Source organism: Anomalospiza imberbis, chromosome 2, assembly GCF_031753505.1.
Source record: "Anomalospiza imberbis isolate Cuckoo-Finch-1a 21T00152 chromosome 2, ASM3175350v1, whole genome shotgun sequence".
NCBI classification, from domain to species: Eukaryota; Metazoa; Chordata; class Aves; order Passeriformes; family Viduidae; genus Anomalospiza; species Anomalospiza imberbis.
Window position 1 is genome coordinate 28,673,926 of NC_089682.1, and position 72,089 is coordinate 28,746,014.

At 38.6% G+C, this 72,089-nt stretch overlaps 1 protein-coding gene across 1 annotated transcript; it reads right to left on the minus strand.

Moving 5' to 3' along the window:
- Positions 1 to 22,976: 22,976 nt before the first annotated feature.
- Positions 22,977 to 56,968, minus strand: MRPS9 (mitochondrial ribosomal protein S9). Its single transcript, XM_068180299.1, has 11 exons — positions 56,868 to 56,968; positions 49,896 to 50,075; positions 41,495 to 41,557; positions 41,375 to 41,405; positions 39,057 to 39,136; positions 32,710 to 32,792; positions 29,943 to 30,018; positions 27,069 to 27,237; positions 25,566 to 25,674; positions 24,566 to 24,735; positions 22,977 to 23,183 (listed from the first exon to the last, which is right to left on the minus strand). The coding sequence occupies exons 1-11, from the start codon at positions 56,955 to 56,957 to the stop codon at positions 23,092 to 23,094; spliced, it is 1,143 nt and encodes a 380-aa protein (XP_068036400.1). The 5' UTR covers positions 56,958 to 56,968; the 3' UTR covers positions 22,977 to 23,091.
- Positions 56,969 to 72,089: the final 15,121 nt, after the last annotated feature.

A 72,089-nucleotide genomic window follows, 5' to 3' on the forward strand; every position in this document is an offset into this window, starting at 1 on the left:
TAAAATGCAAGTTCTTTATATCTGATTGAAAGTCACAGACAGCATGCAAAGACGTTTCAATCCCTTTGGTCCCTCTAACATACAAGGTTACTCTGCAGTGTCATGCCAGAAAGCTCCTAGAGTGTGACAGAAGTAGGGGTTTTTCTACTTGAATCACAAGCAGTTGAAGATGGGGAGGGAGGAGTACAGGATGGATTTGTATCTGCTTTTTTAAAAGATGTCATTCACTGGGGATTTGTATTTGCAAAGCAAAAGAAGGTTTTCATTCCTGTCCTTTTTGATCCATCTTTAGGTTTTAACTTGTCATATCTCATTTCAAAGCATCTCTGTGGCCTTTTGTGACATGCTGATTTGTCAAGCAGAAGTTTTAGTGTTCCTGCTTCAAAACCTTCCTGAAATCTCTTGTTCTGGATAGCAGCCACTCAATACATCCCCTCCAGATACTCCAGTCAGCATGTCAGGAGTACTTCTCCTCACAGTTACTCGTTCTGTAATGTGAATGGCCATACAACTGTGCCATACAACTGTGCTGGTGTCATGGTTTAACCCCAACCAGCAGCCAAGCCCCTGCGTAAGCACTACTCACTAATAACAAAAACATCTCTACACTATCAACCCCATGTTCAACACAAATCCAAAACACAGCCCCAAACCAGCCACTGTGAAGAAAATCAACTCTATCCTATCCAAAACCAGCACAGATGGTCAAAACTAAAAACTACAAACCAAAGAAATCTCAATCCCAGAGGAGGGAGGAGTCTCTTGTTAAGCTGTTGTTAATTATCAATGCCTCAATATCCTACACTTTTGCTTTTCCCATCTGCCTGATATCGAATCACATGAGTGTGCCGTGTTTCCTACAAATAATCACTTGTGCTGATAACTTTCCTCCCTGTGGAAGGGAAAAGGGGAAGATTTTCTTGATTGAAGCCATGCCATGACAAGATTTGAAGGCAGCCAAAAAGAAGACCTCATAGGGCCTTTTTTCAAAGCAAGTGCCCTTAAAAGCACCAAGTGGGCTCTGAATGCAAAAGCCAGGCTCCATGAAATCACAAACCAGAACAATTTTAAATTGGAAAAAGTTGAGCAGGGAGTTGAGTAGGGAGAAAATTTTAGAGGTTTGCAAGCAAATTCTCCACCTTGTGTCTTGTCAAGTCAGGTTTTGACTTCTGTCAAAGCAGAACAAACATCAATGACTTCTTAAATTGCAGAGCTCCCTCTATTCAGCCCCTTCTCACTGCCTTGGAATGAGCCACAGTCCTCCAGCTCCCAGAGGCTGCCAGGCTGTTCTGTCCCCAGACTTCTGTGGGTCCCTGTCCACCTTCCCTTACTTGGCCATACCTTGTTCTTCCATGTCTTCCCAGCTGCAGAGCTGTGTGGCTCTTGGGGCAGTGCAGGCTGAGCCCTGCCTGGGGTGCTCCCTCTGCCTGGGTTCAATGACTTTTCCCCTCCAGTCTTGTATCAACTTCATACATTTTGATATTAGGCTTTAGTAAAATGCTAGAAGATAAAAATGAGGGAAAACTAAACAGAGATTCCTGACTTTATTAAACAATGTTGCATTAAATAAAAGCAAAGTTGTGCTCTAAGACAACAATTCATGGTCTCTTGGTAGCAATATTTTTTTGTTTTGAAATGTTTTTATACACCCGCTACTTTAATGAAGTCTCTATGATGAAATTTTGCCTTTAATTATTTTACTAAGAAAGCAATATCTAATACATTGACTTACTGTTTTAATACCAAAAAGAGTCTGAAGGCTTTTGTAAGCAGCTCTGTTACATTCTGTTCAGCTCAGCAGAGGTCTGAGGAAGCCAAGGAAACAGCCCTGCTGCCTGTGGACTTGCATCATACAATAAACAGCAAGTCTCTCTGGTGGGGGTAAGCTGGGGGTTGTGGAGGAAAAGATGAGCCCTATCCATATTTATTCATCATGTCTTATCTAGGTACTCAAGTGCTGCATAACCCAGCACCTAAGTGTTGTGTGCTACCTGCAGCATCAGGTCAGATCCATCCCAGAAAACTCATAAAATGCCTTGTTCAGGTAGTCTCAGCAATGAAAATCATGAAAAATCTAGCAGCTTTGATATGCTTATTTTATGCATCACTACCTGCTATAGTTTTACACAACTGTCCTCCTGCTGTCAGAGCACTGGAAATGCTCTGACATAAAAAGTTTTTTCCTGTTCTTTGTAACATTTAAGGGGGAGAAAACTCTACCCAAGGTAGAAAATTACCTAATTTCTCCTTGAATACTGTCTTGCCTTACCTGTGAAGTGATAGTGATGGTTCTAAAACTGTGCTCTCAATGATTGTACTTTCCAGTAGGCAATATAACCACAATGTAAAGAAAGCAGGCAGCACCAGCACAAGTGTGAGTTCTCACCAGTATAACCAGACCTTACCAGTATAACCAGTCCTCTCCAGCATAACTTTGCTCCCAGCAGATGCTGGGTGTTGTGGAGGGAGAGAAGCAGCTCCAGAACTGTAGTGGGCACAAAAATGAGAGGCAAACATGCCAAGCTGTGCAGCAAAACCTGCTGGTTCCAAGGCTGTCCTTTACTTATCCGTTTCCAATGGAGGCTTTCTTTGAGCCAGGCCCAGCAGCAGGTGGGAGGCTGGGCACCCAATAGGAGACATGTACAGTAGCTACACTGCTCTTCCTAAAGTGCAGTGACAAAGAGATGCATCAAAGATGGGTACCAACTTTAGTGCCACGCACCCTTCAGCAGAACAATAACAATATTATAAAGAAAAGAAAGGTTGACTCACAGCATTCAGCTGACTTGGTGATGCCCCAAACAGCTACTCTTGCACTTGAGCTGTTTCCTCCATCAAATTATCCAACCTGGCCTTAGGAGCAACATGTGCTGATGTTATCAGTGAAGGTCACCAAACAAATCCACACAATAAAAAAGACTGGCAGCTGTATCTTTCACGGCATAAGGAGGCAAGTACCATGCAGAGGCAATGTTTATTCAGGTCATGCTTGTCACTCTCTGTGGATTCGTACCAGAAAATTTTAAAACCTGAATATGTTCCCCAAAAGATTAGTGCATTTTTCCTCTCATATAATCATGAAAAATAAATTTCCAGCCCTAGCTGGAAAAGAGCTCTAACACTGTGGAATTGTGCTAGCAAGAAAACCCTCTTCTTGCTCCCTGCTACTTGCCCTAGTCACCTTTTGGGTATTTCTATTCAATTTGCTGTCTCCACTACCATATTTTAAAGTGTGTGGTCTTGTAATAATGCAAGTTGCATTCCTGCACAGTCAACACATAAAGCTGATTAATTCAGCCTTTCTGAAATTATGCACACTGCAACAATATAGTGTTTCACCCCTTAAATAGTGTTTAAAAAAAGGTCACACATTCCATTCTCCCATCAATAGTACTTTAGAAACTCTGAAAAAAACCCCATGCCCACAGAAAATGTCAGGTCTCCTCCAAGTGCCCTGAGCTTACAAGCCTGAGTTTAAAACTGAACTTGTACCTGAGCAGTTGTCAGTGCTTTAAGTAGTTACATTTATTATTTAAGGTTCATCATAATTCAAGTTGCTCTTTACAAAGAGAATAGAGGAGAACAGCCACAACAGAGCAAGAGAAAGAAAAGAAAAGGCAGGGGGGAAAAAAAGGTTCCCTCGGTGCCCACTCAGCTTTTAACACTACCTTCAGGGCTGGAGGCACCCACATATGCCAGCAGGGCATGGAGAATGGTGGTCCAAACAGCCAAGTGAAATCTCTCCCCTCTTTGTCTCCTCTCTTCCCCTTGGCTCATCCCATCTGCAAGTCTTGGGCTGCATTCTCAAACACAGTGGTCCTCTTGTCACTCTGACCTGTCTGTGCTGGCAGCTGGGAAGGGACAGGGACCATACCTGACTCCTGACATTTTTGTGCACAACCACAGCAGCACTGTGTCAGTGAGATGGCAATGTTATACCAAGCAGATTCACTAGAAAGGTGACTTATTTACAACTTTAAAATATATACAAAAAGGACAATAACGAGCTTACTTAATGATCATGAAACATATTTAATGCCATTTAATTACTGCACCTGTATGAAAAAGCAGAAGGAAAAATATAATTAAACTCCAGAATTAGAAAGAACAGGAAAAACAGTCTAATAATAGCTACTTCACCAATAAACATAAAGGTTATAAGTGGAATCCCCAGAATTTCAAAGTCAAAATATATTTGTAAAAGTGAAAAGGTTAGAAGGCAGAAAAATAATAATCAGGCAGCAAAAGGTAAATAATCCATTAATCATGCACATCTGCTGAAGCGACTGAGAGGGCAGGATGCAGGAGCTGCGGGACAGGATGCAGGAGCTGCAGGGCAGGATGCAGGAACTGCGGGGCATGATGCAGGAGCTGCGGGGCAGGATGCAGGAGCTGCGGGGCAGGATGCTGGAGCTGCGGGGCATGATGCAGGAGCTGCGGGGCAGGATGCAGGAGCTGCAGGGCAGGGTGCTCGGGCTGCGGGGCAGGATGCAGGAACTGCGGGACAGGATGCAGGAGCTGCGGGGCAGGATGCTGGAGCTGCGGGGCAGGATGCAGGAGCTGCGGGGCAGGATGCTGGAGCTGCGGGGCAGGATGCAGGAGCTGCGGGGCATGATGCAGAAGCTGCGGGGCAGGATGCAGGAGCTGCGGGGCAGGGTGCTGGAGCTGCGGGGCAGGATGCTGGAGCTGCGGGGCAGGATGCAGGAGCTGCGGGGCAGGATGCTGGAGCTGCGGGGCAGGATGCAGGAGCTGCGGGGCAGGATGCAGGAGCTGCGGGGAAGGATGCTCGGGCTGCGGAGCAGCGGGGGCGGTGCCCGGCAGCAGAGAGCGCATCCAGCCCCGCTCCGGCAGCCCGGGAGCACCGCCTGCCAGCGGGAGAGAAACTGAGTCATTAGAAGCAGGCACTGGAAACGCGGTGCTGTGGGAATGCTGCGCTTACAGGGGAGAAGCATATGGTAAGACGCAGAACTCAGCAGGCTGCGGCTGGACAGATGCCTGTGGAAAATCAAGAGTGATGCAATCGAGAAGGCTGCAGGCAAAGGAGTGTTAGCCAGCCTTTAACCACGGACATGGCAGCTTCACTCTGCCTCTCAACTCCTTCAGCTTTCTGCAAAAACAATTTCGGGTCTCGGACATGCATGAAAAAGAAGGGTGCTCTCTTTTCACTGAGGTTGGCAGCTTGCTGCATTTCCTTTGGATACATTTGGGGTTTAGGTCTGTAAAACCCATTAATGACCCCTGACACCTTGTGCAGAATGGTGCCAATGGCCAAACCTTTTCAGATCCATGAAGGAAGATAGACTCCACTGGCTTCATGCCTCAGCAGAGCATTGTCTGGCCCCACAGCACAGGCAGGGATGGGCACAAAAATGAAGCTCCCACACACCTCATTTCCCACATCTGGGAACAGCTGCTGCCCTGGTACCCACATTACTGCATCCCTGAGCGCTGACCTCCGGGGTTATGTGTCTGTTGAGGCACTCTATTGAAATGTGAGATGTCTGATGAAATGAGAGCCACTTTATCTTATTCTGCTCTGAAGCAGAGGACGTGTTCTAATGTGGGTGTATCATTCGGTCACCCTTCCCCAGTGTCTCTCCTGAAGTGGTCCTGAGGTTGTGAAGGAACATTTGTTCTCTGGCAATTTGAATAACTCCATGTCTTGGCCCAAGGTATGGAATTGCTGTGATGCTCATTTTGCTTTGTGCTTGGGTGCTTTCCCGGGCAGCCCAACTGACTGTGCCACACTCTGCTCTGAGGAGGTTTGCAGATCATGTGTTTCACTTTTAGATGTCAGAAGGGATGACATACCACCACAAGCAGGGACCTACTGATGCAGTAGGGCAGGAAAAAATGTTACCAAAAAGGATGATATTGAACAAGGAGTGAAATCAGGTGATTCCTGTAAGATTTTGCTCACTAGGTCTTCGAGAATAATGCCTTTGGATGAATTTGAGCACATTTACAAAAAAATATTTCCTCGTGCCTATTTTTGGTCCAAACTCACAGTAAAAAAGCTGATCCTTTCATAGAACCGCAATGCTGAGGTGCACAGAGGACCCTGGTTTAGCAAAGCTTACTTACATGGAAAAGCAATATGATTTTACAGTGTTTTGATAACCATAATGGAGATTTTTCGCAGAGAGAGGTAAAGATCTGGACTTGGGAAGCAAAGGTCTTTGGCACAAGAGCACACTTTGGCAAGTGGGGCTTTTTTTCTGCAGAAAATAGCTCCTTCGAGTACTCTAGGCAATGCAGAATAAAATATTTTTTCATCAAAATTCTCTGGACTCTTGAAAAGTGAAAAATGTGAAGCTGAGTTTCATGCAAGTTATTGAGCTGAAAATGTGCACAGGAAGCCACTGAGAACCATTTGAAGGAACATTTTGAGCTTAGACTATAAAGTAAACAAAGAAGAAATGGGTTTGTTTCTTGAGGAAGAAGGAATTTAGTAGTTGTCCTGTAATTCTAACTGCACAGATGAGCTCCAGGACAGAACCACTCCACTGCAAGAACACATGCCAGGCTACTCTAAGGCCCACAGAAATATCTTAAATTTTTTTTAAAGAAGCTTTTAAAAAAAAATACTTTCAAGTCCAAGCTTTTTAGTGTTTGGACTAAGAAGCCTGGAAGGGTATCAAATTAATTGATGACTGCTAATTTAGATCCCTCTACTAGCACACAGATATATTTGTTCTCAGTCTAGCTCCTGGATATTCTCCCTACCAATGCTAAAGGTAAATCTTATTATTGAATTGAAAGCTGAAAAGAAGCTTCATTTTTATCTTACAAATTAAAAAACAATTTGTAACCAGGAGGTACCTCAATTTATCTACATTTCACCTTCAGTTGCAAGCAAGGCTTAATTAAACAGCCATCCTAATTCAGATGAAATTAGAAAAATGATTTAGGAAAAAAATAGTTCAGATGATTTAGAACAAAGAAGCTTGCCTAATTCAAGGAGTTGATGTAGAAGCTCTAATAAATGAACTAATAAAAAAAAAATCATGCCCACTACCTTGAAAGTAAGATTGTTTTTTCCTCTGAATTAGCATTGCTGCTCTAAGCTGGTTCTCCTTTTGAGAGTGGTAGAGCCATTGGAGGTTATCATTAGTTAATAATTTTAAAAGATTTTAAATTAAAGATTCAGAATTTAAAAAAAAAAAATCTATAATCTATTCAAAATACAGCTGGATCATGCAGACCTGTGAAGCAGCTATGCTAAAAATGCCATTGTTACAAAGCCAAAGGGGAACCTTTGATGCTCCACTCTGCTCTAGGGTGGCAAAGTTGCTACAGTGACCATGGCAAAAAAAGGCTGATAAACTGCATCAGCTGCGGCTTTCCAAGCTTCAGATGACAGCTTCACACACTGCTCCTGTGCTGGAAGCAGCAAAGGAGGACAGTGTGCATCTGATGTGCATGTGTGTTCCCTTTCTCAACAAATTAATAGAAAAATATGTGCTGAACCAATTTAAGAGGAATCTGCTCCTCCCTGAAAAATTCATTCAAATAACAGAAAGTTCAACACAAGCAAAGTAACATGGAGAAATATTTTTTTTTTTCATTTTGAAGATCACATGTCATAAACAGCTCATATGATTAATACTAGTGTAGCAGAAACTTGTTTCTATGGTGCTTTACTAGTACTCAACCACTACAGTTTTATATTTAACAATAATTCCTAAGCCTACTCCTCTACCTGTGAAAACACAGCAAGTCTCTTCTTGTAGCTCTGCTGACCTCTTCTGGATCCATTAACTTTGCCCACTTTCCTATCACTTCTCCCCAAGTCCTTTGCCTCTGATGCAAATAATTCCCAGTGGAAGATGCCCTACGATCAAAACCGGCTTTCAGTCCATGAATAAGGGCTCATGCAAATGAGATGCTCAGCTAAATAAATCCAACCAGTAAAATAATGTCGTGAAAACAGACCCCCATAACCTGCCTTTGCTTTTACCCACCACTTGTCAGACATGATCACAACAATAGCAAATTAACTTTAGGGAAAAAAAAAACCCTGACAGGGCAAAGATACTTGGGCAATATTCAAATGAACCACTTAACCTTTTGGAACTAAAAGCTTCCTGCAATAATGACACATTAGTCATTAACTCAATATGTGCTTTATTAAATATTAGACAAGAGCTCACATTCAATTTAGCTCTCACATATACTCAGCAACAAAGAGCCATCTGTTCTGACTACAATCTCCAGGATGGGAAGTGTGCTGTGAATGGCACTCCAGCCTAGTAAAACTCTGCTGTACTGGGGAAAAGTACACAGCAGCCAGTATAGCAGGGGAAAAGGTGATCCAGAAAGGAGAATAATCCTCTTCATGAGACTATTCGCTCTCCTCAATGTTACTGATCCTGTGCAAGCACAAAGGAGAACTGTAATAAAAGAGCTGCATGTAGCTCCTGGACAAGCAAGGAAAAAGCCCTGCCCAAAGCAGGACACTGCCTGTGATGCCCCCAGGGCTTCACCAACAGGCTGCATCATCTCAGTCCTTAAACTGGCAGCTGCCACCCACCAGGTCACTGGATGGCACAAGCATCACACCAGAGGCAGTGCTTGCATGTGTCCCTGAGGCACTGATTTCCCCTGAAACTGGGGAAAAGAAGGGGAAGAGAATGATGACTTTAAAATATTTGCCCAGTTAAGTACATGGACAAAAAGGCTGCATGAATGGGACCTAGATATAAGGTGTTTTGAGTTCCTCCGCAAGTAAAGGAAAAAAGGAAGAGTAGATTTGCTGTCTGTCAAAAATTAATTTTTGTCTTCTTGTGTTCAGTGCAGAAAATTGTTGTGTACCCCCTTACCCGCCGGCTTTCACTTCCTTAGCCCTTCCTTGCTCCCAGTCACCTTGACTGACATGCATTTGTCAGTTGAGAGATAAAGTCAGCTGGGCTCCATATCTTCTCCTATGCTTGACATGAGGTAAAAAACATCCTGACAGACCTCTGCTGGTCACCTGATGTTAGCCCAAAGCACATTAGTAGGTTCTCAAACAAAAGTCCTTCAAAATACCTAGGTCTGAATTTCATTTACCGTATGACAAAAAAATTTTAAGATGAGCTTCTGGGCTATAAAACACCCCATTTCCTTGTTTTAAACATATATATATATATATATATATATATATATATATATATATAAATATATATATAATTATCATTACTTGTGTTAAAATACGAAATATTAGTTTTCTGTCACCATATGTGTTTCAACTGCCTAAATTTTTCTTCTTGTTCCACAAGAACTCAGGAAGTGCTTTAGACAGCTCCTGACCAAGACACAGTACAAGTGTTATCTTGTTTAGCTTTAATGATATTGCTCTGGGCAAGGTCAGATATTTCGTATTGCTCTGTCAAGAAAAGAAAACATATAAGCAATAAAATCTGAAAGGTTTCAGGCCTCCTGGGAATCCTCCCCATAAAGATCACTACAGCAGACCCTCAACAGGAACAGTGACAAAAATATGTTTCAAGAGAAACAATGTTCCACAGCATAAATTTATATTTTCAATAATTTCTAAGACCTTAGAGTCAGAGGAATGTTTTTACAATTTCTACTGATCCTCTATAGAAGGTTTCTCAACAGCACTTGAAAATTCAGAGGATTCTTCAACTTTACACGTTCCTGATTTGTGATATATATCCAAGCAAAGTAATTCTTTTTTTGAGCAACTCTGTTAAGTTTCTGGAGGTGATCTAAGTTCACTTAGTTAGATTTACAACTGAATCCCTCTACTGTGAGCCATGATTTCTGTATATTCTGTGTGAGTTAGTTGCTCCCTTCTTTCCAAGGACAGAAACAAGCTCTATTGAATCTTGGAAAGTCTACAGAAACTTTGCAGTTGCAGACCATAGAAGTTTTCAGCTGGTGTCTTGTCCTTCTGCTGGAAGATGTCCTACAGAAACACACATGTTAAAAACAATTGAAAAACAGCAGGAGATCTGCTACAATTTGTTCTGTATTTGTTACTACAAAGATTTTTCTCAACTACTTCTCTATAATATCTTGCCAGACACGGTGAAAAACTGAGAATACATTGAATGCCAAAACATAAAGCTGAACAGTTCTTGTCACAGTACATTATGATATGATGATAGTGCTTTTTCTGAATTGTTCCATTAGAAAAGCTATTCTAAGGGGGAAAATTTGTGGTTAGCAGTCAAAATATTAGGAAGAATTCTTAGTAAATGACACCTCTAAAAGTCTACTAAAATAGCTATGGAGATTGCACACAAATGGGGGAAAAAAACCAAAACCAAACAGTACCTAGGTTTGACTGAAAGAGTCAATCTACATTAGTACTGTATAGGTGAACAGGAAAAGATATATTTTTTTAGAAATGTTTATAGATTTGGACAATAATATACAGGGTTAAAGGTAACTAATAAAATTAATCTGAGGATACATGCTTATACTGAGAAATATAAGTAGGCCCCAGCCTGATAATGAGAAGCTGTGGAAACATCAATCCAACTTCAGTCATAGCCATCACATGGTCTGGAAACAGGACCTGAGAAAAATGTTTTACTCTAGATTACAAATGAGCACAGTGAATTTTAAAAACTCACACCACCTCATGCCCATGAGGGGTTATTGGGGTCATGGTGACTGGCTTTACAGATGCACAAGTCTCTGTTCCCTATTACCATAGCACCTGGCATTAAATTCAGAATCACGAATACTGAAGTTTGGTCACAAAGAAAAATCAGATCCCAACAGATTTCTCTTCTACCTGCAGATAGTCTCTCAAAGAAAAGCAAAGCTGTACTGTCAGAGCCAGCACAAGATGGCTCTTCCTTGGAGCGGTACCGCAGGTTCAGATGCCAGGGAATCTACAGACACCATGCTTCTCCATCATTAATCCCTTCCAAGCTCTCATGGGGCACTGCCAGGCTCAAGGTTAAAGGTCTGGTCAGGAGCTTCAAGGGTGTGAAACACTGAGACTTGGAAACTGAACAGGGGGCTATCGTGGCAGTGCACTGTCCCACCACTGTGGGATGTTGCTGGTCAGCCGGTGAGGCTGGTGCCCTACCATCAACCCTCTTCATTCAGGGTGTTTCAAGTGAGGGGAATGAATCAGAATTCTGGTTATTACTTAGGGTCTGGGCACTTTCCCCATTTAACAAACCAACACCCCATGTATGTGTGAATTGATTATGGTATGAAGGTTACTATCTCAAATCCATAGTTAAGTCATTGTTATATTTACAATGAACCATATTGAATAGCTTTGTAAATGTTAAAGTACTCAATGATTAAGTGCTGCTAACCCCTTTTGCAACCTTACCTTTGCATCTATATCCTTGGCACTCTTACCCCTTTTGCATTCCTAGCTTCCACGTAAATCATTCCAAATTGCTTCTAACTTTATTGTCCTAAGAATGCTTTAAATTGTCCAGTATGTAATAGAGTGAACCTTGCCATCAAAATTTGTAAGTCATATTTTCACAAAGTCATATTAAACCCTGCTTTTGCCAATACCTTTGATAGCATTTCTTTAAGCAGCCAAATCACTCAATCATGACAAAAATTCACTGCAGTAAACTCAAGGAGAGGAGGATTCCAAGCAAGGTTTTCCACAGTTTTGTAATGAGTTTGTTGCTCATTTCTGAGTAGCCCAGAGGTGGTAACCAGCACCACCTGCTCCAGTGGGGACCTGCCTCCCTTCCCTGCATTGACACTTTCAGGAAACCTGGCCAGGACCACACCCAGGGAGCTCTGCTGGCCAGCACCAGAGCCCTGGGGCTTGGTGAGGGATTCCCACAAGAGTCTACTGGAGAAAAGCAAGCTTGTGCATGTACAGAACTACATATAGCTGCACGGGACATTTGAAAAGGATTTCTGTCTACCTTGGGACATTCCTGCCAGTCCTCAAATCTTAAAGAGGTGGGTTTCAACTTTGACTTAAATATGCACTATGTATTTTATTAATGCATGTACAACACATATATATTATTTTTATTTGTTTATATATATATATATATATATATATATGCATATGCACCTATATGTAACTATAGAATTGTCATTATTAATGACTGATTCCTACAGAGAAGCAAACTAGGCATCATGTGGATGTCTCATATAACTGTAATAAAGTTTTTCCAAATTTGGGGAGGGGGAAAAGGGGGAGAGGAGAGGGAAGGAAGAGAGAAACTGCATGTGAACATTTTTGTTTGGGGGGATTGAAGGCTTTTAAGGGACCTTTACAAAAAATCACATATAAGAGACCTCTCGTTCATCTTGCAAATAGTACAAGAGCTTGCAGGAAATGATAATTATCTTCTACTACCACTTGCCGGTACACTATAAAATATTCTTTTAAAATATCTAATGCGCTGAGGTGTGTCAAGTAGCTTTTTCACCACATGATGTGTGATAAACAGGATATCTCTCGTAATCAGAAATCTAAAGCACGCGGGATGTAAAGTTTAAAAGAGCAGTGTTTTTCCTTAAATGAATGTAATCAATGTGCTTATTAGTTTGCTGCGGCAGAAGGAGGGAGTGGGTGGGTGTTTCAGAGTTGGCACATGTCTATTTGGCAACAGTGAATAGCCTGAGTGTTTATAGAGAGAGCTCTGTGGAATCCCTAGATTCTGCAGATTTTCTTACCAATTTTGTCTCAGATAATTAAGGATTTTAAATAATAAAAGAAAAAGTTAAAGAGGAAGTACGAGCTCCAGCTGGATCAAATAAAAAATAATAAAAAAGAAAGAAGGGTTTTTAAATTCTCAGTATTGCCTTAAAACTAAAAATCAGCACTAAGGCACAATTTGGCTCTTAAAACTATGGAAAAACGGCACCTGCTTCCTCAACAGATCTCCTCCCTGGGTGTATCCAGAGATATATCTTCTTAAACTAGTGATTTTAAAAAGTTTCTACAGCTGTTGGACCTGCAAGACACAACCCATAAATGGGACAGAACTGAGCTAGAGATGTCCTGGTCCATACCTGGCTGAACCTCATCACTTCACTGACACTGCAAGCAACAACCCCAATGTCTCAAAATCCCACCCTCTCCTGCAGGTAAGGATAAAATGTTACGGCAACCCTAAAATGAAAAAACATATGTAAGTTTGCACAAATGCAGCCAAGTTGCTCTCTAGGCATGCTTGGGAATAACTGTGGCAGACCTCCAGCTGGACAAAGCTTCTCTTTCCTGCCTGAGGAGCAGGACAGACGAGGCTTAGGCACGGTGTCACCTGTGGGAGGAAAGTTCTTGCTGCAACAAACTGGCCACAGTGTTAGTGCCGCTTTCATGCACACGAGAGCCAGCTCGGGCACCAGTGCTGACATCAAAGAGGAGGGGATGACACAGAGAAAGGATATAATTCAGTTTTGAGGAATGATACACCGCCACCCTAAGCAGTGGTCATTCTTGGTGTCTCCAGCATTGCTAATGGCAGCAGAAACAAAACGTCTGACCTGGCCTCCTGCCCCACCTTTCCTCCTTTCTGTAGCTCAGCCTCTCATCCTGGAAACACAATCCTGTTTCATCTACAGTTCCAAAAAGACATAGGCCAGTTTTGAGCACCAGCTAAAAGCTGTTTAGCCATTTAAGGTTCAAAAAGTTCAAAAATCAAGTTGAACTGAGAACCCGAGGGGGGTCTTGTGGCAGACTTAGAGCAGGTGAGGAGGTTGTGCTGCTCTTCTCTGAGAGCAGCACCTCTGGTGTCATCAGACACAAAGACTTCGCTCAGGACACAGCATGAGGGCTAGAGCAGAAGCTGCAGGCTGCCTGAGAGCAGCTGTGAGGATAGACAGGGCCAGGGTGACTGATGTTAGCATGCTCATATCTGGAGTCTCTTCTGAAAGCTTGGACACTGTAATGAGCTAAATAGATCTCTCGCCATTGCGTCTGTTCAGGTATTACCAACCCCTGCAGCTCATGATCAGGCATTAAGCAAATTTTCCACAGTCACATACAAGCTCTGGAAAGGAGTAGGAGCTAACTATGTGCTCCTCCAGCATCATAACAGCTTCCTAACTGCAACTTTATTCTGAATTGTTCCAGTCCTTATAGCTAAGACATAACCACAGTACAGTTATCAAATTAGCTCAAAGAATTATTTATTTATTTAAATCAGAAAGAATTACATATCTTCCCTAGGTCTAACAGATGTAAGTGCGTAATACCTGGATGCAAATGTTCATGTATACAGGCATACAATACATGATCAAACATTACTTTATTATTAGGTATTAACATCTGGTTGACCACAATCTGTTTCCTGCTTCTACTCTGACTAAAAGAGATTGATACTCTTGGGCAATTTATTCTTTTGCCAATTTTATATTAAATTAAAAGCTAAGTCATACCAGAGACTCAAAATAGGGAAAAACTTGTATATTGTAAAGATGTTATATCTCATTTTGTCCAGTCAGTGACTAAACAAATTTAATGTTCAAAAGTTACACTGAGCCACTAAACCATATAACACCAAGGCTATGTGTAATCCTAATCTTAATTCACACATCACAGGTCTGTGCCAGACCCCCACAAGGGAGGCTCCTGCTATCGTGAAGGCAGCTCATTCTCAAACACTGGCACCCTCCTCCTTCCCCCAAAAAAGAAAGATCATGTGTTTTTATAACCTCTCCAAGAGCCATGCTCATGGACTGGTATGAGACCCAATGTCCAATGCCAGTTTAAAGTAATCTTTGCTTTAAAGCCATTGCACTGAAGCCTCCCTGCCTTAGAGGCATCCTCCCACCCAGGGAAATGCTCTCAGGGATCCAGCAGGGGATCCCAAAAGGCATAGTAAGGCTTGCAGCTCTCTCAAGGCGTTCAGTGCTCCATGGCACATCGAAAAGCTCCTGAGGCTTTGCTAGCTTTCAGAGCCTCACCAGACTTTTCTGATCAACAGCTGCAGAGCATGGAGGAGCATCTTGGCTCAAGGTATTTCTATCTGGTGTATGCAGAGGGAGGAGGGACAAACCTTCACCTCATTCACTCTCCAGTGAACTGGAAAATCTGAGGGAGTGCAGCCCATACATCACACTGTGCCACAGGCATTGACAGGAGTTCAGCAGAGGGATCTTAAATCCTTAAAAATATAAGGACCTGATGTAAAAGCTTCCACTGACTTCAGATCAGTTCCTGAGTGTAGCACACAGTGGGAGATTATCCTTAGGCAAGTCCACAACAACACTCATCTGCAAGAGTCAGGCTGAGGAAAGAGGTGTTGCTCATCCTGAGCTGTGGGGTACATCCAAAAAGCCCCATCCCACATCTTTTCTCAGCACACACAGCATCTGGATTTAACATTTTAAACTGTATCCTTCAAAGCACTTTCTCAACTATTCAGCTCTGGCAGTGACCATTTTCTCATGAGAGTTTGATTACCCCTACCATTTCCATGACCATCTATTATAAATAATGGCCATGCACAGAAGTGTGTAGGTGAAGCACATTAATTTTGATACTGCTCTGTGATGGGGGCATGCGAAGCTGCTTCTTTGGAAAGGTCCCTCCTCCCCTCCTATTTTGATATTTCTGCTTCTATACTTGATGACTAGCAATAAAAATGTGTAAACAAAGATCCAAGGGAAATGAAACTACATCTGCAGAACATTCAGAGCCAAAATACACAAGGTGGATAATTTGCATGCTGTATGTAAAAAGTAGTTATGCAGCTTTCTTCCTACTCTTTACATCTCCATAAAACATAATAATAGATTTCTAATTATACATCCAAATAATAGGCAAGCTGCAAGATGCTGGGAGAAAATTAGAAAGGGGGAAAGAAACTAACCAAAGGTACAGATGTAACGAGGGTAGTGACATTTCTATAAAGATGCTTTAATGGTTGTTAAGTAGTCATTTTGAAACAGAAAATTTTTAAGTGTCCTAATAGGAGTTTTCATTTTCAAACAATTTGCTCTGCAGTTAAGTGATGTCAGACTACAAGCTGCAATCTACTACAATGACCAAAGAAGAGCTGTTTTCACACCCATCACAATATATAATTGATTCCTAAATTGGCTTTCTACAAAAGAAACCAATCAGATTTTTGCCAAATTTAGGCAGTGGATGAAGTCTTGACTTTCCATGTTAAACATCTGATAAACTTTATGCTAACATAACATGCTACATTAAATGTTAAGTTCCTTAACATAAAAATAAGCTCACAGTGGAACAAGAAACACATCCAGCGTCCCCTTTTTACTGGCAAATAAAATCAGCTGCATTGCTGTACAGAAGGGGCATATCCTCTGCCCACGCACAATATGAGAGTTCCAGCTAGCAGTTCCTCCCTTCCACAGTGAAACACTTTCCTGACTTTGTCCTGCCAGCCTGCCAGCAGCCCAGGTGCCAGGTGGGGGAGATCTGGAACCCCATCCTTCATGAATAAAGGGTGACATCCTAAATAGTTGAAGCACTAGACACCATCACTGCATCAGTCAGTGCCACAGCTTCCATACTGACCAGCAATTCGCCTCTTGAGATGGCTCCTCTTCTAGGGCTTCCCCAGACCTCAGCAGCTGGCAGGGTTGGCCTGGTGCTCTTGGAAGTTCAGTTGCCCCTGACTCTCTGCAGCTGCTCTCAGCCATTCTGTCTCCTGCCCAGTTTTTGCTTCATATTTTGGAGTATCTTCATGGGGCAGTTGTTCTGCACGTTCCTGGTCTAAGGCACGAGTCTTCCAGAGGGTGCAGTGCATGCTTTGCACACTCAGCCCATCAATATCAGCTTGATCAGCACACCTGGTGCAACCAGCTATCCCTGATGAATTCAGGCAGAGATCACACAGAAATCTGGCTGTTAGAGAAACAAAGAAGCAAATGTTTTTCTAATGAAATTTTCTAGATATATTTTTTCTTTCTCATTTTGCCTTAGTCAAATAAAATCATTAAGGGATCTTCACAACTTGAGTACAAATGAGTCTTTCAACTTTGGAAGCATGACTTAGAGAAGAAAATAATCTGCCCACTTGCTTAACCTCTGAAATTACACAGAGTTCAGCGGTAATACAGGAGGAAGAATTAGAATAGGTCTCAAAGTGACTTTCTCACAGGGAAGGAAACTCTTTGAGGGAAGCTGAATGTTAAACCTGTGTCAGCTCTTCTAGCAGAACCAATAGCTACCAGAGGTATCTCAGATGAAAGATGCAGGAGGTATCCCTGTAGCCTTGGCTCAAAAACATCCAAGAGATGCCAGCAGGCACGTCAAGGTTTCACTAATGAACATGCTTTTTAATTGCTAAGAATTGAACTGCAGCTGAGCGAGGAGAAAAGCAAATTCCTCACTGCCTTGCAGGTGATGTAATCCGTGGGTGAACTTTTATTAAGTAACAGCTTCTAGATCTCTATTACATGAGCAGGGGCAGCCCTTACTTCAGCATTGCTGGGGTCCCTCCCCAACAGAACACTCCAGCCTCGGTGAGGTCTTTCTGAGCTTCACTTCCCTCTCACAGCAAACCCAGACAGCAAACACCAACAGCATGCCTGAACTGCAACACACCCTGCAGCAGCTGCCTGGGGCTTTCCCAGCTGCCTGGGGCTTTCCTCAGCTGTCCCCAAAGTTTACCACTGAGATGGAAGTGTGCAGCTCGGGTTGAGCATGACAGGTGACACGTAGCAGAAAGGTGTAAGATCCTGACAGCCCAGCTGCCCTATGATTTTATTTGTGAGCCGAGCAAGGAGAATATTGTGCAACCATGTGCTTGCATTCTCCTTTTGCAATGAAGTTGAAGGAAGGAGATGTTTTGTCTCACACAGCCCTGTCAGTACTCATGTCACAGCCTTCTTGGGCATTGTTGCTTCTGCCTAAGAGCACTCCATGAGGTTTTTGCTGGCTCACCTCACACTTGCAGCAATGGGCATGCCATGCTCAGACCAAGTGTGAAAAGAGTTTTGTAAGACAGAGACACAGGGTCCTTTACAAAGCAACGACCTTTTCTTTCTCTGTTACGCAGTCTGTAACAATATTCCTGCCATTTTATTGTTGACAGTGGATAATCTAAACTCATTCTTGCTTTGTAAAATATTTTCCTCTAGAACCTCAGTTGAGGTTATATGAATACAAGTTTAAACCAACAAAAATATACTGTTGATATCTCCATCAGTACAAAAGCATTACAGCTGCCATTGCCCATACACAATCTAATACTCAAAGAATTAGGCATATTTGGCCAAAATTTTAGTGGTGCCACCAATCCAAATCTGCAGGGTTACTCTGGGACTTAAAATAAGGGCTGTACCAAGACATGTTGTAATTTTTTGTAATAATTTCTGCCCTGGTACTGCTAGTGCAATCAATTTTATTCTGAGCATTATGTCAGTTACAACAGTTACTAAGGTAAAGTATTACCAGGTCAGCAGGAAAGTGTCAGGACTGGTTCTGGAACCAAGGAGAGTTTGCTTTTGTTGACCTCAGAGGCAAATCAGCACTTTCAGAAAGATTTAACTATCTTGTACCTCCTGCTAATTATCTCTCAGTCTGAAATTGCTTCTGTGTTGTACTAGTCTGCTCAGGACATGTGACGAGCACACACTAATCTGCTTGCGTGGTTTATTATGTCAGTATCATCAGCATCTGAATGTGACATTTATTGAAATGATGAAGAAATAGTCAGGACACACCTTGAATGCCTCAAAGATTTAGTGTGTTGAAATACACTGTGCTGTGAGTGGAGCACTAGAGGTTTTTTTCTTCCTTCAAACTGAGCAAGTCCCCAGCAGAGCAGCAGAGTATCCATCACAGCTGATGGGCCTGGTAACTAGGAGAGAAATGCCAGGTGGACTGGAATTGCCACCAGAAAGACTTCAACATTTGGGTATCTAATACTGAGAACTAACAATGAAGGCGATTTTTGACACAGTGGCTGAGGGCAGATACTAAGCACCATGAAATCTAAACCCATTACTGCCCATTTGTTTGCTTGCTTTGTTCTGCTCCCACACTGTTTATGTGGGCAGGTACACCGGCAGTGATTAATGTTTACTTGTTTGTTTGGACATTTAGTAAGATACCACAACATATATCCACTGTGTGCTAGCACAGCATAACAAAATGCTTTCAATTCCAGCCCGAGAAATTTTATCCATATAAAATATCAGAGAATACTCAGAAAATTAATTCCAATATTTATAAGAATTTTATGAAACTGTACAGATAAAACACAGTTTCAATTACAAATCTCCCTCCCCTTAGCCAAAATGTATTTCTGGCATTTTGTTTAAATAACTGTATTTATTTTGTTATGTATATGTTTGGTATGAGATTTCTAAGGGTAGGCTTAGGTTGGACATAAAGCAGAAACTCTTTACAACGAGGGTGGTAAGATACTGGAACAGGTTGCTCCAAAAAGCTATGGAAGCCCATGCCTGGAAGTGTTCAAGGCTGGGTTAGATGGGGCTTTGAGCCATTTGGTCAAATGGAAGGTAGGCATCCCTTGATACCTTCCATTTGACCTGCCAATGGCAGCGAGAGTGGAATTAGATAATCTTTGAAAGTCCCTTCAACCAGAACCATTCCATGATTTTTGTTGACTGGCACAATGCTACGGTACCATTTCCAAGCTTCAAAGAACAGCTGGCATTTCTTGGCATTTCTTAGCATAATGTACTATTAATTTGAATGTCTTACATACTGAAAATAGATTTTTATTATTTCTCACTAAAACCTTTTCTCTTGTCATGAAGAAAAAAAGTCCTGGAAAGACAATTCGATCATACCCTTTTGAAACCCAATACATTTATTCTCACATTAACCCGTGGTTACCGAAGCAGTGCTCATGAGGAAGATTCCTCCTTCCCTTCCCAAGTATCCTCATCCCACTCCTGGCTCCGCATTCTGTTGCGAACTGCGCCACCTCGTGGCAGCGCGCTAGCATTGCCCGCACCGGGGACACCCCAGCTCTCCCGCAGACCGAGGGAACGGGGCAAGCACCAGAACGCGGTGGCACAGACATCTTCCATTTGTCTTACAGAAAATTTTGGTATCTTACAGCAAAACCATCAGTTTGGTGGAGAGGAACTAAAAAAAAAAATAGCCTGGATGAATCACAACATACATTGCCCAAAAAGCATGGAGGGCTTATTATTTTTTGCCCACATTCAGAAAATATTTTAATGCTCAGTGTATAAGCACCTGTCACAGGACAGTGAATTATGGAATCTTACTGGCGAGATAGGTTGGTCCACATTGCAAGTTTTCAAAACTGAGACCTAAGAAGCCTGGCTTGAACACAGAAGCCCAGGCGTTCAGGGGGCTTCTCTCATTAACTTTGGAATTGCAATGGAGTAAGAGGAGCAGGAAGTTAAAACAGATTATTCAAACTGATGAATTGATTCTACTGCTGTGCTGCTGTCACAAGCAACAATTAACAACCCTGATAAATTTGGTTCTCCCACATGATACTTGTTCTGATGTCTGCAAAAATGAGTGAAAAAATGGTAGTTTCACCTTTTCATGAGCTTTAACACTACAGATAATAGTAATCTTTCTTAATAAAGCTATTTAACTTCCTAACTCCTAAAATGTTGACATGTATTACAGATAATTGAGAGGAACTTCAGTAAAATGAAAAATGAAAAGAAAAAAACAAACTGTACAATTCTTGGTTGTTTTTTTTTCTTCTCTTTCTTAAAAATGTTTTTTGCCTCACTTTCAGATTTAGTTGAAAGCCTGAGCTGGTAGCTATCAAGCAAGTGACCTGGCTGCACAGCACTAACCAGTATTCCTAGTGACTTTCCTAAAACATTGTGGTAAATTCTGAAACTTTATCTCATTTTCTTTGCTCAGTTAAAACATCAAAGGCCATGGCCATACTTTTTTTGAGAGGTAAAACACTAATAATTCCTTTAAAACATGATAAAAGATTTTGCATATTTTAAGTGCTGATAGGCTGTTGCACTTGTAGCTTCTTGCCTAGTAATGAGGCAAGTAATGTGGCCAAACAGATCAATTCTCATTTGAGAAGATGATACAAATTCTGAGATTTAATCCTCTTCAGAATCTTCTTCAGCTAGCACCTTCAAGACCATGCGATTATGTTGATTTCATTATGTGAGCACAGCAAAAGGATCCGTAGGTACCTGTTCCAGCATGGATGAATGTTTTTATTATAAATCACTACTTCTACTGATACATGACATAGAGTTATTTTGCTACACACAAGCAATTCTGATTTAAAAGAAATGCTAGTTAAGCCTTTCTGTATTTGCCTTAGTGTAGAATCTCATGTAAACCCCATTTGTTTTTCAAAGGGACAGGTGGATGCCCCAGCTGTTAAAATCAATTTAACCAGTCATGGAATCTTCTGCATTGGAAGAGACCTCTAAATTCAGAGTCTGACCATTTACCCAGTGGTGCCAAGCCCACCACTAAACCACATCCCCATGTCTTATAAATACCTTCAGAGATGGAGACTCCACCGCTTCCCTGGACAGCCTGATCCAGTGCTAGACAATCCTTTAGGTGATGCAAGTTGTCCTAATATCCAATCTAAACCTGCCCTGGCACAACTTTAGGCAGTTTCCTCTCATTCTATCACTTGCTACTTTGGAAAAGAGGCCAACACACAATTTACTACAACATCCATTTGGGTAATTTTAGCCTTGTGTATTCTGATTAAGATGAACTACCTTAGCAATGAGGAATCTTGTCCAAGTTTACAGAGTATTCTCATGGAACAGAAGTTAAAAAGAAGCACAGGCTTTGGGAAGAGGAATCACAAACATGTCAGTCAAGAATGCATACCCAGTTTCTGACCTCCTCTGTTTTGCTCAGCTGATGAGGTCTATTTATTTGTTGCCCCCATTTCCACCCCTGTTGCTTGGGAAAATAATGACCTGTACACATCACTTAGAGTTGCTTACGGCCTGCAGTGACCTGCTGGCACCTTTTGTGACCTCTGAGGTGTGGATTTTGGTATGACCTACAGCAAGTAAGAAGCAGAGCAGGTACTCTAGTGCTTAAAAAAATCTGGCTGGGAGAAAGAATTCAAAGTAATGAAGTGTTCTAAATTAAAAGAAAGCTGGAAAGTGCCCTGTTGTTCAAACTACTGAGTTGTATTTCTCTGCTTTTCCTGGTGAGATAAACTTTATCTTCTTTTCTGCTGTGGCCCACTTCCTACAGTACAGATGAAGGATATGCTCTTCCTTGAAAGAATTTGACCTCTGTCCCAGGAAGGAAGCTGGCAATAAACCAAAACCTTAAGCTTTTGGGTGAGTGCTGTAACTACTAATCTATTTTGGAAGGGTACAATTATAGACAGGAGGTGGGCAGCACTGTCATCACCTCCTGCTTCTGATTTTAAAACAGAAAAGTTATGACTGTATTTGGCAAGGAGTCCAATGCTATCTTTGTGCGTTAGCCATATTCGGAACATGCCTCCATGAACAGGCCCCTTGAGATGTAAGGGGTGGAGAAGAGTGTTCTAAAAGACAACTTCAGCTTAATCCCTCCAGCTCTTTCTGCATTTGGGGGAAGAACAGAAAAACTGACTCCTCCAGAGGATGATTCAGAGAACCTAAATTTAGGTACTTGTTCTGAATCACTCCCTACTTAACCTGGGGAAGTATCCTGGAGACAACTGATTCCACAGGCAAAGGTTATCCTCTGTGACAGTTCCTCTCTCAACATCCCCTCAATTGTCAGTACTATTCTCACTGACTTTGCAACCCCACCACAGTTTAGGCTGGAAGTTGTTGCTTATCCTCATATACCTGTGAGGCACAAAGGGAGGCACATTGAAGATGTCCAAATACCCAGTTAGGAGCTGCCTAATTTCAGAATTTAGACTGCCAAATCATTAAACAAATAGACTGATTTTTAGAAGTTATAATCCACCAACAGTTTCATAAATTGTTATTGACTTCATTGGACTTAAGATGCAAAGTTGGCACTTGGTAACTATTTTAGATTTAGCATTCCATCAAATTGCACCATGATTTTCCACAATTTTAAATAAATTTAGAGTTGTTTGTTGCTTTTTAAACAGAAGACATAATAATTATAAAGGGAAAAAAGTCTTTATTACTAAATATATTCATACAACACTTTTAGATCATAAATCAGTATGTTTTTAAATTGTGGTAGCACTTTGTCACTCTTTAAATACTCAAGACTTATCGCTTTTTCCAGGTGAATTTCCGTCTGGATCCCTCTTGACCAGGCTTTTTTCGTTCCTTCACACGTGGGTCAACTGTTAGTAGTCCAGCTACAAAACACAGAAAAAACCTCATTTATTTACTGCTACTAGTTAATATTACAGGTATGCTATGTGTGAGCATGACTTTCACTAACAGTACAATTTGCATGATCTAGAGGGCTAAAGGTTCAGAACCACAAGACACTGAAAAGAGTATCATCCGATCCTCTAACATTTCAACTTCTCTTTAGTAACTGAACTTCATTCATATTTTCCTTTATACACCACTAAAATAACTACCCATTGTTTTTTATCTACCCATATTACTTAGGCCTTGAAAGCAGCGGTCTCCAAACTTTTTTGATCATGCAGTCCTAACAGTATTTTTGAGCATGTACTCCCAAATATATGTATTTATTCACTTATGAATTATATACAGCACATTCTTACTGAATCCCAATGGATCAGCTGCACATTCCCCGTTCTGAAGACCACTGTTATGTGGTATATTTATATGTAAGTACAAATACACTTATATATATAAATATACTTAAAAGTGTATTTGGCAATGTCCCAAACATGTTCACAATTACGTGATCTCAGTAAAGATACCAAACTCACTACAATTTCTACTTACAAGGGCTTTCCTAGCAATTTATACTTGCCAGTGTTGAAAAGGTACAGTCAAAGAAACTTGTTGCAAATCATGAACACAGGTTTTGTTTGATGGCTGGCAATGGAGTGAAAAAAATCACAGCTGTTCTGCCACTAACACAGGCAGGTATTCTTGCTACTAGTCCAGAAAGAGCATAGTTAAAAGCTCACCGTTCATAACTCTGCATTTGCTGAAACAGCATAGACATCTCGTCACTGAGAAGCATCAAAAGCATCAAATCCTGCAGTTATCTAAGTAAATTCTATCTTATCCTAGGTAACTTGTAAACACTAAATGCTGCAAGAGAGGAAAGAAGCTCCCTCAGTTTGGCTAGTTGCATGCAATATGTTGCTCATTACTCTCTCTTCAAAGCCAACCCTCCAGCATTTATGTTGGAGAAGAAATTTTTTAAAAACATGAACAAGACGCGACCAACAAAATATAACAAAACACAATCTCGGTATCTTACAGCTCACTAATGTCCGATCCAGATTTATTTAGTAGTGAATTCACATTCATGTTTTGTGATTCTATGTTGAGGCAATGTAAGCTGGTTAATAGACCTAAAAGAGGTCATGAACAGAGGGAAAAATGCTTGAGAAGTCATCCAATATGTACACAAAGGATGCTAGGAAAGAAGTGAAAACAGTCTATAAATCAATGCACATCCCTTTCATACAATACACAAGGTTTCACTGGGATTCTTTACTCAAATCTGATCCTTAATGATCCTTGTATTAATTCTGTTAATTACCAGAAACACATTAAGAAACATTGAAATAATTTCAATTCCTACCTTGCCTCATGAATTCCACCTCCTTTTCTGTCACAAAACTCCTTAAGGCTTTTGCAGAGGCTAAACGTATTGCTCCAGCCTGTGCAGATCTTCCTCCACCAGAGACTGTGCAAATCATATCATGTTTTCCAATTCTGCCAAGAAACTGGAAAGGGAACAATAACTGTTCCCTAAGGGAAAAAAAAAAAAAAACCAAAAAGAAAAATTTAAAAATTCATGTGCATAAAGTTCTATGCTATACACATTTCTTACCATTGTATATACAAAAATATAGTTAACTTTTGGGCAGAGGTCTAGAAAGGCATTCATATGTCATTCAAATCAACAGGAAATTAGCAGCTAGGAGCATATTCCAACTGCCAATGGTACATACTTTAAGCTCAGTTTTACAACTACTTTTATTCCACTACTTCTGTAAGGAAGCCAAGATCCATCAGCTCTGGATATTGAAACTGAGCAACCTCTCCCTTTATTCTTGAGCTTAAAAATCACAATATAAAATCACATTAGGAATAGAAACTTTGTCAGCTTAATGAGAAGTCTCCTCTATATCAGACTGTGCACATCCTTCAAAATCTGAAGTTTTACATGAAAAGCCTCACCTTGTTTGCTTCCACAACGTTATTGTATACCAGAGTAATTACACATACATGCAATTTGCAAATCTCTTGTGAAACACTTAAAGATAATGTTTATTATTTATTTTTAGAAAAATTTCAAGCCCTTTCTAAGGGGACTAAAATTTGAACTATTAAAACAGTCTGTGCTCTTGGTTTTTACATCCCTTCAGAAAAGGTGAGGCAAGGAACACAGATCAAGGCTTGCCTATCAGTAAACTCCTGAAAATTAGGAGGAAATGCAAGACACATTTTTATGAAATAGATAGTTATACAGAGACAAGAACATAGACTCAACATAGCATCAGCATGTAACTGTATGGCAATACTTTTGCTGGAATAATTTAATTACAGTAAAACACAGTATTTCATAGTGCTCTCACCTGTCCTGCAGCACTGGGAAGTAATGTAAAATGTCTACTCCATTCACTGTAATTTTTCCAGTCCCATTGTCATAAACTACTGCAGTAGCTCTGGCAGTTTTTCTTTTACCTTAAAGGAATTAAATCAAATACTTTACGAGGCTTCAATATTCTCCAGAACTTCAAGTGCTCAAGTAGTTAAAAAAATCTCATCACATTCATACAGTGACAGCTGTTTGGTTTTACAGGCTGAGGTAAGAAAAAAAAATGCAAACAAAGAACAACTATCTTTCAATATATTTCAGTCAATGTCTGTTAAGTGGGGGAGAAGTGTGTATTGGGAAACCGATCTCCTTTAGCACAAAGGAAGCAATCATTCTGATAAAGGAATTATGAAACAAATAAGACATTCTTCTTTATTTTGGGGGTGATGGGGCACAAACAAGACTGGTTTTGAACTTATTAAACCTGGTGGCTTTTCTTAAATCACACAGGTTTCATGCTCATCAAACTTCATTAACTACTGTTCTGAAGATACTACTGAAAACCAGTGCAAATTAAATCATGGTTTGCTGCTCTCACATCTTTGTTGTCATGTAATCTTGAAGACAACCCAGGTAAAGCAGCTCTCTAGCCATTCTGCATCTCAAATTCTCTGTGATCTTTGTTCTTATTATCATCTGCTGCCTGCTGCATAATACCCATCATCTCTAAGATTCCTCTTAAATGTACAGCATAAAGTGTGTGTGCACACATGCTTTGTCCAGAAAATCATCAGCCTTTTCTATACATGTTGTTGTCACATTTTTTCTATGCAATCACTCATATCCTATATCCTGTATTGCTTTCCAAATGTGTGTTTCCCCAATGAAAACATAACAGCCTGTGTTTAGAAGATACAGAGATCTTCATGGCTTTTGTCTAACATCCCCTGAATCTCAGTAGGAATGATCAATATCCCATTATCCATCTCTGTCCCATATTTAGAAATTTCCTCTTCACAACTTCCTAGGTGTTTGTAAATATCCAAATGCCTTCCTATTTATTCTTTGCATCTTCAAAGTTCCCCTTTGCTGGACTGCTTAAGTCATGATAAAGGTTACTCACTAGTCAAAGCATGCCATTTTTATACTAAGCAACAACACTGTTACATCAATGGAACTATTCATGTTTGTTTGTGCAGTCCTCCACTCTTTATGTTCATCAGTTAGCTCTGCCCAAAAATCAAAGTCCTTTTGTATCCCACAACCTGCAACCCAATGGGGTCCTCTCTACAGAGTTATCACTGTAATACATATAAAAAACAGATGATAGGAGTCTGGGCCAAAAACTTGAACTTTCTGACCAGTCCATGTTTTAACTTGGTGTCCCATAACATCACTAACAGCTATAAATGCAGTATACATATACATGAACATAGAAAATGAAGTAGCAACACTTTCAGCAGTTTTGTACATACTATAAAGAAAGCATTGTGAAGAGGAAAAAAGTCTACATCTTTATAAACCAACTTGAAATTATTACCTTCTCCAGTGCTGAAGGCCACTCCTTGCTCATCATGCTGCAAGGGCTCAATAACCACCTTCTGCAACTGCCCAGGAACTTCTTTGGAAAACTTCTGTATATAATTATCCTCGATGTCAGCACATGGCAATGCTACCAATTTTTTTAAGAGTTTAATAAATCTTGAATACTGTAAGACAACAAGACATCATTAAAGTATGCAAGTGTAATTGCATTTTTGAAAACTTTCTATTTTTATTTAATGGATCTTTCCTACTTCTCTTTTATTGATGATTTCTGACAAGATGACACTTTTGCACCTACATGCTGATTTAAGAGCAGCATGCAGTTGCATCATTTTCTGTGTGACTAAAGACATCTAGTTCTTTCTTCAGAAAAGAATGAAATTTTACTCCAAAGCATAACCAACTCCTTTTTAATAAATGATTACTGTATTAGAATGAAGTTCATCTCACTTAAAAAAAGAAAAAAAAACATTGGGGGATATCTTAATTATTTTATTATTGTTTTATTAAAATAGGAAAAGATTTTCACCTACTTTTTAGTAAGTCAGCATATTCACTGATTTGGAAATAATTTTATTTCATTGAACTGAATCTCATAAATTATTATATTTCATAACATATACAAAAAATGCCTATCTTTGGCTGTTCAAGTTGAGTTACTTTAATGTTTATGATTTCCTTTAAAACTGAACAATCAAGGTATTTAAAAATTCAAGAGATACTTGACTTAAAGGGCAACCTCTTGAAATAAATTATCCTTCGCTACTGTGTGGTTCTCCTTCCCCCTTATACCTCCCTCCAAAGTTCTTCAACATGTGATTAAAGAGTACACACCATTGTGTTAACCCATTTGTACCAAAAGCTGGGATGTCCTGTTACCAAGTGTTACTGACAGGAGCTCCAGACACCTGTCACCAGATATAAAGGTATCATACCATCAAAAATGGATTTTTCATATAGATATCATAACCTGATTTTTGAATTTTTTTTACTTACAAGCAGTTATTGTACTCTTTAATTTTATAAAATTATTATCTATTATTATACTCTTTTACCAGAGTCTTCTCTAGCACCAAATTACTACTTTTCTTGTAACTTAATAGTAGTCCCTGGAACTTTGACATCACTTGAAAAATACTTTTACCTAACAATATGACAAAGACTTGTGATAAAGCCTTTGAAGAGCAGAAATAAGGAAATTAAAACATATAGAAATTATAGAGAATATTGAAGTAGAACTTGCACTCTCCAAGTTTTCACTTGGAGAGTGCAAAAGGAAAAAATAAATAGCTCTGATTTTGTTTAATAATGTAAACACCACTAAAATTTTTGTTGCAGTGGCAAAAAGTAAGAATTTGAACAGGAAAGACTGGCAGCTTATACTGAGACATTTCAAATATATTTAAACAATGTATTTTACTACAGACTAAGCTCTGTGGTCTTGCATCGGAGAGACCAGTATAAAGAAGAGTTTAGTGTAGGGTTTTGGTTTGTTGGGCTTTTTTTAAGTTTATTGCAATATACTTTTACAAATGTAAAATGTACTAATGTACAGAATGTACTAAAACCAAGCAGTGAAGAACACCAAACTGTTTGGTTGTACAAGTAGACCTGGCACTTGGAGAAGAAAAATAGCCATTCCAAATGCAGGAGCTACTGAAAATACTGAAGTCTTCATGGCTTCTACTGCAAGTAAGGTAGAGAAAGTCTCCTGGGTATTATCAGGATGGAGAATTTACAACAACTACTTTTAACTTATGCTTATGGACCACAATCTGCTAGAGACTTTTTTACATCCCCCACAAACAAGGAAGCCATCACATGCCACTGTTCCAGATGACAACTGAGCAAAGGGAATGTTTGCTGCTGTTATGCTATTTTTGCAAAGCTGTTGTTCACAGGACAGACAAGATTGAGGAACACTGCTTCTAGGTGAGAAAACACTTGGAATGTTCAGACAAATAGAGTTACATTCTCTGGTACTGTTATATTCAAGCTTCCAAAACCTGGCCACATAGACTGAACCTGCTGTTACAAAATCCAATGCTTTTCAAGGGACTGTAGGGAAAAGCTCTGAATGAGAAAAAAGTGTATGACTATTAGGATGAATAGTCTTATCCCCAGAGATAGATGTAAAGGACGACTCCAAACCTACAGAGTGGTACGGTTTGCAGACACTGAGGAAACTGTAAAACTCTCCTCTCTCCCACCACATTCATACCAAGGAGAACGTAACAGGAGATATCTATATCAAACCACAGATCTACACAGCTTTGTGTCTTGTTTCTGTTATTTGATTTTGTAGTCAATCACTAAGAAAAAGGACTCCTTATTTCTAGTAAGCCCTCTGTGATTTTTCTATCATTACCATGTCATCCTTAACATTAAATAACTTTGTGCAGGTTTACTCTTGTATAAATCCACTGCATTCCCCCACGTTGAATATTTACCCCTTCTCTACAATTAGTACAGCAGTTTGAGCCCTGTCTATTTTTCATCTGCAACTACAATAAATGGCTATTTCTATAATAAATTCTTATAACCCATTCCTGACCACATAATTGGATATCAAGGAACGAGAGCTCTATGTCTCACAATGTTGCCAGGAGAAAAACTATATTATGGCAATAACAATGGAAAGTTCTTAAGAGTTCTGAATTGTGCTAGATAAAAAATATCGAGACAAGTCACTTCAAAACAACATGAGTGTGACAGTGCTGTGAACATATATAGTCTTCATCAGAAAACCATAAACTCTTTTGAAGAGCACCTCCTTCTGAATAATACCTTTCCAGTATCCAAAAATGCACCCAGAGTCCATATTTTTAAGATACAAACCTCCTTAAGATTGGGAAGATTAATTACTTACATCATCATCTGACACTTTTTCTAACAACATTTCTTCCAATTCAATCTTAGTCAGCCATCTGCTGCCAGCCAGGTTTCTGTTTAAAATATCACATATATTCTTCCTTTAATTAACCATGCAATTAGAGTCACATCACAAAAGACCACACATACAGTGAGTCTTCGTTCAGAAATACATTTTCCATTACAAATGAATGCAGATAACTATAGATTCCTATAGTAAACATGAGAAAGCCTACATTGATTTTAAAAGATCTGCCTTTTAAAAGGTATGGCAGCTTCATGTATTGAATTGACCACATGACCATTATGAGTATCAGCTATGCATTATTCCTATTATTGAAGTCAGAGATTGAATTAGAATATTACTGTAATAGGAAGTGATCTTCCCCCCAACTTACAACTTACTTTTAAAAGCCTGCTGCCAAGAAAAATTTGGTATACTAGCAACACAGCAAAATCAAAGGCAGAATGTTAAAATCAAATTCTTTTGCCACTGGTCTTTTCTGGTCAATATAAAGAATGGCACTAGCAGTAAGCATAGTCAAAGTACTAATGTAGCAGTGACACCCTGTCTTCTATCTACTGGGTAATCTTGAGCTGCTCAGCACAGTGACTGTACTGCTGATAGCAAAAGCAGAAATTTCTAAGATAACAGCCTCATAGAGAGATGCTAAGGCAAAGAAAACCCAATGTTTGAAGTAAATCTTTGAAATATATATGATATGAAGTGACCAACTGAACAGCCATAAAAATACATACCAACATTATCAAGTAAGTTTAAGGCAAAGATTTAACTAGCTTCTTAACTCCTCAGGTTTTTTAGAAACATGCTGCTTTCAGCAGCATGAAGGAAGCTGTGATTCAGTAAAACACTCCTTCTGAAGGTGTTTTTAAGGAGTACTACTTCTCAAGCATGCATATTAATGTTTTTCTGAGTCAGGACATGAGAAAGGATTATTTAGAAACAATGCAGATTTTAATTTTAAAAAGCTTCCAATCCTGACAGACTCAAGTATATACTTACATTTACATATTGTTACTTGCTACTTCCACTGAAGCTGGAAAAAATTTCTTGCATGTGAAAAGCTATAAACTTGAGGTAGTTCAGATCAGGTCCTAACCCTACAGTTAATATTACAGAATGCATTCACAATAGATTATTTTCTGGGAAAAAACCCCCAACAAACTCCATGCCTCTCAAACCAAAAAAACAACCCTTCCCACCAACCCTCTACCTATACTTAGGAGACAAATTATCCTATCCAGACTAATCTTAGAGGAAGTACCATATCCAGAGTGAGAAGTAAGTATCAAAAATCCTTTAAATTCTCTGAGCTTTACAAACCTAACAGGGAAAAAAACCTTTCATCTCTGGTTAGCTTTAGGTTGTTTTTCACATCAGTAAATCCACTGGCTGAGCTCTGTATGGAGTCAGGCTATTTTTCAGCACCATGCAGCAAGAAACACAATTCATTTGTCCTCTTGTCTGCTCAGAACCTAACACAAATCTATAATAAAACATTCTGTGGGTCACAGAATGCTATTTTTATCATGAAGAAACATGAACTTCTGTTATTTAAGAAATTGAAATAATCTCAGCAAATTAATCCTTTCTCTTCCTAACATAAATAACAAATGGCTGAAATGAAGAAGTGACAAACCAACATCATGTGCTCCTGGAGCAATGCATTAACTTTGGCTAGAAAAAGCACAGCAAGAACAAAGATAAAAATAACTTGGGACTGGGAAAAAAGTAACTATACAGAAAAGCAGTAAATACCTAAACCAAAACTTCCTAGCTGCAGCCATTTCTTCAAAACACTTGCTTAACTCATTTTCTAATATAAAATCCTTGCAAGACATCTCAAAAAAATCAAGACTACAGTCAAAGAGGAGCAAACAGCACCTAAAAGCATATCCTGACTGGACACACTTAGAAACCAACAACTGTAGATTTCCCACAGCTTCTGGCTGACATGGAGCTTTTCTGTCCAGTGGCTAACTGGATGAAGAGCTTAACCAGAAAAAAAGAGACACTAAATTTAATTACTAATAGTGGTGATAATTAAAGAAATCCAGCCAAAAGAGCTTTTCTAAAATTACTAGGTTTTGATGATTTCTGTTCAAAGCCATTAGAAGAAAAACAGTGAAATTATGTATTTTGAGACTCTTAAATTTAAATATTGGTAAGTTAAAGTATTCAAGATCTGTAATTAAAGAGCTCAGCCTTAGATCCTGAGATTTAAAAAAAGCAGGAACAATGTAGTTGGTATTTAAAAGCCCTTGGTTTTTTTAAAAAAAGTTTACCTCCTTTTTTCAAAATGCTTTAATAAAAGACATTATTAGAAAATTCATACAGAATATATGTTTTATATATATATATAAAACATTAATATATATGAATATACATATGTTTTATAAAGAAACACAGAATTCTGGATATTTTCTGTTTATTTTCAAATGACACTTCCGAACTTTTATAAAGCAAAGAATATTGAAAAGAACAGAGAGAATTTAAAGAGTATGAGAAATAGATGGGGTTTCCCTACTCTAACAATGAGAGGTGAGTACTCCACACATATCTGGTAAAACTTTTCAACCTGAAATTACCATACAAATATTACACAAGGAATAGAGCAAAAGCCTGAAAATCTGTTTGTGGAATAGAAGGCAGGTAGTGTGGGGATCTACCAGGAGTGCCAAAACAGAATATGACAGCACATCAAGAAAACTACTACAAATATTCCGTCTAATTGGAAGCTTACCTTTTTTCCTTCTGAAGAGGAAGGTCTTGAGCTATCAGTTGGTCTTGATGTTTCTGAACACTCACCAATTTTTCATATGTTTCCTTAAATGTATATGGAAGAAGTATTTAAATAGATTTTTTCATTTAATATTTAAATTTTGCTACTTAAAACACATGTTTAAACGGTTTTACTCTTCAAACACTTAAAATACAGAGGTCAGAAAACAAGCAGAGCTCTGACAAAAAAAATTATGTGCAGCTCAAAATTAGGGATTTTGAATTCTGCAACAGTGTTTTTTGCCTTCTTAAATATGCTTATTAAAAAAAATCTCAACTGTATACAGAAAGACAACTACATTATACATTTGTATAATGAATGCAACTCCAAAACATACTGCACAATAATTTCATCAGTGCATTCACATCTTGGTTTGACTTCCTCAAAATACTGACAAGGTTTAAGATGTATTTAATTTCATTTAGTTAGGATTTTTGCAGATGTAGAAGTGTTAGATTTACTGGTGATCTGTATCAGTCACAACTTCTTACCCTGGCATGTCTACATGGATAGAAGGTTGCACATTTACCACAGTAAAAATTTCTGTTTTTTCAACTGTGCAGATGGACTTACTCTGCATTTTCAGTGTTTTTAAATAGTTTTCTCAAAATTCTTAGATATGTTATTATTTTCAAACAATGGTGTGACAGTGATTTAGTACTTCAAGAAAAAAATAAAAAAAAAAAAAACAAAGGGGGAAAATACTCAAAGTCAGAATAAAAATATTACAGAAAAAACACATTTTAAATAAATTATTTTTAGGGTTTTTTTCAGTTCAGAAACTTATGAAGACTACTTTTTCTAAAATACAACCTCTAATACTCTTAATTACAACAGTGATCCAAATGCAAATGTAAATAGGAGTATTTAGAGAAATAATTATAAATTATATTGAAACAACAGGACAGTTGCACTACAACTAAGTATTTCTATGCCAAATAATTTACTTTCATTTAGGACTGAAATAGAAAGCTCAGAGTCACTTTCCTATACCATACTAACATGAGTTTTAGCAAATAACTACAGAGAAACAATAGTGTAAGAATTAGTGGGGACAAGAAACAATGGTTTGGGGATTTTTATTTGTATTACTTACAAAGAAACAGTAAAAGAAGAAACATGAGACAACTCTGTGCTGTCAGATATTAACTAATGAAATACTAGTTCTTAACACAAAACTGGGATTTATAACAGGATGCAGTGAAATATCTGCAACAGCTTAAAAATAACCACAGAATAGAACCCCCTTGCTTAGTTATAAACACCTACTGTTCAAGCTGCTTTTTCCACTAATATAAAATACACCTGCACATACACTAAAAATATTTGTACTTAAAATGCATGAACAAAGAACAGATTGTTATCTGAGCTGCACTCAAAGCATTTAAACAGGAACAACTCACTGAAGTCTCTGACGCAGGTCACTGATCACATTTTTAATGGCACAGTGGAACAAAATATTTTTAAAATAATTCCACAGTTAAAATCTTGAAGTACAATTTCCTACACTTATGAGACAGCATGAGAATTCATATATTACAGTAGCAGTTATCCTTTCAGAAATCCTTTATCTTTCGTGAGGTAATTGTATCAGATAGGAACTAGGAAGAATTTTCAACTTAAAAAAAGTTTATTTATCCTCAAACACAGGCAACATTACATAAAAGAGCAGAAATCCTATTTTCAAGTATTTCCAAACCTCACAAATATAACCAAAGCCCTCTAAGGAAACAAGACACAATATTACTACTGTGGGCAAGATTTATGTCACATCACTCTAGTAATCTTAACAACTCCATTCAGAGCTGACCATTAGGCTTCTAAAATTATTGCCTATACATTAAAAGCAGACACAGTTTGGGTTAGAGAGCATGAGGTGTGCCTGCACCAAGCAATTTTTAGGTATCTGTAGTTAAGATATGGTAAAAAATGAGTATGGAAGCTTCTGCTTGGGACCACAGAATGAGGGAAGAGGAGGGGAAGGAGGGCTGTGTCTGTCCCTCAGCAAGCTGGGGAGAGCTCAGCTGGAACAGTCAGAGATTGAATTTGATGAGCTCCATGAGTTCCTGCATTTGGAAGAAGTCAACCCAGGCACAAAGATGATATTTTGGTGTCAGATGCTTAGAAGACATACTGGTTTATTAGGTCTTATAAATGTGTATGGAGGTTTTTCACCTTACTGCTACTCTTGACTTACCTCTTGCCTTCAAAGGCAGAGGGTGTCACAACTCTACCTGCAAAAGCAGTCTCCTGTCTGCCTCCTCACAAACACCCATCCTCTTCCAATACATTCCGACATACATATTTATTTATTGGCATGGTCAGCAAAAACACATGAACAGGAGCTCTACACAGCTACAACACAGTTCCTTTAAAAAGGACACGGGGAGGTAATCACAGCTGTGACCTGAAGATAGACTGACTACAGTCAGAATTGCTTCTAAACAGCAACTCAAGAATTTTCAAGTAAAATGACACAAGTTACAAGACGACTTAAGGATTTTGTCATATTTGGAAATGACTGATAAACACAGGCAAATAAAATGAGATATGGGTTACCACCTACCACTTTCTGGCCTCAGAAATTAATTGTCAGTTACAATGACAAAAAAGTTTAGAACAGCAGCAACAATAAAATTTGCCTGAAGACCCTCCCTAGGTAATTCCAAAGAACACCAACACTCCACAGCCTGTTTAAGTTTTAAGAACGTGCACTTTTAAGAATTAAAATTATCTCTTTAAACTGTTCTGGTTAAATTACAGCAATCATGACTATTCAGACAAAGAACCCTTTACATGGGAGATGAAGTCAAGCAACATTTTAAAGTAATTCCAAGTGTAAGAGAAATGTTAAATATAATTTCCTACATATTTCTGGCAATGAAAGTGGACTTGCAACTCTTATAAAATTTTGATCTGAAGTACTTAAAAAAAAATTGATGCATATATCTTATCTCTGTATAGAGATAAAGCCAACAGACTGAAAGAACCACTCACGTGTGAAGTAATGTGGATGAGCCTTTGCAAAATCAGGAATCACATGTAATGCCCAATAATTTATCTGACAAATCTTCACTCCCCAATGGCTAAAGAAAGCTTCTGAAGACACACTTGCTTTTTCAAAGCTGGCAGGTGAAGATTTTACTAATCACTTGAGGATTCAATAGTCCAATTCATGACTGTACACATCTGTGTGTCTTGTAAACTCAGCTATTACACAATCAAAATAGCTGATTTTACAAGATTGACTATGTACTGAAACGCTTCCATTTCTAATAGAGATCAGATTTCAGACCTCTAAAAGGACACTTAAAATAATAAAAAAATATTTTACTCTGCATTAAAAAAATAGGGAAAAATCAGCAAAGGAATCCCTAAAAGATATTTTTATGGGGAAAAAATTCTATTAACATTATAGTTAAGATATGCTGCAGAGCTCACATTTTACCTCAGTTTGCACTTTACTCTGTTTCTTGTGTTTTGAGTTCAGCATACACTTTGGTTTTAAGTTTTGGAATATTTTTGAGAGTTAAAATGCTCGATTGTTAGAGTATTTACCTCAATCCAGAAGCCCTGATATTTCTAAAAAATGTACAAGAAGCATGATTACATGGAATTACTATTTTCCTGTGCACAATGGTTTGAAGGAACCATTTTTGTCTTGTTCTGCACATTACACAAATGGTATTATTCTAAAAAACTTTTAAGTGAAGTGATGATCAAATACACTATCAAACATTTGTGAAATGGTGTTTAATGCAAAAAACAATCTTTTGCGTATGAGAAGAAAAATAAATTGTCCTTTGCCCTACAGCTAAACTTTATTCAACAAGCAGAACAAAAACAATAACGCATGTAACAAATATCCTGTATGATAGCTCATTGCATATTGAAAGCCAAACATGTAAATTGGCAATTATGATACATACAAAGATAGTTTATTTCCCGTATGTGGACAATATTTTTTATAAACACTAATTAAACAATAATGCTATGCCCAGTTATATAACTACTAACAGGTAACAAAATTCAAGTTCCACATGAGCCTATGTAGTAATTAATAGCATAAAAGCGTAAGCTAAATAATATGTTTATCCTGTTTATTAGATTTAATGTAGCAATTTAAAAGGCATCTTCAAATCGGATTGATTACTTACACTAGGCTGTATTAACATACAACTCTTTTCTGGACAAATTAATTAGCTTTGAGATTTAGGAATACATTTTGTTAAACACCCATTAGTTTAATTAACAATGTTGGGAATGTCATGCAGATTTTGGCTTTCATTCGGCCAATTTAGAAAAAAACCCTGTTAAATCTCACTTAATGGATTTACATTGATATAAAGTCTATTTAATGAAAATATTCAGAAAAACTTGAAGAACACTCAAGTATCCTGTACTAATGAAAAATTCATTTGTCAAGGCCATTTGTTTGAAGGTGGTTGCCACACTCTTAGAAATAAAACAAGCACTATACTTTCAGAGATTTTTTTCAGAGATTTCCAAGGCAAGCTTGCATACTCTGCTAGGAAGAGCTAAAAATAAACTTGTGCTCCTTGTAAAATTTGTAATTTCTTCATTATGATGGAATGCAACAAAACATCTTGCCCTTGGGTTGCTCTGTTTCAGCCAAAACAAATGCAAATGACTTGTCAGATGACAGCTGTTTGATAAGGCTCCTCTACAAGACCTGCATGCTTTACTTTTTTCCGTGAAACTTGGGATGAAAGGCAGAAGGCAGGAAGAGAATTAATGTAGCATACAGTCTAAAGGCAATGCTACAACCGTGATTAAGTAGAAAAGTTAAAAGGCACAGATTTTCCACAGCCTTGCTGCGTGCAACCCATCCGTGTAACAAGTTGACAGGCCTAGCGCGTCAGCTCCATCATCCTCTCCGACAGCTAAAACGCAGCATTGCATCCCTTTTCAGAGAAAATTTGCGTCTGCACCATGAAGCGTTGTACATTATTTCTTAGCACTGCAGGGGGCTCAAGTCCATATGGAACCTTCACAAATATTACCACAGATCAAACCAGCGGCGTTTCGAGGCAGATTTGACATACCTATTTAAATGAACAGCAGGGGTCCTCGGGCTGCCTCGGGCTGTGCAGGAGAAAACCTCTGTGGAAAGCCTATGCTGCAGCTCCATTACTCAGCAAAGACACTCTCTACATTTATCATTCATTTCATTTCTGCCAGGGCAAGAAGCTCATTTGCCCAAGGTCAGCAACAAAAAAAAAAAAAAAAAAAAAAAAAGAAAAAAAAAAGAAAAAAAAAAGAAAAAAAAAATGGGGGTGTCTTTTATTCCCCCAAAGAAATAAATGTACCTGACAAAAAGGGATTTTGTCCTTTGGGTACACAGAACTCAAATATCAGATCATTCTAATAAAAACACTATACTCAGTAAAGCTGTGCACTGAATTTGTGACCATAAAGTTTGTTTGTTTTTCTGACAACTGACTAAACACAGAACTAACTTCTTAAAATTATCTAATGCGGAAACAAAATCTGATGTGCATATCCAATTAAATATTTCTGTATTATTACATTATTAATGCTTTTGTCTTCTATAAGTATATGTAAGAAACATGAATATTTTCCCATAGACTCTTCTAAAGATGCAGATAATGCTTGTGCTACTGATGGTCACAGATATGAAAGGTCTGTTCACAACTTATGTCAAGACTCAGGGTCTAGTGGTGTTCTATTAGATACAGCTTTTTTCATAAAGGTAAAAGATGCAGATTCTTTACTCCTGGAACCATATTAATCAGAAAAAGCCTTAAGTTTGCATGAATGGAACCATCTTAGAAAAATCAATTAAGCAGTTTAAATGCAAATTTTCTTCACACTAAATGTCAGCACAAATAACATTTCCTATAGCTTTGCCCTTCACAGAGGAAAAAAAAAAAAAAGAACTATTTTTTATTCTACAATGAACTTTGCCAGAACTAGTGAAGTTTTTGTTGTATGTGCATTCTCCACTACTAATCTTTTACTACCAACTAGGTAGAGCCTACAGGAAAATGTTCAGACTATACAAAACCAGTCCATAGCCAAAACTGTAAAATGAGCCAAAAATTAAAGGAAGAACTATTATGTAGCGTGTTCTCTTAAATGTGACATACAAATGCTCATGATAATTAATATTGTGACACAAAAATATACATTGCATGTAACTTCAGTGGTGATATTAGGGCCTACTGTGAAAACATAACTAAACTCAGGAGCTCCTGAGTGGCACCTCTAGAATAACATGCACTTGACTGGGAGCTGACATTATTTATTACCGATAACATACTTACATGCATTAATGAATAATACGACTGCTTGCCAGTATAAAAGAGGAAGTGAAATGGTCGGCCATCTTCTCCCCACTGGATTTCTAATGGAAGGCAAGATTAGACAAGAAAGCAATATACAATCACTAAAAAAAATTCCCATGTATCTAATTGCAGTTATAAACCTCTTTCATAATACTGTCTTTTTAAATATCAGAGAACAAAGACATTTTACAGGTGTTCAATCTGCCTAGAAATCTTATAGCTTAGACAATATTTTTTAAAGCTAATTTCCCTCTGCAATTATAATAAAATATTGAAGATTATAGTTGTAAATAACCTTTGACATAAGGAAATCCTTTGTGTACAACTCTAAAAGACTGTATAGGTGGCATTACAAATACAAATACAAAGTAAGAGACAACTGAAATCTACACTGAAAAGTGAAAGATAAGCAGCTCTGCAAAAAACAGTGCTAAAACAAAGAATACATCTAAATAATACATCTAAATACATCTAAGCTAAACTAAGTATGTGTACAATTGTCTTTTGTGGGCAACAACAATATTCAGAACTTGGGTGATTTTAGAACTTGTTTGTGTTATTACATTTGGGATATTTAAATACAAATACCTATCCTATAGTTTACATAATTAGTTCAGCAAGAAAACAAATGTTGCATATTAATTCAGCATATCCAGTGTGTTTTATGCATTACAAAGTATTATTTAAAGACAAAATTCAACTTTGGAGGAAAAAAAAGGCAAACTTAGATAACATAACAAAGATCTCTTTTAAATAAAGAAAAATTACAAAAATAAAAACCTGAGAGCTTTTTACAAATTGAGCTGTAGAGAAAGTCCCAGCCATTTTATCCAGTGAAGTTAATTAAAGCTATCTGTAAACTAAAGGCAAAGATAAGATTCCAGAAACCTGTCTGATAAGCACAATATATATTGGATTGGAACATCAAGATATATATACATTCAGAAGCTGAATGTAAAGATGCAAAACTTAGCAGAAAAGAAAGAATACAGGGGACTTTTACTCACATATACTACTAGGGTGATTTTCCATGTATGCACTTGTGAAACCATATTTTGTTGAAAAAACTGTTCTGGAAACTTTCCAAAGTATAAATCTAAGTTTTTGTACTTCAAAGTTATTGAAGACGTAATATGTAGACAAGACAAAGCTGCCTTAAGAAATACTTATTGAATGTGTTATTTTTAGATATAAATACAAAACTACACATTTATACTAATTTGTTCTTACAGTCCTCAGGATATTGCTAGCATTTCAAAGAATGCTTTAGTCCTGAAAGCATATAGAATAGTAGCTTAGTTCTTCCATAAAACAGCCCTTGGATTTTAAACTACTTAATGATTAACTCTCTCCTACCCTTTCACTTTCTACTTTTTTTTACTTCACAATACAGGGAAGTTGAAAAATAAGGCATGATACCATTTGAAAGCTGAAAATCCAAAATTTCATATAGTTTAGACTGCTTTCTAAAGACAAAAAGTCCCCCAAAAAGCAAGTATCAATTATTTCAGCAGCAGGGAAAAGGAAGGAAAATTTTAAGATTTTAATGAAAATCAGAAATGTTGATCTGGGACCTGATAACTCAGTGAATGTAGAATTTCACATCCATGCTACTAGTTCTTACTAAATACTAGTCAAAAACAGACAACAGGTTTTGACCTATCTTTCAAATATTCTATTTAAAATTTAATTGTTGATTGTAGCGAACTGACTAACACACTGGCGTATCACTGATATCTGGGACTTTATACAGTGTCTCAGGAGCAAGAGCAAAGACAGTATGGACAGACATGAAGAGTTAGGACTTTAAGGTCAAAGAACTGATTAGGAGAGGTTCCACTCTGCCTATTATTTCAAAAAATTCACAACTGTAATTTCTAATCTTTGAGAGCAAAGAAGTTACAAAGAAAAAATTTGGTTTAAAATAGTACTAATGACTATTTTATGGAGGTGATAAGACAGCTCTGACAAAAAGCTACTGAATTTAATAAAAGGTTTTCACATGACTTCAAGAGATTCTATGCATCATTCTATTTATTGCTTATTTTTAAACAATGAAAACATTTATCTTAGTCAGTTAACGCAATTTCTGAGAAGATCAGCGGCACTCTGATAATTTTTCATCCTAAACCATAAAATATCAGAATAGACTTTTACTGCTCATGTCTTAGCAGTCATTAGGAACATAGGGAAAAGAGCCAATAAAAATAAGAAAAAAGCCATAAAAATAGAAAATTCTACATATGCAACATTTCTAATACTTAGAAATAATAAAATAAGTATCTAAGAACACTTACTTCTCTGCTCTGGAAAAATTTCAGTAGGATGCTGCAAATAAATGAAAAATATCAGCAAAAGGAAAAAGTTACTCAAAGTATCATGCTACAGCTATTCAGAAATGTAACAAGAAATCCTACCTTCATCACAGGTCTGGCTTGTTTGTCAAATAAGCCAGAAGGAAAGAGATAGGCAATAGCTCTCTGAAAACAAGAAGAAAGATCTCATATGTGACTTTTTTCCCATAAAAGCACAATCAAAAACATTTTTACGTACTTTCTTATGCAACAATAATCTTTGTACAGTAGGCAACCAAATCAGTAAGAAAACATGACATATGTGATGTGCTGAAAAGAAAAGCAGATAATTTCCTCTGGAATCCTCAGAAGCAAAACCTCATTCTGAAGGCTGTACTCTACTGCATCAGAATGAGTGGACTTTCTTCTGCCAAATTTAGTTTTTATAGAACGCATTTATCATAACTTACCAGAACTACTCAAGTCCAAAGACCACCTTCATACACAATGTTTTCCAGTAAAATTTCAATGCTGTGACTTCCAGAGGAAGTAACAACACTTATCTATTCATCTTTCTGAAACTATCAGTGCTTGCTAACAGAGCCTACTGACAGACCAAGCACAGGATTTTTTTTTAAGGCAACAGGAAAAAGCCAGATTTTAAACATTTGGAATCCCACTTTCTGCAGTTTCCAGACATAGTTTCCTCAAGTCTAAAAAGCCATGTTTCTTGTGGCAGTAATAGCTATTTTACATAGCCTAAATAAGCATTTCATTGATCACTGCATTTGGAAACAACTGTGACTCACTAAAATCTTTGCTGAACTTGAACCAACTGCCCAGAGAAAACAGACTCAAGTGACATCTTTTTTTTTTCCCCTTAGATATCTGAAGATTTGATAAAACACTTTAGAAAAATATATGATATTCATCACACTCATTGTTTACTGTTTTCACTAATTACAATGTACATACTGTATTTTTACTTAATCAGTATTTACCAATATTTATGTGATATATAAAACAAGCATTATTTGCCTACAACAAATGAAGTTAGTGTACCATTCTGGCCAAAATGTAAGGCAAAGCTCCTTACAAAGTTAAGCCCTGACACACATTTCTGTTCAGTATCATCTTACTCTCCCTCTTCAATGTAACTAAACCATAATTTAATAATGCAAAAACATGCATTTGTCAGAGCTGTTTTTTTAATTTGTTTTTAAAAACAAACCAGAAAAAGCTAGCCACCAAAAGCTCCCAGATTTGGAGCCTGGCAAGCGTAGCCAGCTTCAGACAGTGGGTAGCAGAGCTCCAGACAGAAATATTGTGCTTGTACAGTAAAATGGACCAACCAAATAAACCCTTCTGGCAGTGGTTTCATTTATATTTCCATTAGACAGTACAGAAAAGTAGAATTACAATAAAATCTGAGTTTAAAATCTTCTCTCAAGAAGAATGGTGCTTTGTTACTTAGGCTACCTTAGGGCTATTACTCGCTGATAATTTTTTTCCATAGACTTGGAGTGCTTTGTCAGTGCTTCAACAGATTTAATATGCATGGAGTGTAAAAAGACCTAACCTATTACTTTCATTAATCCCCTACTGGCATTCTGAACAGAAATTTTCAGAATTCTGAAGCAAACAAAAGGCTTAACTTGATTTTATAAAATGGTAATTTTGTTTCTCTTAGTGACTACTGTATTCCCATTTGTTAGTCAATGGGCATTTTATGCATACACACAGTAGGTGAACACCTATTTATGAACAAATGGGGATTAATTATGATGACAAGAGAGAAATCTACTGTGAGCCAAATTATGTTAAACCAACACCTTATATAATATATTAAAAGAAATTATTACAGGGTCCTGAGACTGACTGTGTATGTATTTAAGACATAATCTTTATACAAGCATTTCCAGAATCTCAGCCAAAACAGTTACTGTAACTATGACACCTTAATAAATGCCAAATACAACAATTTAACATTTACAATGAAAAAAGTAGCTGCCATCTGAGACCTTCTACTTCTTGGAAAATTTATTTTATTGCTAAGTGTATACTCATGTCTTTCACACTACAACATGAACACATCCTGTATTAAGAAATCCTAACATCTACTCTCAGATCTCCATACAACAACTAACCAAAGAAAATGGCTCATTTCATAAGCTTGCTTTTTTGTTATTGCAAAATGGAAAGAAATAGTCTTCCTGACTTCTCTCTTTATATGGAAAATTAATCAAGGATGAACTATCCTGGAATGCAACAGATTCCAGTTCAGCTTTATTCAGAATTTTCTTCTTAATTTTACATAGCTAGGTTCTCAGGCCGTACTTTAACAACTACATAGAAAGTCAGACTGCCTCTTGGGAACTTCATCTACAGAAGCTGATTTTGTCTATGCAAATGTTTCATTTTTGTAGGAAAGAAATCTTTTTAAAAAGCCCTGTACTAGCAATATAAAAAGATGGTGGATCAATCTGAGGAATTACATCAGAATTAGTTTCTCCAAACTGCAGCTGAAGCACATAACCATGAAATTATTTTCCTGAAATCTTTTTAAAGTGTCTTCAGATATGGAACATAGGTTTCCTTTTAAGAATGTCCAGGTCTCAAACCAAAATTCCACAGACAATTAACTGCATGGTAGCTGCATTTTCCCGAACAGAAAAAGCAGGTAAATGCCCCTCTTAAAACTTCATAATCAAGGTGTAAATGCTAGCAGTAAAGTTCCCAAGAAACCTTTACATTTAACTGCAGTTTCCCAAAAGAAACTGTTGTGCTGAATATGAAGAACTACTTTCTCAGTGTCATCATGTCAGCTATAGAAGATATATTCCCCCCATTCTAGACTCCACAGGTTCTGGGGCTGCTATTTCACATTCTGTTTGTTAAATCACACTGTTGCCGTTGTCTTTGGAAATAAACCACAACTTTCTAAAAGTGAAACATCCATAATTATTTTCAGCAGAATCACAATTAAAAATCCTGGTACCTAATAACACAACAGTGTTTCCAAAAAGAACTACATAAATTACTTGAAAAAGGTGGATCGGGTGCAGTCGGCTTCTGCTATGAGTTACTAAAAAAAAATTTAATCATGTCTTTTAAGGATTTGAAAATCTTTGCTTTTGAATTTCACTGTTGATGCACACAGAGAAGAGGAAAATACGCAGTAGTCACACCTTTAAAAACAGCAGATAATAATGAACACGTTAGTAACATAATAGTTTATATCTGACATTTCTTAAACTGTACAGTTGGTAAACATAACTTTCCTGTACCAAACTAAAAGAAATCCTGTTATATCATCATTTGCTGAGGGACCAGAAGAGTCGATATACTGTCCACAGGACCAAAATGTCTTTCACTTGCAGTTTTAAGTTTGAATTCAAGACAGTTGGAATAACAAGTACCACCCTCCATCCCTATTAAGAAAAAAAAAAAAAAACAAAACCAGAGAAACCCAAAAATCTGGCACTCCTTCAAACACACAAACCAATTAATTAAATAATCTGTCCAGCACTGCATGTGTATGTTGCGTACATTCAGTGTACCTGCCACAACCTCACCTTTCCACTTACCTGTGGATGTTGCACATCCTGACTTCTGATTGTCCTTCCCTTCCTACCACCTCCCTACAATCCAAGAAGTTGTTTGCTCATTTTCTCGCACGTCAGAGACTAACTCTGAATCAAACAAGTTCAGCTGGGTCAGTAAGAGTTACTTTTTATTTTGCTTTTTTTTTTTCCAAAGTCTTGAGAAACTAAGAATTCAATACTTTAATTCAAATAGAGCTGACTGAGTCATATTGGGATAGGAGACTTCAACAGTTCAGCTCTTCAACTGATCTTGCCCATTTTTATTGAAGCTCAAACACAAAACATTCCACTAATTCCCATTGCTCAAAACATGTGCAAAGATAGGTGTCTAAGTAACATCCAGTGAAGAAAGGTATTTTAGGGAAAAAGAAAGAAGAAAAAAAAATTAAAAAACCAAACACCACCTCTACCCTGGGGCTCCTTTGCAGCAGCACCCTTTTTGGCAGCAGGCTCAAGAATCCAGCTCATTCCCTTTTTAAATATACATGAAATTTTAATCATCAAAACACTGAAGTGAAAAGTGACACTTTATGCCATAACATTTTAATGAAACACCTGAGCAAAAGCTGTTTCAGCTTCTACTCCTCAACTTGATCATAAGAGAGCCACTTCCCTTCTTAAACTGTGCCTCTTGAATCACATCATTTAGTCACTGTACTTCATCACCTCTCAGACCGAGATGTTTTCTGGAACAGCTGTTTTCCTTCTAACCACACTAGCAGTATTCTTTAACAGTTTTCAGCATCCAAAATCTGGAATATCTGGGGTAAACCCAGGAATGAATGAATGAAACAAAAATGGGACACAAAATGTTAACTCTGAAATATTTCTTTCTTATTTAACAGGACAGAAAAGGTTAAGAACAAAACAAACCACAACCCCACCCCTGGCCAAAAAAAAAAAGTGACACAAAAAAGTTTATATTGCAAAACAAACCCCTCCTCTGACAAGTAACTCCTAAAATTTATTGAAACCACCCCATCACTGTTCATCTACAGCTAAATTCTAGCTTGCACAGAAAGAAGTTTCAAGTCCAAAGTGACATACCATTTTAACTCTATCACTTGAAAAAAATGCAAAACAATCCAGTCATTAAAAACCCCACCTTCTTTTAATATTACATAATTTTTATACTATGTAATCACTTTCAAAATGAAAATAAATGTCTTGCCACAAGCTTGCAGAGAAAAAAACCCCAAAAAAATCTGTTGAAAGAAACAGTCTTTATTTCTATCTTCCTTTTTTCAAAATATGGATCAGTATTAGAAAGAGTAAAAAAATACAGCAGTCATCAGCTCAGATTGATGCAGAAGTAAAAAAATACTGATGCAGAGTTTGCTTCCACTGGGAAAAAAAATTAAAAAGTTGAAAAAAGCATTCTAGCTTCAACTATTTAAATAAATCCAAAATTCATTATTTTTTGTAAGGACAATGCTGGACAAGACACTCTTCTTGCAGACAACAGGCAGTTCAGAAACACATTTTGTTCTGAAAAACATTTCTGACATTTCACATTTGCCAATATTCACTCATTTCTAATACTCTGTGTTACTAAAATTTGAACATTATTTAGAAATGAGATGTGCCGAGTCACCTTTACAAGCAAGCTGGATACAAGAAATTTTTCATGAAAGAAGCCTTATTTTTTTGAAAGAAACCTGATGAGGAATTAAGTCTCTCAACATTTAACATTTTAACAGTTAACTACCTTACTGGTATTTTTCCAACAGTATAAATGCTAGTAGAGGAAAACATATATTTTACGTTCAAATTATTCCATCTGCTTGACAACAATCTATTAGGTCATAAGACAGACAACAAGCAAAAATGAACACAGATCTTTAGCTTTTGAGTTTTAATAACTCTTACAGGGAAAGAGTATTGCTTTATGATGAGCATGTATCTGAGAGAGCATTTACTGACTGCATAAAAATTAATAATAAAAATACTGGCATATAAATAGGTCACGAAGCTTAAGACACTCTTCTTGTATTAATCTTCCTTAGATTTCTGGGCTTTAAAGTGGAATATCACAGATCTGACAGTGGAAAATGGCTGTGGGCTGTTTACTACAACTGTAAGTTAGAAGTTAAATCACAAAATAAAAGGATTACAGACTCAAATGGGGAAAAGCACTAGGTCAGGACTGCAATCTCTATTAATTAGGTATCCCAGCTGGGCAGTGGGTATGCAGCTGTTAACTTGATCAATGACTTACCTAAATGTCATCTCTACTGATTCGCTTATAAATTACCAGCAAGTGAGACTAATGTACAGGTGCTAATTTATTTAAACTGTTCTCTGCAGTTCTACATAGCTTTATAAACTGCATCTGGCACCTAATGTTAGCTGTCAGTTGTACTTAGACATGCCTGTCCTAACGACTCTGTTCATTAGAAATGAGCACAAATTATGAAATATTGTGAAAAATGATACATCAAATGGAATGGGCAAAGCAAATCAATTAGAAAAACTTCATAGCACATATTCACACATAGGAGAATAAAACATCCTAGCTTCAGAGTGAGGTCTATAATACCAATTAAAAAGCAATTGGTAGACTTGTGCCGAGTTATATATCAATTTGTTGGATTTTTTTTCTCCTCCAGAAATACTGTTGTAATGCACAGCTTAACTTTTCATTCCTAAATAAAAGCATCAGTAAGAGGCAATTCTGCTTCCACAACATCCAAGGATTAGCAAGTAAGTCAACTTATTTTCCTTTTTTAAAACTTCACAAGGTTTAGCTTTTATTAAACTATACCTAAAACTCTAGTGAAGGACAGAATCCTAGGATGTCTACTTTTGAAATACACTGCAAAGACTGATTAACAGCAGAAGACATGGAGGTATATAAGTACTCATAAGAAAGAATTACTGCTGTTCAAAATGTAAAGCTTGGTAATTCTCCTGGCAGTGCTTAAGGAGCTTTTATATTTTTATAACAGAAATTTAATTATGCATAACAGACACTATTACACCCTTTAATTACTTCCCAATACCTGATGGAATATGAAGAAATCAAGCCACAGATACTTGGTATCACCAAACAAAACTACTCTTTTGGCCCCACGCCTCCATCATTTCAGAAGCAGTCTGCAAAGCAGTCCCACACCTGTCACCTGCATTGCATTTGTAAAAGCTAATTTCCACAATGAATCTGCTTTTACTAATCGTGGAGCTTAGTTAATGTTGTGCAAATGATCATAGTGCTGTGGCTTTATAAAGAAGAAACCACTACATAGATATGGTCATTTTGCACTTTTTGCTTTCTAGAAGCCTTCCTCCTAGACCCTGTCAAGGAAGGAAGTAAGCTAGACTACAGATTAATGCATTTTCCTACCATTAACCTTTCAGGCAAACTGAACGATCAGCATCATCATTGTACTGTATTAACATGGGAGGTATTCTGACATGGTAGATAGGTGCATGTTTAGTTTACAAGAAAGGAACTCAAAAAATAAACATCATTAAAGGTAAGAAAAAAAAAAACCACCTGAAAAATACATGGAAATGAAATTTTACAGCTTGCAGAGAAATAAAATAGCCAAGGTTATGAGTCAGCCTGGTATTACTGCTGACCTCAGTGAATACTTTTACTGTTGACCTTACCCACTTACACCCAGACTGGCAGGGTCTCTGCACTGGCACTTGTTTGTAGAAGGGCAGAGAGATTCCTACATCTTCATGCAGATGCAGTATCAGTGCACAGCTTTGCACTCACAAAGCTTGATTTCCTATGGATTTGTGACCTGAACTCAAGCTGCCTTTATGGATTTTCTGATACAACTCAAGTCTCATTTCAGCCTTTTTCTCAACAGATCATTACACTTTACCTTGCTGCCTATTTTTAGAACTTAGTTTTGAAGCCTGTCAAACATGTTTGAAATGAGCCTGTATCACAACCTACATATTATTTCTTGGCGTAAGCACACTGCCAAGACCTTTCAAATGGACACAGCCACACAGACAAAATTTTGCCACTGAGAGAGGCAACAAACAAATCTCCTTGCCCTGAAAAAACTAAACCATGGACACCTCTTGCTTTGCATTTACACATCACTACCTCTGTCCTAAGGGCCATGCTGGCACACTGGGCTGCCTTGGCTACATCAGTAGTGTTGCTGCTGTGCAAAGGAAACTTCAGCCACGAGACTTCACGCAGTTTCACCTAAGAGTGAATGTCACCAAATGACATTTCTCCTTCCTATCTCTGATGTATGATAAAATAAGATAGATATGAGAGAAGTGAAGGCCAGGTGAGACATAAAAAAAAAAAAAGAAAAAAATGAAACATCCATGCAACAAAGCATTTTTCTGAGTGAAAGGGAGTTTATCTTTACACGAGCCTAAATTACAGAGAGGAAGAGGAGGCCAGCCATCTGCCAGTCATGAGAGGGGATGACAATAAAACAGTATGTTTGTAGAAACTGATATGAGCTTAAATTCACATCTACATTAAAATCCTCAAGCTAAACCATTGCATTGGTTATAAAATATCCTATAAAATTTAATGCATGTTACCAGCAACCACTGTATCACGCAAGAAAACCCTAAATATACACAGCAGGTCAAATTATGAGTAAACGTTTTGAAATGCTACATAAACCTTTACAGTACCTCTTATAACCTGAGATCAAGGGGATTATCCATTAGCACTTCTAAAAAGAACCTACCGTGCTTTAACAAGATATAGTATATAGCTCTATACTGGGATGTCTGACCTCACATGGTAGCAGAAGTAGAATGTCTATTCACAGTCACAGTTGCAATGTTTGCAATGTATAGCAGCATTCTTGCTTATTCTGACAGTTTGATTAAAATTCACAGAGAGCTGAGGGGCTCATGCTGAATTAAAGTGCTTTCAATATCTGAAACTCTACAGTAAATTACTTCTCCAACAGAGCAACTGTACTTACATCAATATCCTCTTGGGTAAAAGTTTCTGGATCTTCTCCCATCATGTTGGCTAAATGTCTCTTTCCTAGGTTGAACTCTTCAATCTGTTTTTTAATAAATGCCTCTGTGTACTTTTCAGGTCCTGAGGCTCCTACATTTTTCCTTTGCACTGCTGTAGTGGTACAGATCAGCCTTAATGTCTAACATAAAAAAAAAAAAAAGAGATTTATTTTACATTTCTGGCATAGTGAGCTCTAAATAAAATGAATACATGAATACTATAGCAAGTTATTCATACTTATAACAAGATTCAACACATCACAGGAATAAGTTGGGAAAAGCATTATTACTCACTAAACCATTTTCTTCCAATGGTTTAAAGTCCATGAACAGATAAACACATACTAAGACCTCCGCATTTTCACACATTACAATTAATTTAGAAGGTTTTTGATGGAAAGAAACATATATATCTTAAGTCAGGAACATTCAGCAAAAGCAAGGAACAGCACTGATCAACAGATCCCATCACAAAAGACAACAAAAACCATCAGCAAATAAGCAGGTTTTGCCTTCACCTAAAGGCATCTCACAGCAAAGTGTGATAGGAATAAGTGGGGCAGCTCCCTAGTGGCTTTTCAGAAGCCACTGACCAAACACTGCTAAAAGCTCTGGAAAGGCCAAGGCGTGCTCCTTCCTTGTTTGTGGTACCAGAATGGTTTTTAAGCTACTTCACTGTCTCAAGCAGACCAATTAGAAAACTAGTAGGGTAGTCCAGCAGCCAATACTACTGAGCACTGTACCAGCTCAAGTCATAACTCACAGGGCAGTTACCGTCTCAGGCACACAGGTTTGGTCTCACTTCTATCAAGACAATCAGCTGTTAAGATGACTAATTTCACTGATGCTCTCTGCCAGACAAACAGGAGCTTCATTGACAGAGCTGTAATGTCTCAATTCTGGCCTAGTGTCAATATTATGCACTATTTTGGCTCTTCAACATTAGTATTAAAGTTCTCTGCAGCTTAACTATTCTACAAACTGAATGAGAACTAATTATTTGTGTGGTCTTCTGTGGGTGGGGGGGAGGCAGGGAATCACAAGAAAGAAAGCAATGTGAGACAGAAAAGCAAAGACAGAAAAAGAATCACTTCTGATTCAGAAAAATGCCAAGTTTTGTTCATCACACAGTACCCTGAAAGACTTCACCCCCATCCCTTCAACATGCCATGGCTAGGCTTTGTGAGGAGACAGTGCAGCCTCACAAGGCAGAGAGCGCCCATCGCACAGCTCACCCCTGCCAGCATTCTTTGCTCCACTCCCTTTACTTGCCCTGTGCCAACTCTGATACAGGACTCCTCTGCAAGCCAAGTCAGCTGCCTACATGGTGCAGAACACTAACTTCTGCTTTATCCCAACAAGCAGGCAATTCTCAACTGAGCTGGTAAGTCTGAGCAGTTCAGAGATGACTTTTCAGAGAATTGCCAAAGCTGCAACAAGAAGGTGGCTGAAACACTCAACTGGGAGAAAGAAAGTAGAGGGGGAGTCCTTTCTTTACCTTCATTTCCTTGAGCAAATTATTAAATCGCCCCTGATGCTCTGGGAGCTGCAGCTACCAGTCTACCTTTAGCAATACATTAAAAATCAAACACATGTGAAGTAGTCAGGGTTCTGATTATGAGGAACAGAACAAAGGTAGTATTAGAAATTATTCAATGTTCTCTAAGTCATGAGAATTGTCTTCAGAGCACAATTTAGACATGCTGAGAATTTTGATGGATTTCACCATCATATTAGTTCAGCTAATATAAATAAAACACTTGCTACCTTCCTGTAACTAACACAAATACAACAGTAATCTCAAAACCCAGTTATAACTACAACAATACAAACACATGTCTCATCAAAACATGATTACATAAATGTATTTGCAAGGCAATCAGAAAAACAGATCAAATTTGTACCTTCTGTTAGCAACATCAGTTAGTTTACAAGAACTTCTCCTATGACAAGAAGCTTTTGGTGCTCTCCATTACATGGTCAAGTCCTACATTAACAAGAAATGAAACATAGTTTTTCTTCATACTTTCACAGAGCCCAGTTGGTATTTTGGACATCTGGCAGTCCAGGATGGACTGATCCAAGTCATCTAATTTGCTGCACATATGTAAAGCTGTTCATGACCAATTTACCCATCATGCCTGTGTCAGTGTTCAATATACAAAACGTAATAACTCATCTTGAAATTTCAGTTTGAAATGAAGACTACAATATGCAGCCTTAAACCTGTATATAGCCTGTGCCTGGGCTGCAAGATAGGTCCCATTAATTCAATCAGGTTTGATACAGAAGGTAATCTTTGAACAAGATTACATGAGTCAGAAAGGACTGACCCTCTATGCTTTTACCTGACAAAGATTTGTCCCTCAGGGTATGAACCTCAGGAAAGTAACATAAAACTCCGCTAGAAAAGATTTTAAAACAGGTCAAAGTAGCATTTGGTGCTGAAGAGCCTGTTGCTGCTTCATTTTCTCCACAGTTTACATATATTGCATGCAGCACTAATCCTGGTTTGTCTCTTCCTTTTTCTTGTCTCTTTAATATTCATGTTTCCTCTGAGGAAACATTGACATACACAGAATTAAAAGAAAAATAATCAACATTTTAAATGTACACATTTTCCACAGGCAAGGCTCTGGTGATTTCCTGATAAAGCAGTGAGGAAAGCAAAGGTATCTCCACATATTCCCTATTCTTCTCTCCTAGTCACTCCTCAGGAAAGAATTCTGTCTAAATTGTCTTAATAGTAACTAATTATTTGTAATTCTTGTTAATGAACACATGATTCCTTATTACTTGGCCCAAAACAGCTTTCTTTCTGGTATGCTTTAAACAGAATACTTTAAAAAAGATTGCTTTCATCTTATTCCTGTCAATTTCTATTGTAATTTTCTCATTTTTGTAGTTCTTCCCTCAAGCTATTCATATTCTTCCCTAGTTTCAATTCGTCACTAATCAAAAGTCCCTGGACACACAAACTGTTCATAATTAGAAAACAGCCTCTTATGTAAATTAATAACTATTGTATTGGGTACCTCTTTTGGGATAAGAGCACTATTTCATGGGTGGCACAAGCAGAAACTGCAAAGCACAGCTAAATGCTTCTGGCATTTCAGTCAAACAAGAAAGCATGCTCCTCTGCTTTGTAGAGGAAACAACAGAGGTTTGCATTAACTTCTCACACATTTCATAAAGCACTACTGAAGACAGCAGCCTCACCGTTTTTAAAATAATATTAATGCTTATTAACATTATTAACAATGGTCATGAAGTAACATGCCCTCCCACCAGAACATGGGAGAAGAGAAGGCCTTTACTTCTGGACACAATTCATTGTGATTAACCTTCCTTCCCAACTCCTTTCTGAGCAACCTAGAATTAAAACTGTTTGGCAAATCTTGACTTTACAGGGAGACCATAAACTTAGAGAAAATCAGCTTATGTTAAATTTGCCTTAGAAAAAAAATTAGCATTTTCAGACAACGTCGACTTCTCTGGCCTATTTTCTCCCAAGAAGAGAAGTAACTAGGACTGTGTTTACTCATCCTGTTCATTTTGCTTCACTGGACTTAAACGAATATGAACCAAACCAATAAATAGAGAAGTCAAGTTTCCTGTACTTTTGGAATGAGAGGAAAGGTGGACTGGAGTCAGGAGATTTAAACTCAAGCCCGAAAGTTGTTTATTTTACAACAAGACACAGTTGCAGAGACAGAAGATGACACCAAATGGCATGGCACATATACTGTTGCACCATTTTCATGATTCTTCCATGCCCTAAGCTAGTAGACTTCAACGATCTCCTTTTCAAAAATCACACAGTGCACAAACAAATTTGTACCAAGAAGCTGGGGTACAAGTCTGAGGTAGGACTTCACTAAGAGATGTGGAACTGGAGCTGTATAACCACATCACTATGCAGGACTAAAGCTGCCCAGTGTCCAATACTCCAGCTACTGGCACAGCTGATGCTACTGAACCCAGCAGACATGCAAGACAGTCCTCTGTTTACTTGTTGCACAAGAAAAATAATTTTTTACATAGCAATTATACAGAATATAAATGCTGAGAGCCATCCCAATTTCTAAAGAATTGCTTTTTCCTCAATAAGCGAGTTTTGGATTTCTAGAGTGCTGTTTCACAAAAATGTGTTTTAATTAATTTATTTAAAACAACATTGATATAATCTTAGATTTCAGTTGGCCTACAAACTAATTATGTGAACCAGTATCAGATGGATGTCTCAGAAGCATTTTGCAAAACGCATTGGAAAGCATCACAAGATGTCAGCAAATATGCATAAGTGCTTTTATGCTATTTTTTATACCTGATTTCACAAAGTATTTAATCAGAAGAAGCTTTTTTTTTCAAAATTAAGTCCCTTGGCAGGTAACCATAGAACAGCATGTCACCTGCTCAGAAAATCTGCCTTCTGTGCATGTTTAACCAAATCTACATATTAAGTTTTGCTATACAGTGGAGAAGTAAAAAATAGCTCTAAATCATCAATGCATGGTAAAAGTCAGATGTGTATAACAGAGAACAGAATTAAGATCTGGTTATTTTTAGGCTCAAGTTTTCAGGTACTAACAGGCTTTTCATTTGTATCTTAGTTAACAACAGCAAAAACGGCTTCTCTTACATTTAAAATATGTAGTTCTGAAAGTCTGTCACCAAAGTACCATGATCTCCTTCTGGTATTTGTACATATAACATCCACAGTGATTTAGATAAAGTACTCAACCCAATCTAATTAAATATGAACTCTGAACTCTTTTGCTGAGAACAGCTATTCAATCACATCAGAGTGAATGACAGATAGTAACTACGCTAGATCCTTTTTTCTTTATAAATAGCACTACATCTCAGCCATTTGCTTCCTGGAAGAATAGGAAACTACACCTGTTGCTCGTCTGTGCTAAGGAACTGGAATTACAAAGTTCCTCTTCCATTTTGCCTCTCAGTGCAAGAGACTTTAAAGTTAAGAAATTAAACATTTTCTCCCACTAAGACAAATAAGAAGTAATGAACTAAACAACTGCAAGGTATTTTTAGGACAAGCATCATAAAAAAATTTCCAAACAGTCAGGACAGGTAAGTGTTTAATCTAAGAAATTGTTATAGCAGGTCAGAACATGGATATATCAACTTAGACCGTGTTCTCAAACACAGCCTGTATGAGAGGCACAAGGACAGGACAAACAGGTAGTGATGATTTTCCCAAGGCACTTGCCTGGTTTCCAGCAACCTACAGTTCAGACATGCCAGTATCCTCTTTTTCATGGTGCTCAATGAATGTTCTTCCATGTTTCTCAAGTTAATTTTTGTATTCACATAAATGCTTGAACATCCTGAACATTCCTTGAGAATCCTTGAGAGTCCTTGAGAATCCTGAACATTCTCAGCAAACAGTTCCACAAGTTAACTACACCTAAGGGACAGAAGAGTCTCTAAGGTTTCTGGGCCCTGTCTCCCATTAGTTCTCTTCATATCCTTTGGTTCACAGACAGCTAGACAATTTGTGTATAGCCACAGGCTTAGGTACTGATCCCCTCTCTAGGGGCAAGAGGAATAGATAAATGATCCATCAAGGCCCCTTTCAGTCCTACCTTCCTCTGTGACTCCTCCTTTGAGAACACAATACAAATCTTAAAACTTAAGGATGTGCCTCGCCAGGAAAACCAAGTTACTGTCATAATCATACTTCTGACAACCAAAGCAACACAAACTATTCCAACTGAGAATGAAATCAAGTATTAGACTATTTTTAGCTTTCTTCTCTTTGTCATTCCTTGCACATCTTAAGAGCATGTATTCCTGACAGCTGCATAAAGAACTACCCACATGGGCACCAGGTCTTTTTCCCTAATGGGTAAAGTTAATCTAGATGTAACCAATATAAATAGCTCAAATTGCTCCTTCCGGTATTGCATTTCATTTTCTTACTGTGTCTTTCTTCTGTTACCCCATGGTTTGATTTAGTTCAGTCACCAACAGTTCTTCAGCCCATATTATCCTAAATTACTTTGTAACTTGAAAGCATTACCAGCAGGCCTTTTTATCCACTTGCTGGTCACTGATTAAATATATATACAGGTGTATCAAATACCACTGCACAAACAATACTGACAGCAGCTAAGCTTTTTAATTAAATGGCAATCAACTGAACACCACTAACCCCCCGAAACAAAATAATTCTGTTTAATCAGAAGTTACCTCACTTATGGGACACATTTCTCTCTCCACTGCAGGGATTCAGAGACTTGTCCTGTGCAGCCTGGTCTAATGGGACATGCCCCTGCCCATGGCACTAGGGGCACGATGTTCTTCAAGGTCCTTTCCAACCCTTACCTTTCTGTGATTCTATGCATCGTGATCTACTCACTGCTGACCGAACACCATTTACAGAATCACAGCATAGTCAGGTTGGAAGAGACCTCTGGAGATCATCCAGTCCAACCCCCTGCCGAGGCAAGGTCACCAGGAGCAGGTAACACGGGAATGCTTCCAGGTGCGTTTGGAAGGTCCCCGGGGAGGGAGACTCCAGTCCCTGCCAACATCAATGTGAAGAAGTTCTTCTTCGTGTCGAGGTGGAACTTCTTGTGTTTTAGCTTGTCATTCCAACTTATCAACCTAAAAACTGCCATCTTTTGCGCTGGCTTTGCTCTATATGCCACTATTAATTCTAGACTTAACCAAGCTTCTTCCTCTTCACATCAAGGGAAACAAACACAGCTCACGGATACGAGGACATGAACGCGGCGCCAGCCCTCCACATTCCCCACGCAGGGCTGCCTCAGCCCCGCCGGCCCAGGAGCTGGGGCAGCACCACACCGGGGCCTCCCAGGCAATGTCGCCCCTTGGGGCCATTCCCGGCGGGGCCATTCCCGGCGGGGCCATTCCCGGCCCCTCACCGCCCGCCCGGCTCTCACCTGCGCGCGCGGCCCCGCGCCCCAGCGGCGGCACAGCCGCAGCACGCGCCCCACGGCCGCCGCCATGACCGCGGCGCTCCGCCCTCCCATTGGCGGGCGGGGCCGGGGGCGGGGCCGGGCCGCGCCTGCGCGCTGCCGTACCGGCTGAGCCGGCGGCCGCGGTTCGCGGCTGGTGCCGGTTTTGGCTCAGCGGCGCCTCGGCATTCCTGAAATCCAGCCCCGTCGGGAGACTGGTGCCTTATACCTGGAGTTGCATTCACAGTGGCCACCGGGTCAGCAGGAGAACCCCGGCGCGGCCTCCTGTCTCGGAAGGACAGCGCTGAAAGCGGGACTCCTGTTAGAGTACGCAGCGCTGGGTCTTGCAGCGCGTCTGGGGCAGCAGCGCTGCTCTGGAGATTTGTACCAAAAACCAGATTTCACCTTAGCACTGAACTGGTTTGTTTGGATTTTCCCGTGGGGGAAAAAAAAATATCAAGGAATCGCAGAATCAACTAGGTTGGAAGAGACCTCTGAGGCCATCGGGTGCAACCCGTGGCAATCACCGCCGTGTCAGCTAGACCATGGCACTGAGTGCCACGTCCAGTCTCCTTAGACACCTCCAGGGACGGCGACTCCGACACCACCGCGGCCAGCCCATTCCAATGTCTAAGCACCTTTTCTGTGAAGAAACTCTTCCTAATGTCCAACCTAAACCTCCCCTGGTGGTTTAAGTGTAAGTTCGTGTCCTCTTGTCCTGTCGCTGGTTGCTTGGGAGAAGAGACTGACCCCCACCTGGCTACAGCCTCCTTTCAGGCGGTTGTAGAGTGAGAGGGTCCCCCCTGAGCAGCCTCTTCTCCAGGCTAAACAACCCCAGCCCCCTCAGGTGCCTCTCATAGGATTTGTGCTCCAGACTTTTCACCGGCTCTGTTGCCATTCTCTGGATGACATATTTTAGAGACAGAGCACTTATCTCTTGCTGAGGGGAGGCTAGTGTCAATCCTGTAATCTCCTAAGGTGGTAAGTGTCTCTGGATGCTGAACCTTGGAGCTTGAGAATGTTCCTAGCTGCTCTGAGTTACATGGGATATACACTTACAGTAAACTGGATTTTGTCAGTAGTTTTTTTCTACCATGGGACAAGTGGAAAATAATTAAAAACTGAATTTAAGAAGCTTTTCTTTAGACTTGCAGGGACCTTCTTTTTAAGAGGAGTTACTATTTGAGAGGAAATTCTGGAAATTAATCTCTGCTTTTCCAGGTTTACTTTTTTGTTGAGTTTTTCATGGGTCACCCTTGCTTCCTCCCATGCAGATGAAAGTATGATTTCCTCTCTAGGTTATAAAAAAGGTTATAAGAAAACTGGCCGTGGGCAAAGGAAGTCATCCATGCGGGGAGGTGAAGGAGGAGCTGCCTGGAAAGGTGCATTCATTCTTGCAGTTGCCAGCTGTGACAGTGAAAACATCAGCAGTTTTACTGACATGGATTCGTGCAAATGATTGCCACAAGCAGTGCACTGAAAGAGAGCAGTGAAGTGTCTCTCCTGTGCACACCTGGCCAAGCGCTGGGAACTGCAGCCACACTTTCAGTCACAGGGTATGTTGGGATGGCATTTAGTTGCTAGCCGTTTCTCAGAAGAGAAAAAGGGGTTGGTTCAGGGTCACAGTCCCACTGACCCACCTCCTGGAGCAGCCAGCAGAGCTGAAGGGGTGGAGAATGCCAGCGATGAGTATGGCCTCTTTGCGGCCTATGGTGAATCCCATCTGCCATCTGTCAGCCTGCAGCTTGGCTTTGTTCAGCAGCAGAGGAGCTCTTCAGTCCTCCCTGTGCTCAGCAATTGTTACTTCTCACCCCTGTCAGCACTACAGAAACAAAGCGTCACTGGAGTGAATGCGTTTTATTCCCCACGTATAATTAATCACCAATTAAGCTTGAGGAGCAGGCCACCTATAAAATATCACCCACTTATTCTTGGTAACTAGTTGATAATACAACTTCCTTGATTTCCTACATTTTTCTACTCCTATGCTCACTGTGAAAAAAATCCTAAATGCATTTGCAGCCTGGAGCATGATTTCAAAGACATTGGGGTTCATACAGCTCATGGTTTCAGCTGGAGGTTACAGAATTGCTCTTGCATATTGCTGAATAGAAACTGTGGTGTATGTGAAGTCCAGCAATTAAGGGCTATGTTGTGTTTCTCTTGGATCATTAGAGCTGTCAGCCCTTAGAAACTGATGGCTGTCCCTTCAAGGTGGAAGATTTTTGCACAAATTTCAGGTGTATTTCCCAACCATCCTGCTTCTGCCAAAGAGTTTGCCTGTGCTTGCTTGCCCCTAGGAGACACTTGTACAGAGATCCCTGAGTGACCATTTTCTAGACCGATCAGGAGTGCATGTAGTTATTACTTAGGATGCTTTGAAGGAAATGTACTTCTGTGGTAAGCATGGCTAGCATGTTCCAGAAAGATTCCTTGTAATGGAAAGATTCTGCATCTGCTTGGGTGGCAGGGGTCTGGGTTTGCCAGTTCAAAATCAGTTTTTAGCACAAATGAAGGTAGGATAAAAATGAGCAGAGGTTATTTACATGCTCAACCACCTGCACCCCATCCCTCTGTGAAAATTTGTTAAGATGGCGGAGGGAAATGCAAGAAAACCATGTTTAATCTACTTATCCCAAGATTAACTCCAAAGGGCTTCTCTTTCTGTCTCTGCGTTTACTTGACAGACTGTAGATGCTTACCTAATCCATGCAAACTACCCCAATGCTTCACTAAGCCCTCTGAGGAACTTTAGTCACTTGTGTGGCAGGGATGTCCTTCTTGAGCCCAGATGGGCAATGTTCCACTCTGGGGACCTGTTTCAATTGTGAGCCTGATTACCCTTGTCCTTGTGTAACCTACTATTCATGCTCTGTGCAATCACAGAACTGGGGACCGTTGCCTGCAGCACATTACCTGCTTTTGTTTTTAGACTTAGATAATGAGGGGTAAGCATATCATTTGGGACTATTCAAAGCTTTGGGGTGCTGTCTTTGAGGATGGCCCGACATAAAGAAAAGGTTGCCTCTTGTGGGGCTTGAGGTTTCTGAAGTGAAAAATCACTGAAAACAGAATAAGGAAACCAGGCTGAGCCTGTCACATGCATGGGTCGGGGACAGATGGAGGGGCACATCTGTAGTATATGCAAATTCTTAAGCACAAAGCTAGGGCTGAGCTCCAGTCCAAAGTTGCTGATTGCTTATGTTACCAGCCTACAGGCAGACAATCCTGAAATGAGATTTGGGATGGTTTTTTGTAATCAGAGATGGGATTTGTAGATAGCATGAGTTCAGGCTATTAGTATGGGTAGTGTGAAAACCAGTTGCTTGAGGAACAGGTATCCCAGTGGCAGTGCTGGAGATGTATGGCTCTCCAGCTCACTCTATGAGGCTCTCTGCCTCATAGAAGCGGTCTGAAAATTGACAAGGATCGGGGGCAGCCTAAAGGTCCATTGAGCCTTATGGCTTCACTCTACCAGTGATAGGTGCTTACAGAATCACAGAATATGTTGAGTTGGAAGGGACATATCAGGATCATCAAGTCCAACCCCTGGTCCTCCTCAGGACCATCGCCAAGAGTCACACCAAGTGCCTGAGAACGTTGTCCAAATGCTTTTTGAACTGTCAGGCTTGGTGCTGTGACCACTTCCCCAGGGAGTCTGTTCCAGTGCCAAGCTGTCCTAAGGGGGAAGAGCCTTTTCCAAATAATCAACCTAACTTTTCCCTGGCACAGCTTCCCTCCAATCTCATCCCCTCACAAGGAAGTTGTAGACTGTGATGCCCTATAAAGACAGGGCAGATATACAGAGAAAAAGTCTCATTGGTAATGAGCTGAAGACTGTATCTTAGGCTTAGATATGAGAGAAACTCACACAGAAGAGGTCAGAACTTGATGAAGCAAGATCTGCTGCCTTACAACAGAACAGGCTAACCTGCAGCAGACATGGGGGACTCCATCCATCAGAAAAAAAAAGCAAATAGTTGTAGGAGGGTTAAAACTTTGCAGGATGCCCTAATCCATATCCATTTCCTCAGAGATGCCTAAATTTTTATGTTTTCCCTAAACAGAAATAAAATAGTAGATTTGTTTTGGAAACCTGAACTAAAGTTATTCTTCTTGTAAAGTGTTTTCTGTTCTCTTTCCCCTATGCCTTTCTTCTTTAAGCTGTAAATACTTTGGCTGAAGTTCTGGGGCACATGTGCCAAAAGGGACAGCAATCAACTGGGGCTGACTGGGTGTCAAAATCTCAGGATGTTACAGTATCCACATGCATAGAACATTTCTCAGAGCCTAACTAGGAGCACTTGCTGGATTGCTTTCGTGCCCAGGGAAGTTTAGGAACACCCAGGTCCAGTGTTGAACAAAAAATTGGGGATTTTACCTAGGGAGAGCACTGGACAAGAGTTGTCTTGACAGAAAGCTTTGTGTTTCAGAAGCTGATCAGTATGTGTTTGAAAAAAAAAAAAACAAAATGAATGTTAAAAATGCAGACAATTCAGCAGTATTTTAACTCTGTTCCAGTTAAGTAATTTCCAGATATTTTATGACATGTGTGTGCTTTTTGACACAGAAATTGTTTTGCATTGATCTTCCTCATCACTATTGAAAGGCTTGAGGTTGATATATCCAGAAGTCATGCTTTCTTTAATGCAAACATATAAATTCTATTTTAAAAGGCTAATAATAACAACAGTTATTTCATTGCACCTATTTTTCTTCCGATGTTGAACGAGCACACTTCATTTCATAGACTGCATACGCCAGCTACCTAAGAGTTGTCAATTATGTTACGCTATAAAAGGCACAGCACTTAGGGGGCTGTCAGTCAATTCTGTAGTGAGAGAGGTTTCAAGAATCTTTATTCCAACACTATCAAATATAAAAATAAAGCAAATTTACCTGACAACACCAAATATAGAGGCATCCTATTTCATTTTATAGTGAAAGTGGTTTGAACTGAGCACAAAATTAGGAAAAGTGAATCAAGAGTAGCCAGAGACCTTTACTTGTAGAGCAGTGCCCCCTGTGTTGTTCCTTACCACAACTTTCCTTCTCCATGAAAGAAGGTGTTACCCAGATTTTCATTGCGCTTTGGATCACAGCCCTGCATCTGCTTTGTCTTTTCTTCACAGTCTGAAGGTTGCTTGTTGGGGTTTTTTCCCCCCCACAGTTTATGGGTATCATTGAGCACTGCAAGGCATTTTGGGGAATATTCTTTTCTTCAGTATGATGTTCTAGCTCTGTCATAACTTATGTGCTTGGGTAGACCCCACTGAATTTACAAACAGTTCCAAGAAAGAGAGCTTATATGGATGTAATTAAGAGGCATGTGAAGATACTTTTATCCCACATGAATGCCAGAGTCAGCCCAAAGATATATAAATGCAGTGTCTATGCCTATTTTTAGTTGGCAAGTGCTTTTAGACTATGTAATGTGTCTTTGTCATTTGTCTACCATACACTTTGCCTCCGTATGTTTGTCACTGTTGCTATTGCTGATTCAGTATTTCAATAATAGAATCATTTAGAGCTGTTCTTTAGACTAGGGTTTGCACCAGACTTTTTTGTCTCAGTATAATTAGACTAAAGTCATTGCTGATCCTTGCAGCATCTTTTGAGTCAGAGCTGACATTATATCCAGAAGCTGTGCCTATGCTTCTAAATAAAAGAGGACTAAGGTCTGGCCTAGAGACAAAGTGACCTCGATCAAGTCACATAAGCATTGACTAGGGCCACCTATGTGCAAACATATATTCAGAATAAAGAGGTGAAAACAGTAGTTTTTCAGATTGTGTGTGCTTCTCAAGATTCATTTGTAGGCAGGGAGTAGACACTGTAAGTTCTGTCTGCCTCACCAGACAACCAGAACGTATATCTCAGAGCACGCCCTCCTGGGACAACATGAGGAGTTGGCCATTCTACAATTTATGGATGCTGCTGGAGGTTGTGAGCTCCATCTGTATCTTTGAGAGTCTGCAAGCTCTCTTTTGTTTTGAAGGTTGGCATGTGTCTTCCTGTGGCCTCACATCTTTCCTGCTGGATTAAAATTCATGCAGGTTCATGATGGTCAATGACCAAGCACTGTCTGATAGAGTGCTGTGGTTCCAGACACTCAGCTGATCCTGATGAGCAGACCAGGTTGTGGAAGCTGTGGTCACCTTGGCTACAAACTAGTCTAACAAAAGACTGTGTTCACCTTCTGAGAACTGGGTGGGAGCTGAACAGTTAGAGAATAGAAGTGGTCCTCTCAGTGTCTTTGGAGTTCAGGAAATGGCAGATCCAGCACCTTGCAGTTTTCCATGCTTCTTGGAGATGTTCTAAAGAGGATCAAGTGGTTATTCAGAACTTTTTTTTTTCTCCCCTCAAAATGAAACTAATGACTAAAATGCCATCCCATTCAGAGCTGAAAAGGAAGCTTTAACTTCACATTAATGGGCTTTGAACTACTCTCTGAAATAATGAAGTACAAGAAATTATGACTTAAACTATTTCAGGTTTTAAAACAGCTGTAGCAGCAGAAGCTTCTGAGTCATCAGGGCTTCCACAGAAAAATCTAAAGAAATAAATACAATGCATCTTTACTAGAAATAACAAGGAAAGAGAATGACAAATTTGATCTGGATTAAGGAAAAATGAAGAAAAACACCACGAATCACTGTTCTTACATTCTGACCATTATATTCAAATAACAACGAAAATAATTTGCAGTTGTCCGCTGTAAAACTTCTTACAGAAACAAGCAAATCATGTGCCTGTATTTAATCTATGTCAAGACCATAAAGTGTCCAGCAAAACCACCTATCTAACATATCGCAGATGTCTTTCCCAGATGTTCTGAGTAAAGAACTGATCATTTTTGGCTGCTCTCTTACTGCTGCAACAAGGCACTACCTACAGTCTACCCTGTGGGTGCCAGTACTGAAAACTCAGTCAGCATGACACCTGGAAGTTGTTCTGCTGCACAAGTAAAGATCTTATCCACAATAACCTTGTGTGGATGTGGTTGGAGAGGGAAGTAAGCATGCAAAGCTTCTTTAGCATTCTACATCAGTGCAAGAGGTAACCCAAATGCAGAAATAGTACTCTGCTCTTGGAGAACTAAGCTGGCACCTGGAAAGCAGTTTTACTAACAGGTGCTTTATGCCTGCCTCTGGAGAACCTGTCAGACAGGGACCACTCTGAGCCAAGTTCCAACTGTGGGAAATAATCCTGAGAAGAGTAGGAAGCACTAATGAATACTTGCTCTTCTCAACCTGACCTACAGGTAGAAAGGCAGTTCCTGTTTTGACATCTCTTGCTCTGCCATCTTTAGCCATCAAAGAAAGCACTTAAGAGGGTGAATTATACAGTCTGGACCTCACTCATGAAACAGCACATGTAATTGAGATTATTATAAGTATCAGTAGAAACTGTCTGAATCATCACCTCCGTGCATGTGAGAATCTAATATTGCATGTCAGCCTAAATCTGAACATCTGCAGCTAGCATCTGCATTTCTCATATTATTATATGAGAAAACTCTGTTATGATATAGAAACTCTGTTCCTAAATGAGAGGTGAAACAGTAGAGAAAGTTTGCAGGTTTTGAGGGGGAAAAGAGAAGGAAACTCCAGCTTCTGTGATCATAGTCACAAGCTGACTGATTTACTTACTTATTGATGACATAAGTCATGTGTCATTTATAATGTGCTGCCACAATCCAGCCGGACATGGTTGGCGGGCTGCAAATTATCCTGAACCTTGTGGAGGTAAGTAGGCTCCAGCATATTTTAAAGATGCCAGACATTTTGTCTCTTTGGCCAAGCCTTCTCAGTCATTTATAAAGTTACATGGAAAGGTCAATCTGTACTTATAAATACAATATGATTTAACCAGATTATATTATTTCCATTTACTTAAAAAATAAATAATTTTTTAAAACCCCAGCAAAATAAATAAGCTTGTTAAATATCTCTTGGGAAAGGACTTCACTGTCCCCTGGGATATGCCTGCTAATTTTCCACTCTTCTGGATACATTAAAAAAAGTTAATCAGACTGGAATTTCAGTAGAGTTTCTGTTGGAATATAGAGGTTCTGAGCAAATACAGTTTTTTAAATACAAGAAGCCTTCAGAAGAAAGTCTATTTCTAAGTGAAGTTGTCAGGAAAAATGTGATACTATTCAAAATTAAAAGTACAGTTTCAAACATTAAAAATAAAAGGGGAGATGAGTCAACTATATGTAATTCTTCTGTTGCATGAAATTAAATGAGGAATTATTTGGTAAAGTACATAGTGCTCAGATCACATTTTAAACACCTTATTGGAGCCTGAAAATAATTGGCGTTGCAATGAGGAACGGGCTCGGGGATACAAAATTTGGTTTGCCTTTTTCTGTTTTAAATTTTCTGGAAATGATATGTAGTTTAATTATTACTCTAAATTGCCTATTTATGTTTATTGAAAGAGGTTTTTGCAATCTAATAGCATATGAGTGTTAAGCACCTTCTAATTATTTTGAGAATGTTTGCAAACACACATTGGTCTTCAGATTTTTTCCCAGATTAATGCAAATATTTGATGTATAAAATTGGAATGGTTTAAAATTCTTGAGAAAAATAAAACTTTTGTCTTCTTATGTTCATGCTGAAAATTAGAGGATGTTTTGCTTCTTTACTGCAGTAGTAGAACAAATCTAACAAAATAAATCAATGTATCTAAATTAGTCTTCTGCTTTCAAATATTAGAGGACTTTCACAAATTCTCAAACCTTCTGTGCAATATTCAGTTAATCTCTCAGTTAAGGTTTAATTCTAGATGGTGGTGTGTTTTAGCTCATAGAATACATAGAACAGCTTATCACTATCACTGAGTAGTGGCAGTGCTGTGACTGGTCAGGAGCACAGTATTCACAAAAATGTTAAATTTAGGAATCCTCAGAAGTTAAGGTCAGTGAAGCAAAATAATGAGAATGTAGGGTGGAAGATTATAAGAAAATTAAATGTAAATAGCACTGCATTTTTTGAACCTGGACATATTTGCAAAAATGGGAGGATTCCATTCTCTTGAAATTCATTTTAGAACTGAGCCAAGGCCAGGTTTCTGCTGCCATATGTCTTTAAAGAACTTCTTAACTGGTGAACAAAGCTGTTGCCATTAATGGCACACTATGCAGTGCCATGAACCACAAGAAGGAATTTCAAACCAGGTTCTAAGAATGTCCATGATCAATTAATGGAATTTTTTCAGGCCAGGGGTTTTCAGCTTGTGGTAGAAGATGGCAGCTCTGCCATGCTGAGGGACCATCCTCAGGAGCCCTGGAGATTAGCCTTTTCCCCTGTATCTGATACCTGTCTTGCCAGCAGAAAGTCATCAGGTGCTTTGTCAGGATGGCAAGCACACTAGTGATTAAGTGTTAAATCTACCTACCTTTTGTGGGTGCTGGCCAATACATGGTTAAGTTAGAACATGAAGTTATGTACATGCAGCTTGCAGCCTTTTTAAACCCTGCTGAAGATGTCTGAACAAGCTGACCCAAAAGAGGAGCTGTAAAAGGGAGTGGGCAGGGAAATATCGTCTTTCTACTTGAAAATTTTCTCCTTATACCAAAATATATAGTGTTTGTTTATAGTAAAACAAGATCATATCCATAAATCAAAGAAAATAATAAAAATAATAATTAATATTCTCTCTTTTGTACCTAATCTCTGTTTGCTTTATAATTTGTAGCAGATGGAAGCCAAATGTTTTTAAAGAATCAAAACTAATTTTATAATGAGATGGTTCATCTTTTCAAAATAACTTCTCCTTAAAATGCCAGTTATCATTTTGATTTTAATCTATAAAAACATTACTGTTGGAATATGATAATATTTTTAGTAGCTCCAACTGAACCTACCTTCTTGAGCTTTCTTCCATAATCCATGTCTGAAGATTCTTCCTTTTCACACCACTATCTCATTGTTTTACTTGTCTTTGGAAAAATCTAGAAACTTTTGCGTCACAGCAATATTCTCACTGTCTGCTAACAAGCTGTTATGGCTTGATTTGTGGTAGATTTTCTTGATTTAGAACAAAATCTGTTTTTTGAAATTTATTTTATTGCATGGGCATATATAGTACATTATGAGCAATTCTAACATGAACCAATAAAGAAGTCTGCCTTTTTTCTTAGTTAAGATTTAAAGAATTTCTAAGTCAGTATTTAAAGAAATGTAAGTGAAGATATGGTAAGAAAATAAACAGAACTGAGTAAAGTACAACAGAGAAGGACGTTGACAAAATATGCTTTCTCTTAAGTGACAATTCCAAATGTTCATTTAGGAGTAAAAATAAATGAATGATGATGGTGGGACAGAAGCGTGTGGCAGAAAGGAAGCTATAGTATGTGTCCAAAGCACCTAAGTAAACAAGACTGGGAATAAAAGCTCTTATTCTTAAATGCAAAGGAAAAAAATCTTAAATACATCCTTAGGTTGCTTAACTGAGGGTTCAAAGCATCTAATATAAAAAGTACCAAATGCAGATGAATTGTTTTTAATTAAAAAATACAACTCAACATTTCAAGTGGCAAGATTATCTTAAAATTCCCAACTATAATCTGTCTTGATCTCTCCTCAACTAAATATCTTGAAAAAATTCTGAAGAAAGCCCAGAAGTTTAAGTATGTTCACATGGTGAATTTCTGGGATAACTTATCAGGTAAATAGGCTACCACTGCAGAGAAAGCATTCTTTCTTGGAAAGCATTAAATACATCACTATTGCTGGGAGTAGCCCTGGTATGTCAGTGCCAATGTAACAGAGACAGCTCCTACCTCTTAAAGATAAGTGAGGAGAAAGTCAGGCAAGTTGAACAAATGTCTCTGTAGGTAGGAAACTTGTTTGAGAAATTTCTATACATGTAATCTCCAAAATAAAAGTTTACAAACTAGCCTGTTATGATGATTTCAGAAATTTCTCCAGGAATTTTTCTAAAAATTGAATATACAGTTTTTGAATGGTTGCTATCATGGAGGAAAGGTTTATAGCAAGTAGTTTTGAAGCAAAGAAATGTTTTCTCCTACTTAAGCAACAGAGAAGAATGGCCAATGTTAATGTAATTCCCTGTCAAAAGTACAAGAAGTGCACAGATCTAGGAAGTAGGTGATGCTACTCTTAAGCTGTGAAAGAAGGCACATCATGTGTACTTTGCACTTCACATTTTATGATGCCAGAAGTTAAATGCATAATATAAAATTTGCAGGAGCTGAACTATATGATAATTATGATAATTGGGGACATTTCTCTCCAGGGAGTGAACTCTAATAGTTAAGGAGTGACTTGATGTTAAAATAAAAATCTCACTATGCATTGATTAATTAAATAAAAGGTATCCAGAAGGTTTATTGCATAGTAGCAAGGGACATGATTTGTACTTTCTATGGGCCACAGTTGCATTTATTAAAAACCATATTGCTGTTTACTGGAAGAGACTGCAACAGGACATAGCCTTTCATCTGAAAATGACAACTATGGAAATGAACACTTAGGGGGGAAGATGTATAACCTTTTTAATTTTTATATTGCCTATAACAGCAGCAAACCTGTGCTTCATGGTGCTTCCACTTCCATTTTGGATAGCCATGAAAAGGTATTGTTCTCCAACGGTGTGTCAGAGAGTGCCCTGGAGTACTGAGGGTGACTGAAGTGGCCCAAATCATCATCCACTCTCTCAGTGTCTCCAAACGTTTGGAGAATGCCTCACATCTGGTCCTGATTTTGTGAAGAGGGCAAGTATGTCTTCACCTGGCAAGTGCTTAAACTGTGTTTGGTGTTAAGCAAAGCATCCTGGGACCCTGTTCTGGCACTAAGGCCAGCTGTCACAGAGTGGCTTGCAACTGTATTAATGAAGTCTTACCCTTCAGCAAAGGACATCCACATCCACACCACCTGTTGAAAGTGGTGCCAGGGCTGTACTAATTCTTGAACTATGGCTGGTGAAGTCCTATACGGCAAGACCAAAGCTGTGCTTGCAACTATTCCAACTATTCTAAACTATTCTAACTGTAATTTTGCAATATAGCTGATGGACTTCCCCTGCCCAAGAACTTTGCCTGACACTATTTAACTTAGCAATATATAACCCTAGATATTGGATCAGTAAGAGAGCACCAAGGAACACATAGACATAGGCCAAGGAGTCTGATTTCTATGCCCTGGCTTTAAGACATTTAGGAGAAAACCTCTACTGATTTTAAGACTCATGATGACACTGAGGTCCCTGTGCACAGGTATTGCCTCTGTTCAGAGATATTGTCCCCATGCTGCAGGCTGGGTGGGCTGGGCTTAGAAGGGGATGACAGTCTCCCTTGAAGGGCTGAGGTAGATAACACTAAATAAGGTGACAGTTGTCCTGAACTGTGGTGGGGAGCTGTGTGACAACACACACTTCCAGAGCTCACCTTATTCAGATGAGATCCAAGCTAATTTCTCAGTATGCAGCTATTAGACACTTCCTTTTATCTGTATACGTGAGTAGAATACTATAGATTTAGGATGAGTTCAATTAAACTGTTTCTCCTCAGGAGCCTATGTTTTTTGATCAGTGCTGAGTCACCTTAGGTAGCAGGTCAGTGTTTTCCTCATGAGTTTTGGGCTGAGAATATTGCTCTAGCTTTTAGATTCTGGCTGTACCAGGTGATGTTTCAAGTTAAAGAGGGGCTTTTTTAGAGCCTTGTTGTCAGGTCTAGTAGAACAGCTAGCTTCAGAAATCTGTAAGGACAGACTCAAACAAAAATAGCCTAGATAAACCTGTTGGTACAGGGAATGGTTTCCAAAATCAGGATAGCTCCTCGGAAATTCACCCCCTTCAAGGCTTCTCCTTTTCAAAGAAGAGACTTGTAGCACAAGTCCCTCTGCCTGTCTTGGCTGATGCAGTGTGACACGAGGCAAGCAGTTTAAATGCCAAGGCAGTTAATCCGATGTGCACAGACTGACATAGAAAAAGAAAACACAAGTGGTTTTATTCTGAAATCATGTTCTTAACTGACTCATCAAAGTTATTTTTGTTTTGTTAGGTTAGAGGAATATGGGAATGACGTAGTGATGAAGCCTTTTTCTCCTAAACAGCCTACTTATATTTGTTGTCTTTGTAAGTACATTCTATTAATGGCATATATTTTTGCTGTGTAGATGATGCAATGTTAGAAGCTGCTTTCCACACAGTTTAATCTGAGATTGTATGCCATAACATTGCTTACATTGATATGAGTACTACTTGAGATTACAATGTCAGAGATAGCTATCTCAACAGGATAGTAAAAAAGCTGATTATTTCCTGAAGCACCTCTTTAAATCAGGAATCCTCACAATAAAATGCCTTTTAAGAAACCTTTTAATATTAGAGCATTCAATAGTTAATCACCTTCAAAAACTGTAAGGTACCGTGGTAAAAGGAGAAAAATATCCTTCCTCTATCCACAGGTACTTCATCCTTGTTTGAAATTTAAGTGCCGCTTTGGTTTATTATTTTTAAATGTCTTCATTTAATAATTAATTCAAAAAGATTTTTTTTGCAAAGTTGAGTAGAAAATAAGAATGCTGAAAGCCTCCTCTCAGTCTAGACTGCTATTTTTTGTGTACAGAGGCAAAATGCTTGATGTCATTCCTGAATAATGTTCAGCAATGTTTTATCCATCTGAGTTATCCAAATACAAGCAAAGGGCAACTCCATATTTCAGTGACCTGACTAGTCCCTTTGTTAAATGGCCAGCTCCACTTAGATGGTGATATGATATAAAAGTATAAGACATCACAAAAAGAGGTGCTGTAAGCTCTGGAATCTATTTTTGCAGTCTGTGCTTATATTTTCTATTACACAGGATCTTGTGCTCAGTAGAAAGGTTCCAAAAGTCTACATTAATTAATTTTATTTGATCAATGTAAACTAGAAAAAAATCCGTGAGGCTGACACTTCGAATCCAGTTCAAACTTGTTTAGATTAACTTCTGTTAATTAGCAACCTAAGTGAAAACAAAGCAAGGGTAAAATCACTTCCTATGCATCACTGATGGATGTGTCTTCAGTGAAGAGTTAACATGAATTATCCGTGCTTGAATTACTCTGTTTGTATAAGCTCTGTTTGCATGAAAGCAACCACACTGTGAAATAACACCAGAGTTTGTTTTGTCCACACTATGCTTGTATGTAATACTAACAGTTGTGGATGGGCATCCTATGGATTTCTTTACTGGAGAAAGCTGCAAAACAAAACATCTCCAGTTAATTGTTTATAAGAAAAGGCTGACCTCTTTAGATGAGCAGAAGGCACTGAAGGACTGTATACCCTTGAAGTTTTCCCATGGAGCAAACATATGTCCCTGCTACAGGGAGATCAATTGTTAGACTGCATCCATTAGTGGGCCAGCCAGTTAGAGCCACAGGCTTCACCACGCTGAAGTTGGGATCCTGGTTAAACTTGGGCAACATTTAGGCTAAAATTAGCTTTGCAAAGATGTTCTTGCATTTGGAATTTGCACTCCTGCACAGTGAGATGCAGATCTAGTATAGCAAGATTTCCTTATATTGCTCAGATCTGCTTAGTGACAATAATATGTCAGATTCAGGATGAGCTTGCCTGAGTGCACTGTGACTGTTGCTTTTAGGGTTGAATGCCTACTTAGAGTAATAGTCTGCATATTTTCCTGAGCCTTTTTCTGTGATATACCCCATTTTATCTACCATCTGACATATGTATAAAACTTAGTCATTGCACTAAAGTTGTATCTTCTCTACTCCAAAGTTTGAAAATAAGAAATGAGGTAACAGTTTTCAGGACAGGTTACTGAGAATGGCAGTTCACTGTTGGAGGAAATTGAAAACAATAGCCAGCTATTTCAAATTTAAAAATCTATTTGGGAATCTAAATACATATTTGCTCACTTAAATGAATGGCCTGACTTTTGGAGGTGCTAAGTTGATCCAAACTCAGAATGTTTTCCATCCTCAAAAATCTGGCCAATTGCTTTCATGTCTCTCTGTGGAATGTAGTCACCCAAGTTTGACAGTTTTGGCTCTAAGGTTTAACTTGACTGAAAACAAACTGGCTTCAGAACTGTAGGGGAGGTTAGCAGCAGCTGCTCAAACCTATGTATCCAAGAAAGAAAATCTTAAAATGTCAAACGGATTTCTTCTCATGAAGTCAACCAGCAATAAACAGGAACAGAAACATACCTGGAAGGGTAAAACT

Excerpts from the sequence above, each read along its gene's own strand:
- MRPS9 (XM_068180299.1), bottom strand. The coding sequence starts at position 56,957 with ATGGGAGGGCGGAGCGCCGCGGTCATGGCGGCGGCCGTGGGGCGCGTG. Across the intron at positions 50,076-56,867 it reads GCGCGGGGCCGCGCGCGCAG|ACATTAAGGCTGATCTGTAC; the intron begins GTGAGAGCCGGG and ends TTTTTATGTTAG. Across the intron at positions 41,406-41,494 it reads AAGCCAGACCTGTGATGAAG|CATCCTACTGAAATTTTTCC; the intron begins GTAGGATTTCTT and ends ATTTATTTGCAG.